The sequence below is a fragment of the Corapipo altera genome, unplaced genomic scaffold, assembly GCF_003945725.1.
Source record: "Corapipo altera isolate COAL_440 unplaced genomic scaffold, ASM394572v1 61281, whole genome shotgun sequence".
NCBI lineage: Eukaryota > Metazoa > Chordata > Aves > Passeriformes > Pipridae > Corapipo > Corapipo altera.
In genome coordinates this window covers 6,723,878-6,795,966 of record NW_020884921.1, presented here as the reverse complement: position 1 = coordinate 6,795,966, position 72,089 = coordinate 6,723,878, and the positions used below count along the sequence as shown (strand labels likewise).

The following is a 72,089-nucleotide window of genomic DNA, read 5'->3' as shown; positions in this document are numbered from 1 at the left end:
AGCTGTAATTAACTTGTTGAACTCAATTGCTACTAGGTATAACTTAGGCCAAGAAATTAGTAGGATCCAAAAAGGATTAGACATCTATATGCATAATGAAAATATTCATAAGCTACAATAGGTAGAATATTATCTCAAACCTTATTATAAAATAGCTTACCTCTTAATACCAAGTGAATCCTGCATACTTCTGTCTAGTCAAGGACCTTGTGAAGCACCTCTCTTTTTATTCATCTTCCTTACTGACCAAGAAAAAAAAGAAGAAGATAGCTAAAATATAATGCATACCTCTGCAATATTTCTGTTCCAGAAAGCAGCTGTTTTATTGCTGACATGGAGGAGTGATTTTACAAAGTTATATGACACTTGTTTATGTCTTAATTTAACATTTTTACACTGTAATTAAAATTCAGCCCTGGTAAAAAAAGAGAGGGAGAAGCATGATCTGACCACCCAGCTTGGAATGAAATGTTGGAGCCATTTCTGTAAGAGGCAATCCACAACAGTGAGGGTTTGATTTTCCACTATTAGTGTACTCTTACATGCAATGGGAGTGAGCTGCCAACAAAGGTCTTTGCAGAATAGCAGTATACCAATAATGCAGTGAGAGAAATGGACAGCTATCAAATTCTCCTTGTGTCATTTCATGAAGGCTGAGAATAAACCTTTCCCCTCCACTGTATTATTAGGTGCACAATGATGCTTGGAAAATCAGAGAGTACTTCAGGTCTGGGCTCTTCTTCCTCTCCCTGCACTCAGTTATTTAGAAATAAATAAGGACAGGCAGATCATAAAATGGCTGTCAAGGTTTTATAATTGGTTTTAGTGTCTGGGGGGCCAGACACTTTAAGGGAACACTAACTTACACATTAAATTAAGTCAATAGATATTTACTGTCTGTAGTAAATGTTGAATCAGAATTTAATTTTGATTTCTACAGTCTTTTCCTCTCTGATCTCTTTTTTCTGTTCTCTTGGGCCATCTATATCTTCCCATTCCTGAGGAAGATTGCCCTTCTTGCCCCCTAACGTGACCCTAGGAGTGAGAAGACCCACTGGCTTTCTGTTTGGTGCTGAATATATTGTTTTACTGTTATGAAAACATGGAAAGGTCTTGCTTTGCTACCAGACTCACTATCTCACATTGTCAAATTCAGAGAAACAATCTCACATCTCACCATCTTTATATCCACCACAAAGAATTGAGCATTGATTGGGCTCCTGAGTGTCCTTGTGCACTTAGGTATCATTAAAATTTTGCAGTCTAAAGGTATTCAGAGCCTTTAGTGATCAGGAATAAAGAAAGCATTTTGTGGTTAAGCTCTTTCTACAAACACAAAATTACCAGCTAAATTAATTTGTGAGTGATATTTAATAATTCCATAGTCCCTTTGCTCTTGGTTTACAATTTGTCACATTACTTTATAACTGTTTGCAAAAGCAACAAAAGGTATTGTAACAAGGATTCATTTGGGCAAATTAAACCTGCAGCGGGATTTCAAACGCAGGCATTTGTCCTCTGGGATTAGACATCAGCAGCTTGTGGAATTATTTCTGACGTTTCATCCATCATACACTCAGAATAACTAAACAAGTTGGTGCAGCGCTCTCCCTGCTCAAAGAACAACTTTCACAGAACCTTCCCAACCTATTAGTGTCAGGAAATTGTACTTGGAAAGTTCAGAGAAAAAAAAAAATCTTCCTCAAGTGAAAGGTAGAGATGTTATCGCACGTCAATAACGTGCATTGGGAGGTCCACTCGTAAACAGACCTTCAGCTGGTGTAAAGCGGAATGACATAACAGGTGTAGGTATATTGATTTTGTTCAGAATTTTCACCATAGGAATGACTAGATTTTTAACTGTGAGAATCCAGACTTGCTCTTCTGAAAATAACACAAAACTGGTATTAGGCACCATGTGAGGAGGACATCTTCTTTTCCTCTTCTTTGTTTGAAAAAGTGAATTTTAAAGCGTATAAAATTTTCAGCATAACCTCTCACAATCTGCATTTTTCAGCCTTCTCTTGAATCTCCTGGCTCATGCTTTGGTGTCCAAAATCTTAATTTCAACCATCTCATTCGAGGCCAAGCATAGTTAAACTAGATCAATTATATTATGTAAATACCACAGCATGAGTGAACAAAAACTGTGGGCTACCTTATTATTAAGGAATAATAGCCTTTTAATCTATATTAAAAAAAAAAGACAAAAAGAAAGACAAAAAGAAGTTTTCTAGTAGACCTTATATTTGCTTCCCATTCTTGAGAGACCTCCAAGATATTTTGCATTACAGGAGGTTTCTTGACGTAACACGGTCTCACACTGAATTCTACAATGAAACACCTAAATTAATAGAAAAGGTAAAACCATCAAAAGCAATCTTTTAGAAACATAAGTTTAGAAACGTAAGTGCATAATCAGATAAATGAAAAGAAAGTTTTGAAAAGGATTGCAGAGGAGTAACAGGAGATACTGCTGGCCTGCTTCTTACTTCATTGTTGTTTTCCTTCAGTAAAAGTTCTATCAGCTGGGGATAGTTACTCACTTTGAAGCTGGTCTAGTTTCTCTGAAATAATTTTCTTTATTCCCAGAACTCCACAATGCCAGCACAAACATACATCAGCTGCTGCACAGTACTTTAAAGAGTTACCAAGGACCCATCAAGCATTTTGGATCTCTGTCCATTATTTTCAAGAAGTAGATTTGAAGTTGGGGGAATAAAAATCAGAGAGAGCATATAACCATTTTGGAAGTCTGTGCATCTCACCTAAGGAATGAAACTCACCTACTGCAAACGAGAGATGAGACTGTAGGTAAGAAGTGCTAACAGGAAGAATGATCCCTTTCCCAAAAATAAAGCTTTAAAAAGTATTTGGATCTTCACACTGATAATACAGTGAGTGCTGTGCACTGAGCTGATATCAGCCTTACTTCTGTCAGGGGCAGGTGCAGTCCTAGCTGCTACTGCCCCTGGGCAGCACAGTGTGTGAGCTGGTTCCACCTATGGTAGAGTCCCCTTAGAGTTGGTAGGGCTGTGCTGTGGATGAGTTGAGTAGAAAGAAGTAAATGAAGAAACTAAGTTTGAAATTCTTGCATTAATTCCAAAATTAATTTTGTGGTTATTGTTCTTACTGACCCTAGATTTGTGCTGTTTTCTAGTGTGCATGTATGTATCTGTGCAAAATGCAAGCTATTGTAGACAGGCATCAACTTCTACAAACAAGTATACATGTTTCCTGTGGCCTGAAGTACTTGATGGATAAAACTGTTATTGAGCTTCGTATAAAATAAAAAATGGTGGAGCCATGAATCACCTTTGCTTCAAAGGTGTCTGTATGGCTAAGGTTTGTTAATAATGTTTGTGGTGTCCCTCACTTAACACCAGCAAAGTCAAAAGCCATCTCAAGAAAAAGACAACAAAGTCTCAAGCAGTCCCATGCAAATGTATGAGAAAAGATAGGCTTTCCTGTTTACCGACGAGTTGTCTTTTGGCTTGTACGGCATTAGTTAATGCCAATGGAAATGCTACACTGAATAATCTGAGGAAAAAAGGGAAAAAAGTACAGATACGATTTACCATGGTGAGGAAGTCAGAAAGTTTCAGGCCATAACTTCCTAATGCTTCACAGTTTTCTAAATTTTTAGCTACCTAAAACCCATTTCCTAGGTAAACATAAAAAAATTTGACCATCTCCCACAGCTGTCACCCAAAGCAAAACTGTGGGACTGCAGAGAAAGAACCTTTACTCTTTGCTTCCTTTCCTTCATCCCAAAGCAATGGGATTCTAGGTGAGAATGTTGTCTGAATCTCCGTACTTGTATCCCACTGGCAGAGATGGTCGGTGAAAGATCACTCAAACTCTGCCATTGATTTACAGCCTGGCTCTTTATCTGTCCTCCTTCATTAACCTATGTGTAAATGTATGCAACTGATTAGACGTCTCCAGTACTAGATTTTCAAAAAATTGTGCTGTAGTAGGAATGAATCCTTGTCCACCAGACCAATTTCTTAATTTAGCTGTGGGTGTAAGGAGTATGAGCAGGTCCATGAGCAGTCCTGGGAGCCAAGCTGACAATTAACTTTCTTTCTGTCTTTTCCATCTTGTCCTGGATCTGTTTAATTTCTCTGAGAGCATATTTTTTTTGAGCTGGGACAGAAAATAAGAGAAAAATGAGGCTGGGTGGGATGGCTTGGGAATCTAGGCTTTGCATAAAATGGTAGTTCAGATATTCACCCAAAACATCAGAGGATCAGTCCTAATTCATGAGTCAGTTTTAAAACAGCATCAATACAGGAGACAGCACTGAGCATTTTTGAAGACACAGGGTTGAATGTCAGCTTCAGAGAGACACGTACAGATCTGAGTTGCAGCAGAGCAGAGACAGGTATCAACTTAGGGCTAAGGATTTCCCAAGACACTTTAAAATTAGGTTACTTTATTTATTTTTTATCCCTCTAGACTTTTTTGAAAATCTAGTTCTGCTTGTAAAACATTCACAAACAAAGAATTGTGGAAGATATATGTAACTGAGTACTTTGTAGCAGACAGCTTTTTTAATGAATGATCTATTTTTAATTTTTTTCTGTCTAGAAAGAGTGAAATTATTTTTCAGCCTTGATATTGAGAGTGGAGTGTGTAATTTATGTGTGACCCCTGTGTGGGGGCAACAACTTTTTTGATTTGCACAAGCAGACACAAATTGTTTGGCATGAACAGTTTTTGAACAACTGACTAGATGAAACTTGGTCACTTTAATTTCCAAAGTTGTTCTGAAGATGCTGAGAGAATAAGGCAACAGAGTTTGTCGTTAGTAGCCCAGTCTCCTGTACTGATCACATAGCTAGGATGTCAGCTAGACTTAATATCCCTTTCTTGCACAAGGGTGGAAGCCCAAAGAGGATCTATGCTTCATGGTGACCCTTGTTCCCTCCATCTCCTACATAAAGCAAAATACAGCATTAAAGTTAGGCCATCCCTTGCCCTATATTCCTCAAACTGCGCTCTGTTCCTAAGCTGCCTACAACTGCAAACTTTGAAAAGAGTTAAAAACTCAAAATGATAAGTAGAGAAGGCAAGAAACCTGCAATACCTTGCAATAGTCCTGCCCACCACGAGAAATCTCTTTCAAATAAAGAGGAGTTGGTTGGGTACACAACCTGAAATGAAAACACTAACTCTTCTGTATCGTTCTTTGTTTCCTGACCTTTTATATCCATGGAGGGAAATAAATACTTCTAGATGAGAGGGACTAAATTTTATACAACTACAGTTGGGTGAGTTGAGTCCCACATATTTTTTATAGCTAGATATTTCAATGAGCGATATTAAACACAGTCCCTGTCAAATAAAGATTAATTTTATAATGTCTTACGGTAGTACCTACACATGTACTAAAAGACATTAAAAAGTTTCAAAAGGTTGTGGTATCACTTCATGTGTGACAGTAGATGAAGAGACAGAACAAGACCTAGGCTGCAGACAGCAGCTTTATCCTGTATTCCCAAATAGGCCTAAAAATCTTCTGCCAAACAACTGGACATATTAAGAATACTAATGAGAGATACTAGGCTGGGCTCAGTATACAAAGATTTGGCTCAGGAGAGATACTATACTCACTAGGATTCTTTATAGCTTCTTTTAGGTTTCTGGCTTGTGGTCAAAGGTTAATAAATATATACTCAGTTGTGTTTTGCCACATGCACGTGCATTATGGAGGGAAAATCTGATGTTAACTATTTCTACACATCAAGTTACACAACGGTAGAAGGGTCAATTATGGCAAAAACAGGCAAAATTTTGGCCCTGTTGATAAGTGCGAACTCGCTTTGATGCAAGTTGGGCGTGATTTCCAAGTAAAATTTGTAAATTTCTTCACTGGACACTATGTTCTTTGTCTTAAGCATCTCAAGTCATAAATGCCTCAAATCAATATGGCCCCAAAAGGCATATGAAAAGGTAAGTGTTCAACCATTGTTACTAAAACTATGGTTTTCTTACAAGGAAGGTTAGCCCTGACTACAAAGTCTATTGTGTGATGCAATCACAAAGACCAGTTGATCACTCCAACAGCCAGCACCATACAAGGAATTTAGAGTAAAATGCTCATCTCTAACCTGCACTGAGGTTCACCTCGTGGTTTGTAGTCACTATACGCATTTGTTGATATCAACAAGGCTGACAGAGAAGTATGTGTCAAGGTGACCTTAACTGCTGCTTTGATTAATTGACTTTGTAATGTGTCTCTTTGAAGGGGGGAAAAAAAAGGGAACATATCATTAACCTCTTTTGGAAGAACTGTACCTCAATTAAGTATAATTATTTTTCTAGATTAAACCATTACGACCTCCTCCTATGCTAACAAGTATTATCTTAGCTCAAATTTCATATCAGCAAAAAGATACCTAATGTATTTACCTAAAACAAGTTGTGCTAGGGCTTGTTTGTGCACTGCATTTGGGAAATGTGCCTTCTCCATTGGAATAATCTACAACAAAGGCCATACATTACAAAGTATTGAATTCCTGAGCACCCTGGCTTTGTAAGACAATAAATTACCACTAGCAAGTCACTGAACATTTACAAAGAGTTCTGAGCAATTCACAAATACTCAACTACTTTTTTCTAAATTTAGTTTTTAAAAAACTGAACAGACAAACAAAAAGACAACAACAAAATTTAAGATGATGTATAAACTTAAGCTATGTGAATTGTCCAACTATTTTTATATACATCCTAAGAACTGAGTGGTCTTGCTTTATTATTATCTGTGTATCATTTTCCCCAATCAGAACGTTAATGTTCCTTTCTTATTGCTATTCACACTGGTTTCCAAGTATGACAGATTCCAGCCCAATCTGATACTGCAGTGACTGTTCATTTCCCAATGGTGATCACTCCCTCATCTTATGGCTGCAAAGAGAAACACAGAGAGGGATCACAAGACTCTAATAATAATGTACGTTTTACATGTACCCATATTCTAGCACTGAAGGTAAAATATTGTGCTCTGCTTCCTTATTTTGTCGTTTTGTTGGCAAATTTTAAAAATTAATTTGTGACCAGTATAATTTTTTGGGCTTTTTTTTTCAATGTCTTGCAAAGATAATTCGTGCAGATCACCCCATGCCAAATAGCAGGTACATCAAATAAACAGTGATATTTGTAGACAACACGTTGGGAAAGGATTGAAAATGCTATTCTTCAAAAATCCTGAGTAACTTTCCTTATCACACACAATTTGGACTGTACTAATGCAATTGTTGATGCATGTGCTTTTTATATAGGCTCTTAGGAGATTTAAATTTACTAGAATATAGCTCTGCCAGGAGCATCTATCTGCTTTTCCACTACTCTTCAAAAGATTTTGGTGTTACCCCTGGATGCCAAGCATGAGTTTCATTAAAAATCTGCAGATGTTTTCCATAGGCTATATAGAATGGGATTTATGTTTTATAAATGAGTATACATTGGCTCCTACTTGAATATACACATGTACACTTCAAATGTATGTGAGCAATGACTAGATCCTTTCTCAAAAAACCAAAAAAGCAACATCCAAGCACATGCTTCCTATAACACTGAGAAATAAGACTTTGGTATTAGGGCTATCCCAGATCTGGCAGCTGTCATTTGAGCTGTAAACAAAGAGACAAGGGGGAATCTATAATATAAACATGGAGAAACCTCTCAGTTTTCATTTCAGTTTAATGATCCCACATGCTGAAAACAGGGATGCATCCTCTCTCAACCTGCAGACCAGGTAGCTAAAAAATTGGCAGCTGCCTGCAGAAAAGGCCCACCTTGCGCTTAGTCCCAGGTAGGCAATATTTTCATCACAGCCACGGTGATTAAAAGTCTGGGAAGGCTCACCTGTTTTGCATTGACCTAGACAAACACAACACAACACCTCTGCTGCAACTCAAGTCAGTTATTGCTTCAGCTTTCCCTACACACAGAATTGCAGAATTGGTCAGGTTGAAAGGGACCATAGTGGGTCATCTGGTCCAATATCCCTGTTCAAGCAGGGTCATCCTAGAGCACATGGCACAGGATTACATCCAGATGGTTCTTGAATATCTCCAGTGAGGGAAACTCCACAACCTCTTTGGGTATGGTTACTTGCCCATAAAAACTTATTCCTCATGTTTAGATGGAATTTCCTGTGCATCACTTGCAGATGTCTGTTGCCTCTTGTTCTATTGGTTGCCTTCAGTGAGAAGAGCCTACTCCATTCTCTTGGCACCCCCCCTTCTAGATGTTTATACCCATTAATGAACTCTCCTCTCAGTCACCTCTTCTCGAGGCTGAACAGACCCAGATCCCTCAGCTTTTTGTCATAAGAGAGATTCTCCAGACCCTTTGACCAACTTAACAGTTCTCTGCTGGACCTGCTCCAGGAGCTCCATGTCTCTCTTGTACTGTAGAGCCCAGAACTGCAAACAGGACTCCAAATGTGGCCTTGTAAGGGCTCAGTGAAGGGGCAGGATCTTCTCCTTTGACCTGATGACAATGTTCTTTCTAGTGCATCCCAGGATTCTGTTGGCCTTCTTGGTCACAAGTGCACACAGTTGGCTGATGGACAGCTTGTTGTCCACCAGACCCCCCAGGTCCTTCTCCTCAGTGCTGCTTTCCAGCGGGTCAGGTCCCAGCCTGTACTGGTGCATGAGGTTGAAGCTCCCCATGGGCAGGACCCTCCATTTACCCTTATTAAATTTCAGAAGGTTCTTCTCTGCCCATCATTCCAAGGTCCCTCTGAAAGGCCACAGAACACTCTGGGATACTGGCCACTCCTCCCAGCTTTGTGTCTTCAGCGAACTTGCTGAGGAGGCATCTGCCCCTTCATCCAAGTCACTAATGAACAAGTTAAGCAACACTGGGCCCAGTACAGAACGCCAGGGGACACCACTAGACTCTCCAACTAGACTCTGTATCTTTGATCACAACTCTCTGGAATCTGCCACTCAGCTAGTTTTCCAACCATCCCACTGTCCACTCATCCAACTCACACTTCTTGAGTGCCTATGAGGATTTCAGGAGGGACAGTGTCAAAAGCCTTGCTGAAGTCAAGGTAGACAATATCCACTGCTATCACTTCATCCATCCAGGTTGTTGTTTCATCGTAGAAGGGAATCAGGTTGGTCAAACATGATTTCCAATTAGTGAACCCATGCTGACTGATCCTGATCATCTTCTTGTCCTTCATGTGGGTAGAGATGGCCTCCAGAATAAGATGCTTCATCACCTTTCCAGGGATTGAGGTGAAGTTAACTGGTCTGTAGTTCTCTGGGTCCTCTTTCTTGCCCTTTCTGAAGACTGGAGTGACATTTTTTTTCTTCCAGTCCTCAGGCACCTCTCCTATCTCCATGACCTCTCAAAGGTGATCATGAGTAGCCTAGCTATAATGTCCACCAGCCCTCTCAGCACTCGTGGATGCATCTCATCAGGGTCCACGGACTTGCAGATGTCAAGTTTGTTTAGGTATTCTCTGACCCAATCCTCCTTCACGGAGGGAAAATCTTCCTTATGACATTCACATACTCTGGTCTCCTTGGTCAGAGATACCTGAGGGCTTGTCTTATTGGTGAAGACTGATGCAAAGAAGACATTCAATAACTACCTTCTCTGCATTCTTTATTACCAGGGTCCACCTTCCATTTATTAATAGGTCAACATTATTCTTTTTTTTCCTTTTGTCATTTATGTATTTGAAAAAAGCCTTTTCTGCTATTCTTGACATCGATGGCCAGATTTAAGTCTAGATGGGCCATATTTAATTCTAGCTCTCATTTCTGCTTATCCTGACTACCTCTCTATGTTCACTCTAAATGGCCTGACTTTGCTTTCATCTCCTGTGAACTTCTTGCTTATACTTGAGTAATGACAGGAGTTCTTTATCATCCACAGAAGATTCTTGTTCCCTTGGCCTGTCTTCTTTCTCAATGGGATACATTGTTCTTGAGCCTGAAGGAACTGAGCCTTGAGCATCCACCAACTCTCCTGGACCCCTCTTCCCCCCACAGGGAAGCAGAGGTCCCTGAACACATTATCTCACTGTACACTCACAAAAATAACTCCTCTACGTGTGGCTGTGTCATGGGATATGGCTGAGTTTTGCCTTTCAGAAACCTCAGGATAAGACTTCCCCATCACCCCAGCAAATTGTCATTTTGTGTTTACTGAAAAACAGGAAAAGGAACAAAATTAATTTCAAAACCCCTTTTGATACAAGAAGATAAAAAATTGTCTTTCTGTGTCCTGAAGACTAGTGTAAAATGTCACAGCTAGAGAGTTTCTTTCCAGTAAGTTATTTTCAGTAAATTTGGTCTATTAGTTGCACACGTACGTATATAGATATATTGGATCTGTCTTTATATATGCTTTCTTCTCCTGAAAAGCATTCTGACTACTTAACAGGCATGTGAGATTCTGTATAAATTAAGCTGATTCTATATGGTTCAAACTATAAAATATAAAATGACATCTCATTTTCAATAAATATATACAAAACCTATGTGGAACGTGAGAGATCAGACTGGAAATTCCTTGTTATCATTTGTGAATAATATATTTTTTCATTCCACAGTCCCATTTATTTCAACTGGACTGAGTAAGAGGTGTCACATACAACCATCATCTGGCCTTGTTTTAACATCGCTTCAAGTCTCCAGTCTTACAATCTGAACTGTTGTAGTGAGTTAACCCTGGCCGGATACCAGGTACCCACTAAAGCTGCTCTCTCACTCTCCCTCTGCAACTGGGCAGAGGAGAGAGAATTAAAAATAACAGCTAAAGATTCATGAGTTGAGATAACAGCTGGAAGAGGTCACTTACTGATTACCTTCATGGGCAAAACAGGCTCAAAGTGGGGATAGCACTTAAATTTATTACTAACAGGATAAGAGTCAAAGAGTGAGGAAAAAAACAATCTTAAAAACACTTTCCCCCACCCCTCCTTCCTTCCATGTTCTCCCTCCTCCCCCACGGCGGCGCAGGGGGACAGGGAATGGGGGTTATGGTTAGTTGTTGTTTCTGCTGCTGCTCAGGGAGAGGAGTCCTTCCCCTGCTCCTGTGGGGTCCCTCCCGTAGGACACAGTCCTTGATGGACCTCTCAAATGTGAGTCCATCCCTCGGGCAGCAGTTCTTCCCAAACTGCTGTCCTGTGGGTCACTCCTCCGTGGGGTGCAGTCCTTCACCAATGAGCTGTACCAATGTGGGTCCCCCACAGGGGTCACAAGGACTACTTGGGAAAAACCTGCTCCAGTGTGGGCTTCCCTCTCCACAGGCTGCAGGTTTCCAACAGGACTCTGCTCCCTCTTGGGCCTGCCACAGGGTCACAGCCTCCTTCATGCATCCACCTGCTCCAGCACGGGTTCCTCCATGGGCTGCAGGTGGGTCTCTGTACCCTGATGGTCCTCCATGGGCTGCAGGGGCACAGCTGCTCCACCATGCTCTGCACCACGGGCTGCAGGGGCCTCAGCTCTGGTGCCTGGAGCACCTCCTGTCCCTCCTTCTGCACTGACCTTGGTGTCTACTTTGTTTCAATGTTCTCACTCCACTCTTCCCTGGTTGGAATTCTTTCTGCGCAATACCTTCTGTTCATAAATATGTTACCACAGAGGTGTTACCATTACTCCTGGCTGGCTCAGCCTTGGCCAGGGGCAGGAAGCCCATCCTGGAGCCGGCTGACATTGGCTCCATGGGACAGGGGAAGCTTCTAGCAGCTTCTAAGAGAAGTCACCCCTGTAGCTAGCCCCCTCACTACAAAAACCCAGCCACAGAAACCCACTACAGCTGTGCAAAGACAGTCACATACTTAACACTGGGCTGCTTTTTTGGCTTGGGAAGACATTTCATGGATCAAAGACATGATAGTTAACTACCCAAACAAGAACACGACAAAGCTCCACTGCAACATTTAATCTGGTCTTTGAGGTTACATTTATTTTTACTTTGAAGATATGGGGTGTTTCTCCATTAAAAAAGTGTAGTATTCTTTAAGTATTATCACAGCTTTAAGAAGATAGACAGCCATTACACATATGTTAGAGAATGGCAGTATTCAGTATATCTGAAATGGACTACAGCAGTAAAATGGCAATACCTAGAAAAAAAAATGATCCTTTCAGGACACCCATGCTTGTTTTCCTTTGTCTTTGCTGTCTTACATTGGAGTTTCCAAATTTGCTTGTAAGTAACATGGCCATGAAAGCTTAATTAGCGACCCAAAATGTTTAACAGACCATTAGACAGGGTCACTATTTCTGTGATAGTAGAACAAAGATATTTACGTATTTTAGAGATCTTTACAGTGCCAGTCTGCTTTCACTGTTATCTATTTTAATATTACCTGTCAGAAATATGAGTACTCTCTACAGGGTACTTTTCATATACTTTTACTGGACTTTGCCTGGCACATTTACTGTCTCTGCAGCATTTCAGCATTTCAGGGAAAGATGGTGGAGGACCCAGAAAAAAAAACTTCTTTGGGGCTTTTGAGTATCTTAGCTCATAAATCAACACAGGAGTACTATGTGCCTACAGCTGGTTGTCTGGGTTAGAGCAGGACTGGAAGGTCTCAGAGTGAACCCATGCACAATTGAATTCTTTCTGCATCTCCTTGACTTATAAAAAGTCACATGGCTGGCCAAAAATGTGGTAAGGTTGAATAAATTTTCATGTCAGGTGGTATGAATTCAGTCCATTGCCAGATTTTGGATGATGATTTTGATAACTACCAGGAGTTGCAGAATGCTTCGAAGGGCATCCCAACAGGATTTCTCCTTCCTGGATACACAAGAAGCTGCAGAGACTAAATCACAACAGGTACAGCCTTCCTTGCCTGCTACCACTTCTGCTCACCTCCCACTCAGCAACAGTTTCATCCATGCATGTGTTCAGCACAGTCTTCCCTGGTTGTGGACTCAGAATGACTTGAGTACAGCTATCAAAATCTCAGTCAAGGCACGGTTCTAATTAGATTTCTCTGTCATAGTGGAAGGAAACATTCTTGGAAAGTTGCTCCATGCTGTGTTTTAACTACCAACAGCTAGTTGTTTTGGATGAAATTTCTCTTATAGTTAAAAAAAAATGTATATATTTCTAGTTAACTTCATGCTTTCACTTAAAAAAGATCTCTTGGAGCAAATGTGAAGACCACAAAGATTAGCCTGAAATGTAAAGGCATGAAAGTAAAGGTTAGAAAAGCTTGAATACTTAAAATATAGGAGATTAAGCTGGTACTCCTTCTTAGCCATGGTTATTTTCTGTACTGATCTATCTGTCTGAATGAAACAGAGGGATGCAGACACATTCTCAATCTTAAGTTGTTTTTGCAGTCAGTAAAGAGGATGACTTTAACAAAATAATTATTGGCATGATAATATTAATAGTGCCAGACAAATGGATGCTACCGAGTACAAAATACATGTGAAAAAAATAGGGGTCAGGATCGGGAACAGTGTAATGTGAATATTCAATTAACAGTAACAGAAAAGATGTGGGGCATGGTATATAAATGGAGGCTGCCTGGGGCCCAAAGTTCTCAATAGCAAACCCAACAAGATATTAAAAACACCTCACATGACTTTATTTTTCAGCTCATTAGAAAATCCATGTTGAAAATATATTTATCTGTTCTAAGAACAAAACCAAATGTATTCCATAATGCATGTATTAAGAGGATGTATACTTGTACAGCATTTACAGCTAGGAAAATGTGACTACATACAGTAAGTGCTGCAGAAAGGGAGGGAAGAAGGAAAAATGGTAAGAAGGAGAGATGTTTGAGACAAAAAACCTTGCTAACCAGAGGTTTTTACATGGACCACAGCACCTCATGTCCCACTTGCTGGTTTCCCAAGCAAACCTGTTGCCAAGACAATTTTTTTCTTGGACTGTAAAATTCGCAAGATGTGCTTGGCTTGCATCAAGAACATGGCAGTTCGTTCCCCACACAGACAGCTCTATCTAGCTACGATGGATATAAACAGAAAGACTGCTTCCCCAATTATTTATACAAAGGCAGAGATAGCTGCATTCTGGAAGGCTAGTAGGAACTGGATTTTCTTTTGGGTCTTACTGTGTTTTTGACTTTCAGAGCTGTCAGACTCCACTGGAAACCATCTAGACCTTCAGCCACAGGAAGGTAATTCACAAGATTACTACTCTGATTCACACAGTGGTTCCCCCCCCCCCCCCCCCGAGATTATTGCTAGTCTTTATTTAACGATAATGATTATAATAGTAATAATGATAATAATAATAACAACTATTATTATTGTAATAATAATAGTAACAACAACAACAACAACAACAATAAAGCATTTATAGAAAGCACAATCTTTACGTGGACAAAGAATTTCTCTTCCTTCCTGCCCCACTGGCTTCTGAGATTACTTGTATGAGCAAGCAGTACCCCACAGCTACCAGCACCAACCTCATCAAACACAAATGTTTGCACTGTGGGAAGAATATTCTTACATGTCCTGGAAATGCATTACACTTATGAGTTCCAGCAAACAGTAGCTTTTACAAATCCATGTGCCTATTTTTATGAGTCAAGGGGAACTTATTCATAACTGTTTTCAAATTCAAGTCAACTGGCTTTTACACTATGTGACTCCTTCTTTCCCCTTTTCTCCCCACTTTTAGACCAAGGAGTGGAAATACTGAAACAGGATTAGCAAGGGGAATAAGAGGAAAACAATTTTCCTGGTGCTTCACATGCCATAATCCTCATCCTCTCACTTGTTCATAAAATGCAGCCAAAATAGGAAATACATGAAATAAATTCCTAGCAGTTTACAGCAAAGCTACAGTGAAAGGAGAGAGAATAAAGCATAATGCAGCCAGTGGAAAAAGAAGCAGCATTTTGTACAGGGAGAATACTGAGGATCAGCGCTCACCCAGGACTGCGAACTGAACTTTGCAGGTAGTCTTACTCTATTTTAAAAACATTTTAGCTACCTGTGGGATTGGGTCTCAGTTTAGGCTCTGGGATTAGCATTTCTCTAGTGCCAAGTACCATGGAATTTTAACGAATACAAACAGTTAGCGTTTCTGCTGTCTACCAAATATCGGTTTATTTGTTGATTTAGAGACACATTTCATGTCTGAGTTCAGTGTTGCATCTGTACCAGCATCATACTGAGGTTATGGTTAACAAATCTGATGCTGAGAAAGGTGGTGTCTGTGAGTGATATACAGTCCTAGATACACACATAAATGAATGTATCACCAGTTTAGGTAATGAAATCATAAAATATTACAATGAACACAAAGATGTGGCATCAAAGAGTCCAGTCCACTTTGCTGTTGTGGGGGTCTTCTGCATTTAAAATAAAGGAAAAATTTAAGATATTATTTCAGTTTTTGTTGTAAAGGTATGAGTATTTTTCCTTAGGACATTGGGGTCTCTAGGACCTGATTATCTTAGCACCTGATTTTGTCAAATAGAATTATTATATTGAAATAAAACACCAGGACATTTATTTTGTGTCCTCAAGGGGAGTTGGGTATTTAACTCCTTTTGGGAAAACCAAACAGTCACTTTTTGAGATGACTACTTTAGCTACTCCTTTTCTTTATTGCAGGTTTTATGAAATATTTTTCCCTTCAAAATCTTCCTTTAGAGTTGCAGAGACCCACCAGCAGCACAAATGAGGGGAGCTGGGTAAGAAACTTCTTAGTCACATAATGACTATCTAAAAATCTTCATCTAGTCTAGGACTCAAGGGGCTTTACTCAAGTCTAAACCCTTGTGTAAGTGGTCTCTATGCTTTTAAGAAGGCTGATCAAGAAAGTTGTTCTTAGCCTTAAGATAAGGCACTGTGAGATGTATAGTAGATGCTTTGGGACAAAGTTTAAAGTCTTTCAGTGACATTTGCTTTTGCAAAAAATTAAGTAGCTGCCTATATAAAATCTGGTCACACAGTCCCGAAAGTTCGGCTTTATTTTTTTGTTAATCAAAACTAGACAATAATATGCATTGTGGTAATTTTTATTTCAACAGTATGAAATATTTTGGATATTAGCTGCTTCTTAAAATGCCTATAAATTTCAACAAATAGCAGGAAAGACAGCATCTTCAAACAAAAGTGAAAAATAACATTTCACCACAACACCCAAATTTTCCCAGAGCATTTTATACAGTTTCTGAATCTTAGTTGCACTCTTTAGTGCAGTTTCTGGAGCTACAAAAATCTACTCTCTGTCACTTAATTTTGTCTCATAATGTCAGAGGTTAAAGTAAATTTTTATTTGCTGAATTTTAATATTTGTGAAACAGATAAATATTTTTGTTATAATTTAAAAGAGTCACTTAAAAAAATGCTATAAGCTGCTGGAGCACAGTCATATTTTGGTAAAATCTGGCTAGATAATATATTCTCTTTGTGAAATATTCAGCAGAGTGAGTATTCATAGCTGAAGTTGTGTTCCATGAAATATAAAATTTATAATAGAAGTGAAATTGTGTCCTTAACAGCCTATATGATGCAATTTTTTTAAAAGCAGACATATAATTCCCTTTTAAGTTAATTACTCTGTCACCCCTGGTGACTCTACTCTCCCCAAAATGTATCAGATGAATTTTTCATTATTATTTCCCAAATAAGAAAATAAAAATTATGAAAAATCAAAAGTAAAGCTCAAATGAGAAGATGTCAATCTCCTGTATAGTTCACCATACATTCAGGACAGCGTTCTTATTGGCATAGGGCCTACTACTTTTAATGGTGCTTTTTTTAGTTAGTAAAGTCAGTAGCAGTAGAGCCTTGGAACTGGTAGCAAGAACACAACTGCACATTTGAATACTTAATTTTGTGGCTAAAAACAACTGCACCACATTTCCAGCAACAACAACTGGATTGTTTTCAGCACTGCTCTACCAAGGAGGCATGCTTTTTATTTTCTTCTTGTATACACAATTAAAACCATTCCCACCAGAGAACTCTGCCCTGCATTCACTTCTGAAAGAGCAGGAGAGATGTCACTCAAAAGTAAAATTCCTGCCTTTCCTTGGGCCAAATACTGAAAGAAAAGTCCAGCAGAAAACCATTGCTTATAAGACTTCTAGCAAAAATTTGAAGTAATTCACTAATTGCCAATACTTGCCCCAGCATGCAATTAATAAGGAAATCTCTGGTTGTGAGAAAGGTCTTTTTTCCTTCTTTGTGGAAAATATAGAAGTATTACCTTTGTTCTAGTTTTGGCCAGGAACTGAATGTTATTCTAAACCACCTCACATCGTTGCCAGGGGAAGGAACACTCTGGCTTTCGAGAAGAAGTGCGTGGCTTCCAGTCCAAAAAATGTGGTGGCATTGTTCGCCATTGTTCATTGCCTCAGGGTCCTTGGTGAGTATTTTTGTTTGTGAATCATCCTTTCTTTTGCACACTTCTGTTATTAATATTGTTGCTGTTACTGCTAGTTTCCTTATTTTATTACTGTTCTCAGTGAATTGTTCTTACGTCAACCTTTGATCTTTACCTGTTGTGCCTCCAACTCTCAACTCCATCTCGCTGGAGAGGGAAGGGGGATGGGAATAGGGGAGTGATTGAACAGCATGTGGTTTGGGAGAGTCTCAGTGGGGCACTGAATTGGGTAGTACCATTCCTAAACCCTGACAACCTTTTACTGGGCAAGTGATAAGGAATTGCATGCAGGGAGTAGAGGCAAGTTCTCTTCTTGCTCTAGAGGTTATCCACCAGTGCCTGTATTCTTGTTAAGTAATAATAAGATATCATAATGAAATAGTTGAAGATGTATGTCAGATGGTTCTCCAACAACATTAGAAAAAAAGCAGCTGATGCATGGGATATTGAAGGCAGATTAAGTTGTTAATGTATATTAGTATAGTCTTAATTTCCTTTTAATTGAAAAAGACATATTGACTTTAATTAGAACCATTTCACAGGAACTGTCAATTAGCACATGTCAAACTAGTTAATTCAGAACAGAATTCTTTTAATTAGGATCTGCTTTCCTTTAACTGTGGGGCCAATGAAATCAGCCTTTCCTTATCAAGACTTTAAATGTCTCTAAGAAATACAATACAAATCTCTAAAAACTTATCTATTATTAGAAGCCCATATGGATAACATTACAAAGACAGTGCTAGCATTGTTCACGCAGCACAAATCAGAGTTTCCTTTATGACTGTTTGAAAAAAAAAGAAGGAAAAGATGGCTTTGAAGAAAGACTATTTTAAATACACAGATTTGTCCTACGTTAAAAAGACTACAAAATTTGTGACATGGATGTTCACATTTAAACTATTCTTTAATGCTTCTGCTTACGTAAATGGGACTATTTGAATGTTTTGTGTGTTCTATCAGCCAAAGACACATAAAATATTTTCAAAGCATGCAGTATTATTCTTCCCTTATATAAACTGCAGTCAAAAGGAGAAAACACACTCAACTATTTTTTTGGACAATATAAACCCAGCATTGTTAACTTTCATTGCATGTGATTGCTAATCTAGTGGCTGCAAACACCAGTGAGCTAATGTAACCTCAGTTATCAAGCAGCATAGAGTCCCTGTTTTGACTTTCATATATATTTTCTGAATATATATTGAGTTTGCTGGTGGATCTCTGCTCTTCAGTGATGTACTGGTGTAAAGACTTTCTTCACGGTTTCTGGGCACTGTCATATGCAACGTCTGTAATGCTGGTCACATCCCTTCAGGAGTAAAAACAGCTGAGAAAAATACAGCAAAAAATATAAAATGAATGATTGCAAAATCTAGACTTAGTTTTATCGTACAGGCTTTAGCCACTGTTTTACTGACCTCTATCAACACAGGATTACAGAGATTAGTGAAAGGAATACTTAAAAACTGAAGTGTGGATTCCAGAGAGGATTATCTGGTAAGATATTTCGTGTATCCTGATGGTTTGTTGAATATATTAGGAACCTGATTATTGGCCTGACTAACTCAACAATAAAAGAGGAATCCCAAAATGAAGTACAACTGGGGTTCATTAAAATTTAATGTGTCCTAGAGGTACACTTTACCTAGGATCCCATCCACACATTTTTTTCCCCATGGAACCTCCGGTATGTGGTGGGTTGTAGAGCGCTAAGAATGCCATGTGTTAAAATCTATGTTAAAATTTTCCACAGACTTTGAAAAGTAGATGAACTTTACCTGGATGATCTGCAAAACTGAAATATTGTGTCCCAGGCAGCTCAAGCAAGAGGCTGTGCAGACACATCAGTTTACTGTCTAGTCTCCTGTGTGAAAGGTACCCCAAGTATAACTAACAGCTGTAGTTCTAGTTTTAAATGTGATTGTAAACAGGTAACATAAGACCCTGACATTTATTCATTAATCCCATTGTGACCCATATTAAATCTCTGCTCATTGGTTATATCTGCTTATCTGCCTACCATAACTTAGAACCCTTTCAGCAAATCTAAGTCACTTTGGTACTGAACTGCATAATTCAACTCTTATAACACAGCAGAAACAATATTTTGAATTTTGATCATATTGTTTGTTTCAAAATGGCAATTAACAACAACTCTTCTTTTAAAATCATATCTACAGTGGTTGTGTATATGAAGTATGGATATGTTTACTACAAGGGTTTCAAAGCCCTAAGTGACTGACTTTATGATCACATATTATCTGTTATACTGCACTTCAAATTGGAGAAATATTTGAATAATTTAAATTACATGAAAATTTAAGATTGTGGTTAAATTTTTAAACTTTACAGTATCCCAGCCAGGTGGGTGATTATTGATGTAGTCCATACATAACAGCAGGGAAAATGAAGAAACAGTTTTATGGAGGAAAAGTGACATACCCAACCCTTACACCAAGCCAGTTAAAAAGCTAATTAAAAGCAGAAGGTCTTGATCCCCTGAAGTTGCATGATCCTCCCTGCAAATACACCAGTACACCTCTCAGCATAGCCCACTATGTGCCCTGCTCTCAAAGCAGTGCAAAGTATTCTTTTTTTTTGTAGTTAATACTAAGGCAATTCATTGCTTAGCAGCAGCACTAATATTTACACACTTATGGATCTCATGATTTAGTAACAAGCTTTGACTTCAATTAAACCTGACAGTTTCTGATAGCAAGAAGTCGTTACAGAACTTCAAAAGCACTTGAACTGCAGCAAGATCTTTACAATTATCTATATAATATCTTTCAGCCTTTGTTGGCTCCTTGATCTTCTGTGGCAGCCTGAACTTCTCTGTCAACTTTGGTCTGTGAGAAGTTGAACCTTAAAGCATGCTATTAAAAAAGTATGAAAATGCTGCAGTATACAATAGATTTCACCCAGTCTGACATTCTTTTGAGGATAAGTGCTTAATAAAAATTGCCCATGTGAATCATGTACTGTTCATGTATTGTTCATGAATCAAACCAAGAGCCATTTAAAAACTACTAGCATTATGGAAACGTAATAGCTTTTTAAGAGATTATTTAAATGACTATAGCTCTGATTTCAAATCATTTTATCTAAACAGCTATGGCAGAACTATCCCTGAAAGGGAGAAACTTTCTGATTAAACTCTTTTGTTGTTGGATTTAAGAAATATTTTAGAAGAGAGAATTTCTCAATTATGTATTCATTTTTCAGAGCATGGGCATAGAAGGTGTAACAATACTATCAAATCCAGCTGAAAGCACTAAGGGTTTGGAGGATTCATTCTGTTCTTACAATCACAGTGAAGAAAGCCTTTAAATATATCCAGAGCAGAACAGACTGTTTGTTCAGACTGACCAGTGTGTAAATCATTTCGTCAGAAGCCCATGGTTTCCTTAGCTTGGCCTGCCTGGCTCTTCTGTAGCATGATGTGAAAGTGCTTGAGCAGTGCATCTGTGCAGTTTTGCAGCCAGATTATCAGCCTCTCCAATTCCTTGGTTTTTGCTTAGTTGGTCAAATGCATCCCAGCAAAACTGAAACTCACAGATACCCTAATCTGCTCATGTGTTAAAGGCTCTTTGGCCTGATGTTGCCAGTGGCTGAACTCTCTGTTCCTCCAGTTCCACAGAGGGCTTTTAGCTGTGATGGTTGTGCTCATATTAAACCATTACAGTAATTGGTTGGCAACACAAAGATGGAGCTCACTCCCATTAAACTTGGAGAGTTCCTTAGTCTAAGTCTTCTAGACTGATGCCTTTCATTTACTGCTGTTGTTTTGAATCACAGACCAGATTTTTTCAAAACTCACGGTCTTTGGAACAACTCTGTGTTCCACTGCTATTTTCAGCATAACCTATGCATCTTTGTGTTTATGTTGAAAACTACATAATGGAAAAATAGTGCTAAGTCACCTAATACATGCCTAAATATTTGCAATGTTGTTTAGTATCTCTAAACAAGGACAGTGAGCTGGCTGTCTCGTCATCTTGAAGAAGGGACCTGCGGACCATCAGCAGTTTACTGATCATAGATGAGGAGTTACTGCTTTTGCTCCTGCTGTGCCTGTGGACATATTCTTCCAGGTCACATCGCCTCACACTACAGTAGTGTTAACTGCTCCTTTATTAAACAATTCTCTGAGCATAACTAAAGCATTTGGGTTGTTAACATACATAATAAGCTATATTTAAGAATGTTTCAAATCAGCACATTGTACTCTGCAGTGAAGTCATAAAAATATGCTAACATGAACACATCTAATGAGGAAAATGTTGCATGCAGATGTCTGTTTGCCTATTATCCCATAAAATGACTGTGTATTTTTATTTATATAAGTAATGTTAGACACAAATATGTTACCAAAAAAAATTCATTTAGGAAATGTATAAACACAATGACTCTAATATAAGAAAATGTTTTAAAACATATTTTTAGTGTTTAAAAAAATGAAAAGAAGTTTGAAGAAATTGTTCCAAAGCACTTTTTTTTTCTACTTCATGATGAGAAAGAAATGTAGGTTCTCAGATGGCATATTATTTGTGATGTGGTAGTGAAGTAAATTTGTTCCTCACATCATCTATCCTTTACATGATGCAAAGGAGTATAATTTTTAATTTTTTTTTTTTGTTTGAAGGCTCTCAATGGGCACATTGTCCACCAATTTAATTTTGTTGCAGCGCATGGATAGCAAAGTCACATATCCTTATGTTAATGCAAAGGACATAGGAAAGGAAAATTTTTGTTGTTGCTGTTGTCATTTAAAATTTTCATAGTGTCTGTGCATATTGGGTACCGTTTAAGTTTTACTGCATTGCGCTGATAGCAATGTCACATATCATTAAATTAACAGTAAGCTAGGAAAAAAGGAAAAGCAGATTTTTCCCACCTCTGCTGTTACCACTGTTTCAAATTTTTTGTAGTGTGTGAATATAATTTCAGGACAGTGGTGTAAATATTGAAAAATCTTATCTCTAGTGTAAAAAGGGTATAACAGTATATGTGTTTGCATTGCTTCATGTGAGAGTGGATGGAAAATATAAAGGTTACTCACATTTCTTATCAGTGGGATAAAAGTTTGTTCAATATCTAGAAGTAGTTAATGCGGAAACAGTAATTTTCCAGAAAATCCGGAATAATACGAGAATATAATTTCCCTAAATCAGTATATATTATTACAATGCTTATCTTATGCATTCCAGAACAACTTCTGAGTAGAAAATATGACTCCCTCTTTGGGACACATAGGGTTAATCTGTAGTTGTGGTGGACTCACTCCTCATTGCTTACTTGTGTAAGTAACAGCCACCAGGACGTGAGGTTCATTAGGCAGCTGTGTGGCTGCTCACTTTTCCAGGTCAGCACAAACAGCAGACAGGAGTTACTTTCAGAAATTTGTGTGGTGAATCTATTGCAAACAATTGTCTCAGTTTTGGAGAGCAAAAGGGTCAGATTGTTTTATTTTATAATTTATTATTAATAATTTGCGTATTATGTCAACACTACTTCTTTGTCCTTGACCTTTGGAACAACTCTGTTGCGGTCCTGTAAATCAACTTCCATTTTTAAGGAGACACCCTTGGACAGACAGAAACAGGCCTACCAACATGAGATGACAAGCTCCACTGCGGTCCTTCTTGGCCTAAGCTTGGGTAGTTGAGGAGCAGCTGAGCACTCCAGGTTTGTTTAGTTTGGAGAAAAGGTGGTTGTGGGGTGAGCTCATTGCTGTCTACAGCTTCCTGAGGAGGAGAAGTGGAGAGGGAGATCCTGGGGTCCAACAACAGGACTTGTGGGAATGGTTTAAACCTGTGTCAGGGAAGGTTTAGGCTTGTCATTTCTTTATTGAAAGGTTGATTTCAAATACTGAAACACAAACCTGTCAACATTTAAGAGGCATTTAGACAAATGCCGGTTTTGGTCAGATGCAAAGTGGTGAGGCAGGTGGAATAGATAAGTATTGTAGGTCTCTTCCAACTGAAATTTCTATTCTATTCTATTCTGACATAGCTCATACTTGAATTAATGGCTCAAGGTAAGAAGGCTACGTCTAATGGACATTCCAAATGCTTTGTATTGCTCTTGTACTCCTGCAGTGTCCCACTGGATGCTCCTAGTGAAGACTGGGCCACTGAGGACAGTCTCAGACAACATATCCAGCAACTGTAATGTCCCTTTTTTTTGCTGCACAATATTTTGAATACGAAGCTTTTCAGAGCATGTGGCTTGGCCCCTGCAAGGACAGACACAAAGCTGTTCCAAGTTTGTCCATGGGCCTTTGGAGAGCCTGTTACTTGAAGGGGGATATAACATTTTCCAGGCTTTTCCACTCTTGATAAGGAGTAGGACAAGGAAGGAACTAGACTGAGCTTTGTGGTGTACATGGACCAACATGAATCTGGAAGGACAGGATAATCTTGGCCAACATGTGTTTGATGAAAGCTGTATGATATTAAACAATGACAGATATATGTAATAGATTTTGTGGTATTACAATAGGCTACATCTCAATAAGCCACCTGAACCCACACAGCTAGCATGGTTTTTAAACGCATTTTTAATACATTTCCTTGTGTGGGGCTTGGAAAAGTCTCTTCCTCACTTATTGCCACAGGCCACTCATGTGCAACAGTAGCAGTACTCCATCTTCAAAATATCACATACTACATAGAAAATCATAAAAGAAGGCTAGCCAGGGGAATACCATGAATCTTTTCATTCACACTGAATTTGAGGTATCAGCTCCTGTAGTGCTGCTGCTGTGCCTTGGATGATGTCTATGAAACAGACACCTTTACCCACGTAACACAAAGACAGTAGAGACGGGTTGCTTTGGAGGAGTCAGTTACAGTGTTGGGCACAACTTTTGGTGGTGCCAATGTCCTTTTCCTCCTGTACCTTGAGTGAGACAGAACAAGTATGAAATATTTTGTAGCAGGTGTTAGAGGAAGCAGGATAATGTGCATAATGGAAGAAGTGCTTGATGGGAATAGGCTGCTGTGTTCTTCATCTGGAGAGAAAACCCAGAACCACCCTTTCCTCATAAGATGCAGGAAGAACAGGGGAGTGTGTGTTTGGGGGTTTGTAGAAGACCAATTTTATTTTTTTTTCCAGGGGTCTACAGATGTTTTTATTTGTGTTTTTTTACTTTCCTCTTGGATGTACTGGACCTCTTTTTTTTTATATTGGCACCTATCAGAACATTTTTAAGTTATAAAAAAGATACTTATCTCAGGGATCCACAAATGAACTATGATTTTTTTCCCCCTTCATAGGTGTTTATTAAGCTCAATGGGACTAATTCCATATTTACTCTGCACCCTGTGTAGTCCTTTATACAGGTGCCAAATGGGTGTGAAATGCTGGCTAAAAACTACAGGCATATCTTTGACTGATTGAACTTGAGGTCTGGGATCACACATCAGAAATCTGAGCCCAAATCTTACATTCCAGTTTAGGCTGAGCCTCTCCAGATGGCAGTGATACTGCAAGTATTAATAAGCCACTTTTTCTCCCACTATTTTCTCTGTAACAAAATGCTGACAAGCATTTTGTGTAGCCCTTTAAATTAGGAGAGATCATATACTGATACATACATATATAGGTATATATGCAATTTCTCACTCTTTAAGTCTAGGAGACTGTATATGTTTATGGTTTCTTGTACATATATATATATATATATATATTTATGAAGCACTTTAAAATGATGGGCTTTTAGAAAAAAAAAATCAGTCTGGAGTACTGTTTTAGAACATGAACTTAATTTTTGTGGAAACTGCTATCTAAAAGCAGTTTGGTTTGCCGTGGAAGAAGAGGCAGGAGAAATGCTGTGTTGTAAGCAGTCTAAAGCTCCAGTGCTGAACCTTGAGAACCAGGTCAAGGTTGTTTGCAAACAGTTTAACTCTTTGTCCATGAGGAATGGCAATACACCCTCTTATATACCATTTTCCAGCAGTGACAGTTTACTTCTTGAAATGGACATGTGTCCTGGCAAATTTTGACAGACAAGAGATGTACAAGTACTTGGATCTTGAGGACTGGCTGATACGCCCAGAGGGCCACAGCTGAAACATAAGTTTCATATTTTTAAGGTCCAAGAGACTCCTGGGTGGGGCTGCAAGTTGTTTGGAGTTGGAATGTGGGGTGAGCTACCATGTCAACATAGCCATTGTTCATTATAAACCCGTTGACATAGAAATGACCAAAGTGAGCTTTGGTAATGTCCAACCCACACTGCAGCAACTGTGGAATGGGAGGAACAATGCTGAACTGGACTCAGTATAAAATGTATTCAAATAAAATTTTTCATATGATTTGATTTCTAAAGCACATTTCATCAGTCTATTTCCTGGTTTTTGGTTTTTCTTTGGTGACAGTCACCACAAACATTGGCATGAGACTAACTTAGAATGGCAAATAACAGCAGAAAAAAATGGGTTTTTCTCAATATGTTCAGTACACTACCAAAATCCCTTTGCAGTCCACCTGTCCCCCTGAGGACTTGCTTATTAGAGAAACTAAGGTTAAATAATCAACTGTGGACTTTATCTACTACTCATATACTAAAAAAACTCCCCCAAACACCCCTCAAGACAAGAAAACAATTTCAAAATTATAATCAAACTTATATTCATAACAAGTTATTGATTATTTTCTGTGATAAAATTCGTTCATGTAAATCTCTGGAATTACTGCAGTGGATGGTGATAGATACTGGTACTCAAATAAATTTAGGTTTTCTTTTAGAAACTTATCTTTTGGTCCTTCTGATTAGCAACTCTTTTGATGTGGTATTGACCCACATCTCTCTTGTCAGAGGCTCTTCAATTGAAGACCTCTCCTCTTGTGAACTTCTTAAATACTAATTTCTTGCACAATCCACAGAGTAAAAAAAATTCCTGCTTCTCCTAGTTTAATCATTTATGTGCCTAGTAGTTGAGACACAGAGAACCTGGTTTCATAACTTTTGGAAAGTAAAAATTTAAAAAAAACCCTAAGGAAACACTGAGTTATAGTAATGAAGAATTGGGTTTGCCCCTTTCTTTACAAACAGGAACAGTGGAGTACTGATAGTTTATAAACATTATCATGGTCAGGCAAAGCCAATTTAGTACAAAGTACAATGTTGAATGATAGCTGTCTTCTTAGTAACAGCTGGAATACACAAAATTTTCTGGATGCTATATTTACTGCAGTCTAACGCTTATCCATCCCTCACTCAGGCAACACTACATTGAAAGGAAATTTCTCTGAATTGAAGAAATAAGAATTTGACCACATTTAGAAAGTTAATTTTTGTACTTTATGAACTCATACAATGATTAAAAAAGAAGCAATTATAATTTTCCAGCAAATTAACTCTAAGTTTATTAAAACCATTCTTTCTGATAATCTATATTGTCAAGTTATGGTTAATACTTATTATGAGATTAAGCCACCAAAATATAACTACTCTAAGAAAATATCTTCAAACTTCAATCATAAAAGAACTGTATTAAAGCAAATATTCAGATTAATTGGTGATGGGATCATTTAATATCTAACAGCAAAGAAGAAACCTCAGACTAAATCTATCAGTTCTGGGAGAAATTTTGAGGTCATCGCCTACTCTTTGCAACCACTTCCCCAAGTGTTTATACATGTAAGTGCTGACTAAAAATGACTTACTAACTTCAAGACTTGATCTAATTAAATTTTTTGCTAATTGTTTGACCAGATTATGTAAATACTTTAAACTAATGTATCATCTGTAACTAGCTTGCGGGATGGGGTTATAGGCTAGTTAAAAGCCTATGTGTCTTGATTATAAAATGATCAGAATCATTCTAACTTATTTCAGCATTTCTGTAAAAATGAATGTATCAAAGTACATTAAAGCATCTCGATTTTTATACACAAATGTTAAAATCATAAATATATAATAATTAATCAGTAATTTTGAAATAGGTAGTTTTACTCTATCTTTTATTAGATTTAATCAGAAAAATATGAAGGAATAAATGAAGAGGATGCTAGCATGTCCTACAGAAGACATGTAAATGTTTTGTGAAAATACAGAGAAAGCAGGCTGGTGCTTGTTTGAGAGCAACTTTCAATGTGAAAACACTATTAACATGTTTGGTTTGTCACAAGGGGTAGCAGAATATGATTTGATGCAAAAAAAAAGAAAAAGTTATTGAAATGGGCCAGAAATTAAAAAAAAAGTCTTGGATAGGGGTTATCTTTCCAGACATCTAGTACAAAAAGTGCAAATATTGGTAACATTCATATTTCCTTTTGTTGATGAATATCAGAGTTATTAAAATGGTGGTTTACAGTCTGTTGAGGGTTTGTAATTTTCCTGGAATACCAAAGGAGTGGAAAGAAAATTATTTGGGAAGAAAATTATTGGTTTCTTGTCCTATGATGATTATATTCATAATAAGAACTGATGTCCTGTTGTGCCATCAAGTGACTTTGTGTGTTACTCTACAACCTTCTACCTGTCTCAAGAATGTGCTCCGGAGATTGGTCCAGCAGGAGAAAAGTGTTCACTGAACCAAATACTTATCTCATGTTCTCAAAACATGGACATCAGAGAGTTTATCAAAGGACACTGCATCCAGACATGGGGTACTCCTTGCAGCAGAACAACACAATAAAGAAATACCTGCAGATTTCCAGGGAGTTGTCTCCTGTTCACATATGGTGCTGCAACTTGTGATCTGCAGGTGGAAGTTACTTTGCACTAATAATTGATGCTGCAATATGTCCTACTGTGTTTTAGTGACACATACCATCACTTAAAGAACTGCTGGCAGCAGCTTAAGAGCCATTGGTTTTGGTTAGCAGCAAACAGGCTAAGATCTGTCTCTATATTTTTTTAGAAACACTTACTGTCATGATCACCATGGAATAGCAATTCCTTTCCATATATTCAATTTGTTTGTAACCTTTTGACATAGATCATAAATAACCTTCATATATTTCACACACATGGACACATGTAATAAATTACATGTACAATATATATAAATATTTACTTTACAAAAATACAAACTGAATGTTAAGTGCCATATGAACCACTCATCTATTAGCAAAGGCTTAATTTCCTTTTCCATTTGAAATCCAAATTGCATGCTTAGCTGCTCCATTTGCAATGCCACTGTAGTAGTTGCAGGTATAAAGTAGTAGCAAGGAAAATGTTAATCAGTTGGCAGTGGGGCTGTTTCTCCAAAAGTTACACAGGAGAAAAAAGAAAGGAGAGGCTGTGATTTGGCTCATGGAAAAATCTGTAAAATTTTCTGGAGGAGATTATGAGGTCTGTAAATGAAAACATATTAAAAAAGAAGCAATTTTATTTTTGAAAATTACTCTTGGTGAATTTTTTTAATATCTTTAATTTGCACACATGATTAGTATGATGATAATAGCAAAAATGTTGAAAATATGTTAGAATTCCAAAGTGCTAAATCAGGAAAATCAGAAAATACTTATTGGAGAAAATAATTTTTCCTTAGCTTTATACCTAAACCCCAGGTGTCCTACAGGAAATAAAAACAGAATAACAGTTTGACTACTAAGATTTTGGTTTTTTTTTTACAAATTCCTCTTTGTGCTTTGTGCTTTGAAAATTGAAAAAGATATCCTGTCTGGGTGCTTTATTTTTAAAGTAATATAATTAAAAATGTTGATGACATTTAGGATAGAAAAATAACTGAAAGTGGTATATGTAAGACATTTGTTACATGTTTCAATGTTATCACAACTTCTTGCCAAAGATTCAGGGAAAGAAAAAAGCAGATTGAATTTATAGAGTGTTTAATTTTTATTTTTGTTCCAATTAATAAAAAATATTTTTACCTGCCAAATGCAATTATGTTGATTTGCATTTTCAAAGAGAGAAAAAAAATTTGTTACAAAATAGGAATTAGACAACCATTTCCCTTGCTGGAAAAGACCATTTTACTTTTTTCATCGTTATTAAGCATGCAACTTCTTCTATGACAAACTGTCAATTTTTCCTATTGCCATGAAATAACACAGGACTAAACAATAGATAGATTGAACAGTCACACAAGAAAAAGATGAGTATATTCTTGTATATATTTAGGTGACCATGATCGTGACCTTAGAAAGAGCAAAATGGGCAGAAAACCTCCTCCTTCTCAGACATGAAGTAAGAAAACCTAATGGATAAAAGGACATTGCAAACTCAAACACATCCATCTGAAACAATGTCCAAACCCATTAATCTTTTTTCATTAAAGAGACCAAATTTCCAGTGACACACACAGCACCAGAGGAGACACTGCTGCAGTTTTGTTGGTACCTACCGTAAGCAAGTTGCCACCACTGAATATTGAAAGCCTGAGGAGGAATCTGATCTGCAAGTTACATTGTGAGTTGCTTGGACCGGCTGAAGTTGAGAAGGAAAACTCTTTAAAACTACTAATCAAAAGAGTGGCATTTTGCAAATGCCTGTTTAATTGAAAAGTATGCTTTTAGAGAGTGATGCACCCTTTTGCAGCATAAACTAATTATCACTAGGTCATGACAAGTAGAGGAAACAATATCAGCACAAGGTATTCCCTTAATTAAATAATAAAATATAGAATCATAGAATAGTTTGTGTAGGAAGGGACCTTTAAAATTCATCTAATCTGACCTCAATCCAATGAGCAGGGACATCCTCAACTACATCAGATTGCTCAGAGCCCAATTTAACTTGGTCTTGAATGTTTCCAGGGATGGGGTGGGCAACTATCACTTCTCTGGTCCAGTGTTCTCACTACTCTCGTCTTAAAACCTTTCTCCCTCATATCTAGTCTGAATCTACTCTCTTTCAGTTTAAAGTCACTACCCTTGTCCTATGATTCAAAAGTCCCTCATCAGCTCTCTTGTTGCCCCTTTAGGTGCCCTAAGGTCTCCCTGGAGCCCCCTCTTATCCAGGCTGAGCAAATCCCAACTCTTTCAACCTACCTTCATGGGTGTCCCAGAGCTGGATGCAGAACTCCAGGTGATCTTTTGCTAGAGCACAGTAGAGGGGCAGAATCCCCTCCCTTGGCCTGCTGGTCACAATGTTTTGGATACAGCCCACAACACAGTGGGCTTTCTGGGCTGTGAGTGCACATTGCTGGGTGATGTGCAATCTTTCATCCACCAGTATCCACAAGTCCTTCTACTAAGCCCACCTCTCAGTCCACTTATCCCCCAGTCTGTATTGATGCTGGGGGTTGCCCCAGCCCAGTTGCAGGACCTTGCACTTGCCCTTGTTAACCAGATGAAATTCCCATGGGCCCATTTCTTGGGCTTGTCCAGGTCTCTCTGGATGACATCCTGTCCTTCAGGCCGGTCAAGCACTCCACACAGATATATGCCATCAAAATATGAGTGCAAATAGTGAAATAGGAAATAAATACAAAGTCAATAGACTTGAAACTTTTATATGACTCTCCACAGATATAATTATGGTTACTTGGTCTCATTTGGTTCAACAGAACTTTGAGTTTATAGCCAAATGAAGGCCATTCATGTGGAGTAAGCCAGACATAACTCCTATGCCTACATGTTTCCCTTAAAACAGTTGGAAACAATTCTCCTTCAGCTCTATTTGTTTTCATAAGTGTTTAGAAAAGTATAAAATTAAGGCAGGGCCTCAAGAACTCGAAGCAATTTTGGAGTTGATACTCCATCAGGTAACGGAAATAGATGACACTGACAGGTCAGGAGCAGTTAAGAATGAAAGATCAAAGAATCTACAAGAACAGATACAATATTATTAAATTAATTACCAGTGCAAATGGTACATGTGTAGACAATATCATGTGCTAAAGAGAGGGGACAGATGGATTGAATGTCCGATTTCCCTGTTCTTTCATTTCTTCCTTTCTCCACTTCATTAATCCCCATGTCAAAGGAGTGCTATTTCTGTCCGTATATTTCACTGGACTTTTATCAAGCTAATGGGGATTCTGCAAATTAATCTGGGATGCTGCAGCATATGTTTTCAAATAAAATTTCCAGACATATCTCTCTATTTTCTTTTTCATATTTTCTGGTAATTGTGATTAAAGATTTAAAATCAAGACCAGTTTCCACACCACAGTGTCTGAAATACTGCTGTCATTTTCTACTATAAGGTAGATATATCAAGATAAATATTTCAATGACATAGCCAATAATTTTTTTCTCAACTATTACTATTAAAAGCCCTCAAATATTTATAGGTTTTTGTTACATCTCATTGTCAACACTTATCAGTATTCAGATTTTCCAGTAAATCAGCTCTCTCAGGCTTTTAATATATTTTTGTTTCTAAATTCTATTCCAGGTCATTTTTCACAGGAAATAAAAATATGTCCTTAACAGGCTTATGTGTGTCATGAAAACAGTGAAGCAATTTGAGAGATTCAGTAATAGCAAATTACCAGGACTGAATGATCTCCCTCCAAAATTCTGAAACTAGAAATATATTAAGTACAGTATGCATAGGTGGAAATATATTTTACCTCTTTAAGATAGTAATAATAACATACAACAACCTCCCCATCATAGATTGAAAGGCACTAGCACTATTAACTTCAGGGTTTTGAGTTCCTTTTAAAAAATGGTGGGAAAATCCAAACTCATGCTGGTGCTGGGAAAACTGTTGAGCTCTCCTAAATAAGACAACACTGCAGGACTTGGAGAAGAATAATCTGGAAGGACTAAAATAATACCTCTTCTAAAAAGAAACTGAATTAGGGTAAAGGAGGTAAAAGTGAGCAAGGAACAAAAAACCCTGGACTTTCCAGCATCTTATGGTAAGGATAATTTAAAGAAAGTGTTTAATGAAATAAATTGCTGTGTAAGAAGGAATGAACTCCTTACCTTGGACTAAACCAGGTACTATTTATTATTTTTAGTGCATCAATCCTCTCCACAGCACGAAGGTAAATTAAAATCATACTAGCACATAGTTAGGATAGATGATCACCTCTGCGGTATTTGTCTGGCCATGTCCATACATACTGACTTCAGATGGAAAAGGTAAGAACTAGCTATTGTCAATAAGTTGCTCTGAGGGTCTCTAAAACGGATATGGTCAGTGGGAGGCTGTTGGGTTAACTGAGATGCCTACTGAGTCTAACTGCCTCTGCCAGCTCCTTGCAGGGTCCCACACTACACAGCAACCTGTCTGTCTGTCCATGCCCAAGTTGTTGCTCTGTCTGCTCCTGAAATCAAGCTTGACTCTCCAGATTTGTCCTGTGGGAGAATGCTACAGAGCCTGCAAGGATCTTGTAGTGCCAGTGGAGACTCATGCAAGATCTGGTTGTAAGCTAGTTTATGTTCAGCCAATACCATATTTAAAAGAATAGCAATAACTCAATCAGAAATTAAGTAAGGATGTGGTTTTTTTGGTGCTCTAAACCTGTAAATAATATAGGAATCAATGTCACATTATCATACTAAACATAACTTGTTGGATGTAGGACCACATCCAGGTTTGTTCACCTCACTTTGAGAAGGACACACTTTGGACATAGGTTTATTTAGTGTGTCAGATTGCAAAACAAGCAGCTAGACCTCAGTCTAAGACTGACTTACCTTGGATTTAGCCAAAATCTGTAGAAGAGAAGATTAGCTGAGTGGAGATAGGCAAACAACAAAGAGCATCTCCTGCTCTACATAGACCCACAGACCAAAAGCAGAAGGGCATACTGATGGAAAAAATAAGATCAATTCCTTTATCTGGCTTGAAATCAAAATAGAATCCAGCACCATTTGGTCAAATATTTTGACTGAATTTTTAAACAAGTTTGGATTAGTTCATTGCTATTATTCACTGTAGCAAGTCATATAAACAGATAAACACATAACTCCTTAAGCTGAATGCTCTTTTCCAGCTTTGAAATTATATAACTGAGTGCAATGTTTGGCTATCTAAAAGTAATCAAAAGGAATGCTTCATTCTGTACAGTAACCTTTCTGCCTGAAGAGGTCAGGAAGGATATATTTTCCCATGGTAATGGATAACCACAGTTTTATTTTTTCAACATCTGACATGTTTTTGAGGTATTTGCTCATTAATGCTGAAGAAAGAACATACCACTGCCTAAATCTTTGTGACAGAGGTGCTAGTATTCCAGTTAGGAGAAAACATTTAACAGCCCAGAAAGATGGAATTGTTCCCCTTGCTTCTCATGGATTTGGCTAAATCATTCCTTTGTTGTTCTCCAAATTTTGGTCTACTTCCTTATTTTTTCAGTCAATTGAATGTAATTTTTTAACACATCTGGTAATCTTTATGCCCAGGCTTTTTTCCTGCACATAGGTAAAAAGGTTGTCAAGTACACCTCTGCCTAATGGGAAAGCACAGGCTTTCTGACAAGCAAGAACAACAAATTTTTTAAAAAGTCACTATCCTGTCAAATAATGCATACCAAGGATCTGGAATGCAAAGTAGACTTAACAGCATTCGCATTTTGAGCAGATTTTTCTTGAATGTAACACCTTCTCCCTCTAAAGTTTTGAGTGTGGTATCTTAAAGAAGATCGCACAAATTACTTATCCCAGGAACAAAGGTTCCTTTTTGAAAGCTGTCATCTTGCTGGCAGATATGATGAGCATTTACTTTAGGCTTGTAAAACATATTAATCAAACTCGTTCCTATAGCTTCAGTCCAAGAAGAGTTACTGTTTTTTAATGGAAATGTTTTACATAATTGAGGAGCTCTGAATATGTGTACACCTTGAATACAAACCATTGTCTAATGCCATTCATTGCTTTGTAATGAATAAATACTAATCTATACCAGGCTTAAGGGAGATTGAAGCAGTACACAGAAATCTGTTTATTACAAGACTATTTGCCCAAGACCTCTGAGCCACTTACTGGACCTTGAAAAACTTTTGAAAATATGGTTGCATTTACAAACTTCAAGTGTACGACATGGAGAGCTGGCAAGCTGCCTGGTTTCTACTTAAAGGATTGTCATTCTGGGAAAAATAAATTTCCCTAACTAGACAAAAGTAAATGTTTTTATGTTTTACTGCAATCAAACTGATATGGCTGACAATTTAATGTCTCAACACTTAAAATATCTGTGGATAATCAGTTACTTCAATCAATCAGAACTACAAGATTTCTCTGTTTTCAAAGACCGTATACATATGACTAAGATATTCAAGAGTTTAGAGCAACCTGCCCATCCTTAATCTTTGTGATTTCTCTTGAGCTGTGAATTCTTTTTTTTTTTCCCACATGTGCAGTTTTATAATTACTGAAAAAAATCCAGTCTTGCACTGTAGTCATGTTTTTAAACCTTTGTGTTACTGTCCTGTTCTATTTAATTTTTATTTAATTTTATGTATATTTCATAGCCTGTTTGCCTGTCAAATAGATGTCGAAATGTGTTGGCATTCCAGCTGAAGAGATCTTTATGAGTGAGAAAATGTTCAAGGCTTTTTCAAAGTGGGTGCTGAAACATACGTTTCTCTTTGACTTCAGGGAATGCTAACAGCTGTCCCAGTAGACAGGTTAAAGGCTAACAGAGCTGTGTACCTTCATGATTTGACTGCCACAAAGTAGATGGGTAGTTCCTCAAAATTATTAATAGAAATGGCAACAATGATGAGACGAAGAAGGAGCTGACAAAAAAAAAATAAAAGGAATCTGCAAGTTAATTCTGGGGAGCACAACATTTGGCAGAGCTGATTTTAATATCTGCCAGCTTGAGTTCACTATTCTTTACTATTCATATTGATGTGAAACTTCATAGAGTTTTAGAGATTTGTATCTATTAAGACATGCACCATTGTTCTTACAACATGGGAACAAGTTTACTAGCACCTGCTGTTCTCCTTTCTCCATGATAAAAATTGATATGAACAGTTTTAAATGCCTAACAAATAATTACCCTCAACTCTCAATAAGGAAAGCTACATTTTTAGAGCCACCTTTATCTTTAAAAAGTAATTTAAAAAAAAATTAGCCACAAACCCACCAGCAAGGCAAAACAATGTTCTTCCCCCCACTTTCCTCCTCTCTTTTTTTTCTTGATTACTTGGAGCCTTATAATCAAACTAAGCTTAGTTTAAGAACCCTTGGAGCAGTATCTCTTAGTTCCCTGTCAGGCTGCATTGGAAAACAATCAATCTTGCTCTTCCTCTGGCTTGGTGGAAGTGGCACGACATGAGGTGTGCAATGCTTTGCTCTTTCTGTGCAGCTTCGATGACAAAAGTTTTTATCAGAAGCTGACTGTACTTAGGATTATGAATATGCAATGACTCTCATTAGTATTGAAGCACAGGAACACGGTCTGACATCCCTCAACACTTTTAGCTGCTGCAGAATTGTCTAATGAATTGTCTTGCTCTTTCACTCTCACAGTCTTTGCTGTTATTGCTCCCTGTTCCAAGGGGAGTTGCCCAATTTGAGACTACTATTGATGGCAGAAATTAATTGCCAAAACTGCTCTTGATTTTGTTAAACAGTGTTGAGTCACTGTTTAAATTGTCAAAACAAAAAACCATTAGACTCTATAGGAGACAAAAACATCACAAGTGAGAGGATCTGCATGTCCATATGCACACCCATGCACAAGTACAGGTGTATGGCACGGGTATGCATATGGTCTTATAATCATACTTATACATACAAAAATATGTGTGTGTGTGTCAGTGATGGGATTCAGAAACCTGGTGTCCTGCAGATTTTTTTCTTTTATTATTTCTGTTAGAACAAATGGGGATAATGGAAAGTTTTCCAAATGAGCATTGCTACTTGATCAACCCTTTCATACTCTTTCTTTGCCTTTTGGGACCCTGCCAAACATTTTTTAGTTCACACATCTGCGATTTTTATGAATAAGTTACTGATAAGGATGGTTGCAACAAATGATTAAGATATCTGGCCCGATTTGTCATATTTGAGGAGATGTGTAGGCTTTTAGAAACAAGTGGATAAGACTCTTTTTTTCCCCCATTGGTTAAATTAAGTGTTTTTTTCCCTATTCATCTGAAATTTCTTCTGACATAAAAGAAGCTTTAGTGGCTCTCTGCAGATTGTGAAGCAGAAAGTGAACTGAAACAGATAATGTATTCCAAGAAGCTTAAGTAGCATTCTGAAAGGTGTGTGCCTATTGCCAATAATAAAGGATAGGATGTTCTTCCAAGATGTCAGTCCTGTGCATCTCTATATCCATTTAATCAGTAATGGAAATGGTTCCAGTGCAAGGAAGGAGGATCTGTTTAATTTTTAGTACAATTTTTGGCACCATTGCTTTAGCACAAGCTTGGCTTACCCCTTGATCCAACCCCAGGACTATCTGTTCTTATCAACTGGAGAAAAAAATAAAGAACATCTACATCTTGTGAGTATCAAATACAAGAGCAGTTTAAAATAAATGCAGTTCTGACAAAAGTGGCTCAAGTATTATACATCAAACACTTGTTACCTCTCTTTACCTTAGTGACTACCCATGACTAAGAAAGAGTGAGTGATAAAATCTGAAGAAAGATGAAACCAATCTAGGCCTTTTTAAAGACCATCAATCATTCTGCACAGGCATGATATTATTAGTTCCAGTAAGTCTTGTTCTCCCATTTTATGGACATCATAAGCCCCCACCCCAAGACCAATACTACCATGGGAAATCATTTTCATGGGCAGCATCTTAGTATGGGCCAATCAGACCTAATCACATAACAAGCTACTGAATTATTCAATGTTCTCCCTAATTTTGTATTCTTCCTGCACTTTGCTGTCACTACAGGGTTTTAAAAGTATATATTTTTACAATATTTATTAAGAAGATAACCATATGCAGATTTTTTTCTTTCTATGTGTCTTTCAATGATTGTCATTCCCCTAGACTGTTGCAACATATACTTTACTATATACAGAATATGTTTTCTAAAAGGAATAACAATCCACAATATGGCACTCAGCTTCAAACTCTCCCAGCTTTTAATATACCAAACGTAAGGAAAACAATAGTGAAACAATTGTGTTCAAACATAAAATATTCATATTTACTGAGGAAACTGTAACCAGCATGTCTCTTAGCTGTTGCTATGAATACAGGGCTCACATTGTATATGAAAATATTTCAGTTTTAATTGCAAATCTGTGCAGAGATGATTTGGGGTCTGTAATTAGCACATAAATTTCAGACTTTGCAACTGCTGTGAAAACACACATTATTTATGGAACTATTATCTAAATATAATTCAGTGTTTTTTGCTTTCAACAACTACTGTAAAAGTCTGATTTAATAAAATGTGAAAAATTTCCCATCTCTTGCACTTCTGTTTACCTTACGAAGCATTCATTCCTCTGCACTGCCATTTCCCGCTCGATCTGCAGTGGACACTTCTTTCAGTGGCTCCATTCTTCACCCATATATCAAAGAGGTTTCTTCAGAACCATAAAGTGCCAGGCATTTAATTTGTTTAAAATGAAAGCTTGGATGATTCAGATAGCTCTGAACTGTGTGAACAGAGTAGTTTAGGTGACCTCCATCCTCATGCTTTTCATCCAGGCTAGAAGTAGGAATAGACAGGAGCGTAGTCTCAGCTGGATTTAAGCTACTGTATGAAGATTTCCAGTCATCTAGACAGGGCCGCTGGAAGGACAAAGTGGTCTCCCACTCATTGTAAGCTGCAGGCTGAACGTCTTCTAGCTTCCATCAATGTAGGGTACAACCAGCACAAAATTTGCCTTTTTCCTTAGCAGCAATCTCATACATTTTCAAAGCTGGTTACTCGTAAAAACCTGTTTTACAGCAATCATTTTTGATACCTTCTTCCATTCCAGGGTTTAAAAGTGTATTTTCTGGTCACATGGAACTGAGCATTCTCCTTGCCAGCTTTGTGCTTGTCTCTAGGTCAAGCATAGTCCCTCAGGACTGGAGCTGCAGATGAAGGGACAGAGCACCAGGTATGCAAAAGTACCACAATGGCAGGTTAATGATAAAAACAGAGCTTTCAGTAACAATGACAAAATCCATAATATGGGCCTAATTTACATCAGAATGTGACACACCTGAAACTTTCTCCACTCTTAATTCCCCACATGCTTTAGGGTCACTCTATATAGTTTCGCTCTCTTTAAAGGAAAATACTTGCCCACTCTCTGTTTGCATCCCAACTGCAAGACACCTTGCCATCTCTAGTTGCTCCAGCATCTCCGTGCAATGGCAACCTCAACAGCTACTGCAATAATAATTGCAATAACAATCACTGTCAGGGTTGTCTTGCCTCTTTCGGGGATGCCTGTCCTTTCACCAAAGGCTGTACCTGCAGAAGCATCCTCCAGTCCATTCTCTGGGTGGGCTGGATCCTGTATCCGTGCCAGGAACGTACAATTTTTTTTATGAGGCTACCAGGATTGGCTCAGACCTTGGAGTGATACCTCCTCATACATCTGCCCACTTGCTGGCATTGGAGACAGGTAGGATCCCTGCATAGTGTACACAGATGTAATTTTTGATTTAAATGGCAATATCAATGTCACAGTGCACACACTCTGGGAAGGGAGTTACAAAGGGTAATTGAGAGATTCAGTATGAAGCCACTGAAAACTGTAATTTAAAGTTCCAGTACTATTACCATTAAAATTTAAAGTGACAGAGGCCCAATTATGAATGAATATTTTCTTAAATAAAATTACTTTTTTGGTGTCATCTGAGAAGTACCCATTTCTGCCTTGCTGTTACTGTTACAGGACCTATCTTTATGGCTTCTAGTGCCAGTGAGATCCTGAGCCTCCTTCCCCTGACCAGGAATGTATTAAGAGGGTAGAAATCCTGGAAGCCTTGTGGGAGACGGCAGAGCAAACTCTACCAAAGGGCCCAGCCTGCTCTGCTGGTAAAATTAGGGACAACTTCAGCATCTGAAGGAGACCCTAGACTTCCTTTTGTAAACTGAGAGAGACATTCAGGGACAAAGGAAACACTGAGCTCATTCTCAGGAAGTAAAAAAGGATGGCTGATACTGGAGACCTTTTCTGACATACAGGAGAGTTGTTAATTGTTATCATTGCTTCCTTCATAATTTTAACTAAAAAATTTGCTGGTTGTTTACTTGACAAACCTTATAATGAACTACACCTTGTCAAACTGTCTACTCAAACAATAAAAAAAATAATCTCCTGGATCTTTATTTTGCTGGTACTACACCTAGAATCTCTTCAGATCAATAGGTTATACCATCTTTAAAACCTCAGGACCCAAGTGGCTGGTGTGGTCTTACAATATTGGTATATTTTTCTTAATGCCTGGCATTATGAGATGCCTTGAGGACATGAACTTTCACAGGAGAAGGAAGGTACTGCTTTCTGGGAACACAGAAAGTTTTAATACAGAACTTCTCTCAAAAATGTCAGAGTTGTGAGCCTGTCAGACAAGGACATCTAAAAGCGAGAGTAGGATTTGGCTCACAGGTAGCAGAATTGTAGTCCAAAAATTTGGGAAAGTAGATCTGTCCTAAGAATCTCAGCCAGACCATTTAATGTACTTACATATACAATTCAGATCGGTTTGATTTTTTTCACTTTATTATCAATGTAATTCCAGATGCAGAACAGTGACTCTAGTGTTTTCAGATTACATTAGTTGCACAAGAACAATTTGGGAAAACCCTCATAAATACGCAGGTAGAAAGGAAAGCAGGGTGTGTTTTTCAAGCCAGATAGAATCAATTATTTCTCCTTACAAGTGATATCAGAATATTAGCTTATTTTTCTAGCCACCTGTCAAGCAGCTGCACACAAAGCTATGCCATACCATTATCACCTTCAGTGACATTGCTAAATAGAAGAATATGAGATTCTTTCCATACACCGATCCTCATCAGCCTGAACAGTTTTAAATTTTAGTCCCACATCTAACCAAAATAGGACTGATCAGAAGAAAACACCAGAGAAATTGCTCATACCACACTAGAGGGCATTCACCAGGAGGGATGTAAAGTAGACGCAAAAGGATACTCTCTTTGAAGGTACCTCTGGGCAGGGCATAAAATGATTGCAAGAGCAGAAGACAAAAATACACCCACCAGCTCACTTTTTTTCGATAAGTATCTGTGTCATAAGTATCTGTTACAAAACAAAACTGCAATACAGAGCAGGGAGACAAATTGCTGATGCAGTGGAGCTTTTCCCTGGCTACTCTCCAAAGCAGAAATTTAAGCTGTCAGTGGAATAGGTTTTTAATTATGGACTGTAGGCCATTGTTAGGGATAGTTTTCTGCAATACTGGCAAGTTCAGTATTGGGTGTTCATACATTACTTTAAATATTTCAAGTGGGACACCATGCCGCAGCCAGAGGACAGCATCCCTCTGTGCTCATCGTTGTACAAACGTAGGATCAAGATTTCTGTTCTCTGTTTCTAGGAGATTACAACACAGGGAACTGACTGGAGACACTTCACTGTCCTGTTAAGGCCAAGCTGGCAGTAAGGCTTAACCCTAGAGGAAGAATTCATCACTTATGTCACTCCAACTGGACCTGTGGCCTCATATCATCATGTATCCTGTTCTGAGCTTGACCTGGCCTGGGCTGGCCTTGCACTTGATGAAAGGCATCACCATACAGCATCACCAAAGCAGTTCCTCCCAGTACCATCCTTCCAGCTGGCTGGATACTGGGGCCAAGCAACCGCTGGGATTCAGCAAGGCTTTCCTGCAGAAACAGGTAAAGATCAGTCCCAAAGAAGGTTATTTAGTGTTGGCCTAGCAATGGTGGTGAAATCGTTCATGTATCAGAGGGATGTATGCTCTGTGCAGATGGACAAAGCTGTGATCTGCTGCCACATAAGAAACATAAATTTTATCTTATGCACTATAGACACTCTTCACCTGCTTTAATTTTTAATAGAAATGTTCCTTTTTAAGTACTAGGAGCAATACAAGTTTAATGTGACCTTAGAGGACCATGCAACATAAGCATAATTGACTCACTAACATCACTCCCTAGATATTTTTTCCCTTCTTTTTCCTAAGTCTTAATGTTTCATAAGTTCTTAATGGAACCAGAAAATGCTAGAGAGCCAGAATTTGACACAGAGCTTTCAGCCTGGCAGTCAATATTGAAATTGGATTTGAATTACCGTGTAACTAATTGCTGATAAGAAAACTGGAATAAAAAGGTCATGGGAAGACATAAACCACCTGCAACTTATAGACAAAGGAAATCAGAAATAATGTTTATAGTGGTCAAAAAGGTTTAAATTTTTAAGTATCAGTGCATGAGGGAACAGCGGCCATTTTTTATGTGTGGCTTTCCTCTGTAAAATTTGAGTTTGTCTTACATGGGATGTTTGATATCTTTTCACTGACCAGTGTTACGACTGAAAAACCAAACAGCCAAAGAGTATTTGCACTGAACCTTTGAACTGTTGGCTTGATACTATCACTCTTTTTCAGCACAAAATAGCTCAGCGTTTAACTAACCTCACTTTCATCTTCGCTCTCTCTGCTTGTGCTACTTTACCCCATCTGCAATAAACAATGAGGAAAGTTGTAACATCCTGACTAGTAACTATAACATGTCCTCCCCTCAATGCCAGGTTTATGCAGTTTGTCAAAGCCCACCATTGGATCAGATAAGATTGAATTCAGTGACTGCTGAATCGGACATACTCTGAGATGAAATAAAAGTAGCAAGGGGTCTGTGCTTATTAGGTGCTTCCTAAGAGGAGAAGTCCTGGTGTCTTACAGAAAGACAGTATTACTGTCATCAATGGTATTTTCTGGAAGATGAAACTATGAAAACAAGTGAGAAGCAGTATTTTCTCTATTTACCGGACAAAATGTTATAATACTAATGTAGCTGGGCAAAGAACAATACTACTTAAAAAAAATCTGGATCCACTCCCAGTTTTAGGGGACAGAGTAGGGGAGGTAAACAATCACATCTTCACAAAGGAAAATGAATAATATTGAATACAAAGCTCTCAAGCAGTTTTCTATTAAAAAGGTCTCAGAACCTGAACCTCTCAGATCCCTTAGAGCTTTTAGTTTCTCTTTCTGACCAAATTTCCTAGGAAAAAGCAATCCAGATAAAATAATCATGTATTTTACATCTTTTTGCGGAGAAGGATGGCTTCACAGCTGTATCTTGATCCTGCAAACAGGTATTTAATACATAGGAACAGTATAACTCAGTGACCTTTGGATATTACTCTCTACCCATAACAGTACAAAACAGAAAAGGAGGGGATCTGTTTATCTGTAGTCTAGATCTGTTATTCTATTTTCAGCTCTAGCATCAACGTTTTGTTATTCTTGATAATGACTTTTTTTTTTCTGCATTTCAGTGTATTAACCCTAAAACAAGTGTTTTAATATACTTTTATATATCAATATACTTTAATAATACTTTTCTATTCCAGAATAAGGCTAGGACTCCTGATTTATGCAAGCAGAGTGTTTTGAGATCCTCTTAGGAAAGAAAGTATAGAAAAGGAGAGCTGTAAATGAAGATAGATGCCGAGTAACACCAGCTTCTGGTACCACCACCTTAGGGTGTTATCATCCTCTCACAGTATACCCTATTTCTCCTTCCCATTAACAGACCTTAGATCAAGACTTATAAAGATATTGTTTGCACAGACGCAGAGGTGAACATGGCCCTCAGAACTGTCTTCAAGACAATGGCTTTTTGTAGAGAAAGTGCATTAACTGTTGAAGCAATGATGGAATCAGCGCTTGAGATAACTCCAAAACCACCTACTCAAACTGGCAAGGAAGAGAGTTAGAGAAAGATCCTGGTGTCAGGATTAATATGTCCCCAGTTTTGGCTCTTGCGATTTATGTTCATGTCTACTGAAAGCAAAAGAAAGAAAGGTTTCAAAGCTGTGTTTTTGTTCCCTAGCAGAGCTGTTTGTCATTTCCATTTTGTAGGAGATTTTCGTTTCTCTTTTATCCATTACCAGACAGACAAAACTGAATGACTTTTATTAATTCTTATTCCCTTCTGTTGACACCATCACTAGATATAAATTTGGGAAATCTACTCACAGCATTCGATTCAATCAATATGCTGATGCTGTCCCTGGGCTGGAGAATGCATGTATGCATTCATGTATGCATGAATGCTATGTACGTTTGCTACTTACTGTCCCTTCAACAAAGGAACTGGAGAGGACAAGGGAAAGAGAGGAAATTTTTAACTTGTTCATCTACTTCTTTCTTTCTGTGCAGTGTCTTTTCTGACAGATAAAGGGAAAATTGGGGTGTGTACCAGTTAATAAAAGGCCTGTATATATGCCATAAGGAAGCGGGCACTTAGGTTTTAAGTTTATGTTTTGTGTATGCTTCTTCTTGGTCCTATTTCTCCCTTTGTTCTTTAATTTTTATAAGCACACAACATACGAAAGGTGTTCATGCAGCTAGTCTCCCAGTGCATACAGTGTAGAAGAGAATGAAGCATTTGTCACTAAAACACCCTTTATTTGTGGTAGTCATTTAGGACTACCTTGTTAGGCACACTGATGACAACATTGTCAGGTGCAAAAGGAACTTGCACAAATCCACTTCAGTTTGGCCCTAATTCCTGAGAATTAAGTGTATACTAAAGACTCAGAAAAGTCCTTGCTTAAGCTTAATACAGGATTTCTCAGGATGGAAGACACCCTTTTAAATATGTTTAAATATCCATATGTTGTTGCTCATAAACAAATTTTGCATTTTGTAAATTCAATTTGCAACAATGAAGAAGAACCACATGCTGCCATGTGACTTTCATTGTGGCACCAGTACCATACCCTCCTCTTCTCCGGGTACAAAAGGTAGTTTAGGCTGTTTTTGTAAATGTATGGGTGAGTAGTATCTGCATAGATATTTTGCTTAATGATGAGGCTGCTCTAATGAGCCTGAATTACATCAAGTACAGTTCCTGGCTGCTGCTGGGGCTCTGTTGCCTATGCTGGATCTAGCCATTCATGGTTTTCACTGGAGGAAGCAAATAGCATCCCTGGGTATCTGAATGGAGGACCAGGAATGGGACCATCCTTGCTCAGTGTTAAGAGGTCTAGGGTAGTCTAGTCTGACCTGAATTCTAATCACAAACCTAGCCATGCTGCTTTGTAGGATCAGGCCCTTGATTTAAAGCAATAGTGGAAACCTTAAGGTAGGTTAAATTGTGAGATACAGTGACAAAATGACAGATCTCTCCACAGGCAGATCTGTCCAGATCTGTCCAGTTGAAGGTACGGATGTTCCTCAGTAGCACTGAGGACTGTAATCATACACAGCAAGATGGACCTAATGGGGGAAAGGAAAACAAACCTCTCCTTCATCCCTCACTCTTTCAGCCCACCACTTTAAATAACCTCCTGTAGCTTGAAGCAAGACAAGAAAGTCAGCGTTTCGCACCCTCCAACAGTTTTGACATGACAGGTATGGTATTTTCTTACCCACAGAATTGCCAAGGATATCCGCCCTAGCAAAAGTGCAAAAGTTTTCAGTATAAGGAGGTGGGGTGCCAAAACTGGCTTGTAGGCAAAGGTTGAAATGACTCAATCTGAAACAAAATGTAAAGCAATTACTGCTTGGAAAAAAAAAGATCATGCTGACATTTAGAGGCTGCAGTGATAGTATCTGTCCCTTACTAGGCTGACATAAGCAGCCTTGATTTCATCCCAAAATGATTTTTTTTTTGTTTGATATTTAGGATAGCCTTTATTTGGAGGTGGAGGACAGCAGGATCAATTGCCTTAACTTCAGTTGTTATGCAGAGAAATAATTGCCATCCCAGAAAGGTAATTACATATGCCATTGTTTATACACATAATAGGCCTGGAAAAGCATGTTCTGCAGATAGAAAAAAAAGAAAATCTTGCTTTCACATCAGGGTGGAACACTATGCAAAGTGACAGATTGCCACAAATAGCATTCAAACCCTTGCACAGTAGTGGTTGATTTTTCTTCTGGGGAAGAGGGGGAAGGGATGAAGGCTATGGAACAGGATGGAAAGAAAAAAAAAAAGACAATTTTATTCAACAGCCATAGTAACATACCCAGTGGTTTTTATTCTCCTGATTGCTGCTAAATGAACCTGATCTTTAAGCTGTTTTTAAAGTCACTGCCTCAAAGGGACATTTTCTGTTGTTGCCATCTTGTGCAAATACCACTTCTCCTAAAGTGGCCTTAATTTGAATTGCTTTGAAAGCAGACCAAATAATCTGCTAGAATATGGTGTGGCACGATGCATCTCTTCTTTGTGCCTTTAGTACAACGTAGAAAGTGAATTTAGCTCAGAAAAGGACAGCTAAAGTCTCTTTTCCCCTCTCCCTTTGCAATATGTCTAACAAAAAAGAATAAAACAGACAGTGTGCTGCAATGTCAAGCCCATTTCAGATTTTTTTACTGCAAAATATGCATTTCTTCAAAATATTGAAAGTATCAGGGTCGAACAAAGGAAAAAAATACATATGTATTTGGATATTGAACCAAGCATTGTTAGATGCAGAATAGCAGGGCTATTCTCTGCTGCAGTGTCCAACAAATTGCATGACCTGCTTGTTAGGCTTGACAACAGTATTTTACCTAACAAAGGCCTCAACAGCTCAGAGCAGCAGAGGAATGTCAAAATGAGCACATTTCACACACAGATGTGTGACCATTATAGTCTATAAGAAGATGCATGGGGTGGAGGGAAGGAGCGGGGTGCTGGGAAGGCTAACAGTTAGCAGTAAGGACATGGCCCTACTGGCCACATTTAATCAACCCTTCTGTAAACAATTCAACATTTTCACTGTTCTTTAAAAACTAATAAAGAGAAACAAGCACTTTTCATTCATCTTGAAGTAATTTTCTGTCAGGTTTGAGCCCCTTGTGACTTACAGCTCGTGCATTGCTAGCTGTGTGATACAACAACTATTTCAATTTATTTTACAAACTCTGGCCATTCACATGTCAGTTAGTGTTCACCAAGCCGGCATCTGAAATTGTGCAGTTAACGAGTTTTACAACATTTCTATCAAGAGAAACTGTTTAGCATAACTGACTCTTAAGGAGTTATTATACCTCTAAAAATCCATTTTAAGGGGCATTATTTAAATAAAATAGAAAAACGGTTCACTGCCTTTTAAAGGAGCTACAAAAAAGTCCATCAGATCCTGTGCAGTAATCCTCAGCTTAAAGCACTCTTGAGAGCACTTCTGGGAATTATCAGCATAATGAAATGTTTTGTGAAATGTCCAGATAGATTCCTCTACTCAACAATTTTACTGCACCATATTTATTTTCCTCCTAGTTTTTAAAGAATTGAATTAGTTTTTTGAGGTGATGACTCTACATTTTGTAGATTAACTGAACACTTTTTTGTCAAGGCTGTAGTATAAATGAGGGGTTTAGACTGTGTGCAGTCTATATACATTTGCACAGAAAAAAAAAAGTCAAGCCCTTTATGCTACTCTCAGTTCTAAAAGGGTTAAATCACAATGAGGCTTACGCAGATTTGCATTTCTCTTGTACCACATTTTTCCCATACTCTTAAACAACTTTCTTATAGAATGGTGTATATAAAATGTTCTATTGAAAACAATTCTTAAATTACTCATAAAAGCTTATAAAACTGAAATTTGTTTTGAAGTACTCTGAAAAGGAGAAATTTATGAGTGTTAACTTAAATAATAGATATCTATCTGTTAACTGTGGCAACTAATGATTCAAAACTGCTAATACCAGGAGTCTGTAATTGTAGTAAAAAAGCAGCATATACGTGAGTTAATCTCAGCATTTTAAACAACCTAGTGGGGTAAACCCCACATCTGCCATGTAACTTAACCAGTGTTTCTGCCTAAAATGAGCACTGGTAAGATAAAATTTATATTACAGTACAATTACAGATACAGTAGGTACAATATGTGGGTGTACCTACACAACACGCACACAGTGGCAACACCTATGCAATGACCCACCTGGTATAATTTGTTCAGTATTAGCTGTATCTAGTTCTGTTAAAAGCCTTAGTATTATATGTCAGGAAAAGAAATTGACACAAGTCTTTGGAGTTTTTAATACCCATTCTGAGACAGACAGCCCAATGCCATCAACCCTGGAGATTGTTGGCTAGATACTCAGTAACTTCCGTCCACAGGACACCTAGACAATAATTCGTGGTCTTAGCACCATCCCATTGGAAAAGTATAACCTTTCCTAAAGGTATAAGCTTTCCACAATCACCGCAGGCAATAGTGAATGCACAGCAGCATGCCAGATGAGCTGTCTCCTAGGATGTACCAAGAAATGCATGTAGGATGGCGTGCTGCCAGTGCGTGTAGGACTGGCAAATCTATGACTGATCAACTGTATTAAGACACCTCCCTAACAACTGAGCTACAGCTCCATTTTGCAAGATGTTAAGTGTTTTGGCACTGCCTATATATATTAAGTTTTAAGCAGACAGGCACTGGCAGACCTGGATACTCCATGGTTAAAGTAGTGGGCTTTTTTACAACTGAAAGCTTTACTGGAGTGGTGTCATGCTCCCTAGCACTCTGTTTAAAGCCTTGGCATGGCAAAGTACATAAAACTGGAGAAAAAGGAGAGGGTTTTAGAAATATATTGCTCAAATTTATGTTAGTATCACTGCAAAACTTAACTACACTTTAATAATCATAGAATCATAGAACATGCTGAGTTGGAAGGCACACATCAGGGCCATCGAGTCCAACTCCTGGCCCTGCACAAGATACCCCAAGATTCACACCATGTGCCTGAGGACGTTTTCAATCTAATCTATACTAAGGGTCATTGGGTGTAATTAAGTTTCGCTTCTTTCCCATTAATATGTATCTAACATATAAATTTCTTTCGATTGGGCTACTGAAAGGTAGAGTAGGATGAAGGCCATCAGATTTCTAGATACTAAATATTTTGGATGGTGAAGCTTGAAAACACCCACTGTACAAGGTAAAAGTGTATCTTGCTCCAGAAAGCAAAGCAGGGAGGGACAGACTAGAAGTGAATGCTCATTTTGTACAAGACTGATAACACAGGTAAAGCAATTAAAGGAAGAAAGGAGTGACCTGATCTTAATTCTAATGACACTTTTCAATCATATACATTCACTCTTCATTGTTTTTTGTTTTCTGCGTGGTCAACAAGTAGGTGCTGCAACAGGAGTAGGAAAGGTCTGCTGGAAGGAGGTGGAAATGTATCATTAGGATTGTCTACATTGCCCTCCCATATTTACAGAATAAGTCTTCTCCACTCTACAAATCCCAGTTCTTTCCTCTTCTTGGCCTGAAGAGGGGTTTGATAGGAAATTCAGAGCTGCATCTAAACTCAAGGGTAGCAGCAGGAGGTCTGAAATGAAAAAGAATGGATAAGACCTCTTCTGCTCTGCTCTGGGGAGATGCAAAAACACCTAAGTGGAAGGCCAGGACAGGAGGCTGTTTGACTGCAGTCATGTATTTCAGCACAGTTAATTACTGTCATATATTTGCCATGAGTGTAAGTATATGGGAACAGGATTTCTTTGTCCTCTGATTATTTATACATAATTTTGACCCAAATGGAAAGAAATATTTTCAAACATGTACAGAATTCTGGAGTGAAGGTCTTTCCTTGTTGGGGAAATACCTATGTAAAACAGAAAAAGATAAGAAGAGAGTGAGTTTTAGGTATGACAGGTTTATTTGTGACAAATGAAAACACAACAGCCAATTTTTTGTGACCAAAGACTTGATGCTTGTTCCACTGCTTTTTTGTTTGTTCACCAAGGTTCAACTTTTTGCCCAGGAGTTGTTTCATTTTTCTTGTTTTCTAAAATGACTGTTTTTTCTCTTGCAGGTAAATGCACACATAATTTACAGGAGACTGCAGTTTGTTCCAGAGGTACACAAGCTTGAAAGGGTCTAAGCTGAGGTGCAGACAAACTCTGAGTATTCCTTCCTGTGGTCCCATGTGGAGTAAAGACCCTACCAACAAGCTATGGGTGGGAAGCAGTTGGTTCATTCATTATTCTACTGAAAACTAGCTTGGCTATACTTCATCCCACACTGAAGTCTACAGTTTGGACATCTCAAAGCTCTAAAATACAAGAGAACATTATTATTTTAATCCTGTCTCATACGAGCAGCCAATCTTTCGGTTCTGCACTGTTGGGCTAGCTGTTTTCTATCCTTATTCCCAGAAAAACACTTCCGTTATAAGTCGTCAGGAACTATGGTCAATGGAAAGCTGCATTCAACCTTTTTTGGGGATTTGTTGTCGTTGTTAAACCTTTTCCCCTTTAGAGAAGGCTTGTGAATGTTTTGCAACACCATGACTGAACAAAAAGAAGAACGTTAATGGCAATTGACATTATTTAAGGCATCATAATCTAGATTTAGGTAGATGAGACTGTCTTGAAATTATAATTTAAAAATATTAAGTATCATAGAGAAATAAACCAAAACCTGAACAGCTGCAACATCAAAGCTGACACTGTGTAGTGAAAAAACCATTTCTATTCACAACCTCTGTCCCTGAGTTGGTAACAATCTAAACACCAAAGTTCCTCACATTCAGCAGAGCTATGTATCACGATAATGAGGCGCAAGTCTGCACCAGTATGGTTCTCCTAGAAATAATGTCAAAAAGCCTTGTTCTGAAATACTCGTGACCTTTGATAGGAAGAAGTAAAACATGAAGAAAAACTACAATAAAAAATTACAAACTTTTCTTTTAGCTAGTCTTTTGTATACTGTCAAGTGACTTAGGCTGGCTTTCCTTGCTTTTTAGGATGTGATAACACAGTTATTTGCCACAAGTTCAAAATTCAGTCACAGACTTTTAAACCAAGATCTTTTACCAGTGAATTTGAGTCTAGTTGATGTAATCACATTTTTAAGAGCTGGACATGCAGCCTGCCTCTATTACTGCCACAGCTCCATATAAAAATTAAGGCACTACATCAAGATTATTTTTTGTTGCTTTGTTCTACCCTTCCAAGAAAGAGAGTTTTTTTCATGACAGAAAGGCTGTGTACATGTCTGAGTAAGTTTTGAACTCATTAGCTAATTGCAGCTGAATTACTAAGGGAATGGAAAAGGTTGTAAACCTAGAAGCAGAGTAAGAAACTCTCTGCACTGTACCTCACAGTGGTCAGATATATTCAAATGATGGATGGGGCAGCTTCTTTCCCATCCTATTGATTTATTAATACCAATGTAACTTGCCACTTTCTGAGCCCTTTCTAATTACCAATAGTGTGAAACAAGGCTGCGTTCTTGCACCAACCCTATTCACAATCTTCTTCAGCATGATGCTCCAAAGGGCCATGGTAGACCTTGATGATGAAGATACCGTACTGATGAAAGCCTATTCAACCTAAGGCGACTGAAGGCCCAGACTAAGACCTTAAACCATCTTGTTCGGAAGCTGCTTTATGCTGACAACGATGCCCTTGTCGCCCACACAGAAGGAGCTCTGCAGCGTTTAACATCCTGCTTTAGAGAGGCTGCTGAGCTCTTTGGGCTGGAAGCCAGCTTAAAGAAGACAGAAGTTCTCTATCAACCTGCACCTCAGGAAGTCTTCCATCATCCCCATATCACCATTGGCCAATCAGAGCTCAAATCAGTCCAGCAGTTTAATTACCTGGGTAGCCTCCTCTCCTTGGACGGTAAGATTGATGGACAGATAGACAACAGGTTAGCAAAGGCATATAGAGCTTTTGGAAAACTCCATAAAAGAGTCTGGTGAAATAAACACCTGAAGAAAAGTACAAAGATCAGTGTTTACAGAGCCATAGTACTGTCTGCTCTTTTATAGGGATATGAATCATGGGTCATCTACTGCCACCACCTATGACTCTTAGAATGCTTCCATCAATGCTGTCTCCATATAATCCTAAACATCCACTGGTCAGATTTTGTGACTAATACCTCTGTTCTAGAACAGGCAGCAGTTAATGAGTATTGAGGCCATGTTGCTGAGAACACAGCTGTGCTGGGCAGGGCACGTCTCCAGGATGAAGGACTACCGCCGCTCTAAGATCTTGCTTTATGGTGAACTTGCCTCCGGCTGCTGCAAGAGAGGAGCCCCGAAGAGAAGATACAAGGACTCCCTGAAACAACATCTCATCCTTGGCCATACTGATCAACATAACTGGTCTACTCTGGCCTCAAATCGGGAGGTCTGGAGACACACCATCTATAATGCTGTTAATGCTTTTGAGAATAAACACAGGATCACTCTTGAGGAGAAAAGACAATGCAGAAAGAATCGTGTCTTGCTGATACCACCTAAGGAGTCTTTCTGCTGTGCCTTTTGCAACCGGACGTGCCTGTCTCGTATTGGCCTCTTTAGCCACCAGTGCACTTGTAGCAAATGTGGGTAGAGCCCTTCCCAAATCTTCATTTGCGAAGCCTAGCCACGAAAAGTTGCCAATGTGTTTTTCTGTTTGTTTCTGGATCATTTCTGAATCACTGGTTTTGCCCATGGTCCCTTCACCTCCTCTTCCTCTTTCAGCCAAGTCAAGTTCCACTCTCAGCAAAAAGACTGGTTTCAGCCTTACGCTATTAGCTGCTGTAAAGTGCAAGATCAAGTTTGAATTCACTCAAGAACTTGCTACGTCATAAGCATGGAGATCTGTTTATTTTTAAAGGGTGGTAAAAAAGAATAAGCAGCCCCCCCATATTTCTGTAACCAATTGCACCAACTATAGAAAAAAAAAAGTGTGATTGCTGCTAAATAAAAAAAATCCATGAACACAACCTACCACAATAGGCTGTCAAAACCACTCTATAAAACTGGCAATAAAAAGGCACAGTACATTCTATGTTACAAAAGGAAGAGGTGAATGAGTAAAAGAAAGAAGAAACATCAGAACCTACCTCTTGAAACTTGAAGTTGGCTGGGTATACTGGAATCTGGGAAAGACCAACACCTTAGTTCACACAAGATGTGCGGACACATCCATTGCAAGAAATGTTAGGGCAGTTTCTCTGAGACTCAATCACAGGATCACAGAATATGCTGAGTTGAAAGAAACCCACAAGGATCATCAAGTCCAACCCTTAGCCCTGCACACGACCATCCCCAACAGTCACACCATGTGCCTGAGAGTATCATCCAAATGCTTCTTGAACTCTGTCAGGCTTGGTGCTGGGACTGCTTACCTGGGGAGCCTGTTCCAGCACCCAACCACACTCTGGGGGAAGAACCTTCTTATAAGATCCAGCCTAAGCCTCCCCTGACACAAGTTCAGGCCTTTCCTCAAGTCCTGTCACTGGTCACCACAGAGAAGAGATCAGTGTGTGCCCCTTCTCTTCCCCTCACAAGGAAGCTGTGGACTGCAATGAGGCCTCTCCTGAGTTTCCCCTTCTCCAGACTGAACACACAAAGTGATCTCAGCCGCTCTTCATAAGGCTTCCCCTCAAGGCCCTTCACCATCTTTGTTACCCTCCTTTGGACACTCTCTAACAGCTTAATAACTTTCCTATATTGTGGTGCCCCAAACTGCCACAATATTCAAGGTGAGGTCACCCCAGTGCAGAGCAGAGCGGAACAACCCCCTCCCTCGACCAGCTGCTGATGCTTTGCCTGATGCCCCCAGGACATGGTTGGCTCTCCTAGCTGCCAGGGCACTGCTGACTCATATTCAACCGGCCATTGACCAGGACTCCCAGGTCCTGCCATGGTCCATGGGGGGAGGGGTGTAGGGTGGCAACACCGCACAAAAGGGTCTGAGCGAGGTTTGAGGTGCAACAGCTGTTTAATGAGGGTGTGCGGGGGTTTATAAAAGCTCTGGTGTGGAATGCACCAGAAAATGGGGTGGAGCATGAGACAGACAGCCAGGGAAATGAACAGGAGTAGGGACTCAGGGGAAGAGGGAGGAACTGGGGAGGAACTGGGGGAGGAAAGGACAAATGGTAGCTCTCTCCTCTCTGCAGCTTTTTCAGCCAATCAGAGGGAGGAGCAGGGAAGCAGGGAACAGGCACCTCGAGACATGCTGGGACATGCCCGGGAATTACAACTGTAGGGGTATCATACAATGTACATATTTAAACCCACATAATAACTGTGAAGTTTTATTATAATAAAGTCCTTTCAATTGCTGTATATCTTTTTCCACACCTGGAACCATTCCCATTCTGATTCCTGGTCCTCCACAGGTCCCTTTCCACAGACCTGTTTTCCAGCATCTCGTTCCCCAACCTGTTCACACATCCAGGGTTGCCCCATTCCAGGTGCAGAATCTGGCACTTTCCCTTGTTGAACTTCATATAGCTGGTGATTGTCCAGTCCTTTAATTTGTCAAGGTCTCTCTGCAGGGCCTCCCTGAGCTCCTCTCAGTTTTGTGTCATCTGCAGTCTTGCTTAGTATCTCTTCCAGTCCTCCATTCAAGTCATTAATGAAGATGTTGAAGAGCACAGAGCCCAAGATGGAGCCCTGTGGAATCAGGGTAGGTGACTCACTAGTGACAGGTGACCAGTGTGATGTCACCCCATTCACTATTACTCTTGGTGCTCAACCTGGGAGCCAATTGCTCACCCATCACTTTATGTGTTTATCCAACTGTGTACTGGACAGTTTGTCCATAGAATAATTCCCCAAATAATCTTCTCCATAACTTTACTAGACACTGAAGTGAGACTAATAGGCCTGTAGCTTCTGGAGTCCTCCTTGATCCTCCTGAAAACTGGGACAATGTTTGCCAGCTTCCATTCAACTGGGACCTCTTTGGATGCCCAAGACTGCTCAAAAATCACTGAGAGAGGTTTTGCTATTCACATCAGCCAGCTTTTTGAGGATTCTTAGATCAATCCCATCAGGCCCCATAGATTTTTAGGGATCCAGCTAGATCAGCAGATCCCACATATTTTCAGGGTCCACTGGGACTAGGTCTTTCTTGCAGTCATGGTCCTCCAGCTCAGGGCACTGAGACCCCCTTCATCCACCATCAGTTGAAGAGGGAGGCAAAGAAAGTGTTAAACACCTCTACCTTGTCTCTGTCCCTGTTGGTGAGATGACCGCTGCCTATTGCCATTAATATATTTGAAAAAACTCCTTTTATTGTCCCCAACATTTCTGGCCAGCTGCAACTCCAGTTGAGCTTTGACTACAGGAATTTTCTCCCTGCAGTGGTGAGCAGCACCTCTGAAGTCTTCTCATGTCACCTAACCTTGATTCTACTGGGCATACTCCTTTTTTTGACACCTGGGACAAACACTCCTCTGCCATTGACTGTTTGGGAGTCATTTGACAGTGGGTTGGATATCATTGTGGCAGCTCTGGAGTGTAACCAGCCCCACAAGAGCTGTCAGAAACTGAGTTGGGTAGAGGAGGAAAACAGATGTTTACAATCCATGTGATTTAGTAGATTCCTATCATTAAAGTTGTTTGTGACCTGTTCTGGTGCATGAGAAACTTTTGACAGCAAACTGACAAGAAGACTGAGCTACACATCCCTAGGGTAGACCAAACCTTTATCATCTTGGCTGGCATCAGGACTGCTGAGATACATTTCCACAGGGAGAAGAACACCCTGTTTGTTTGAACACAGCCATTTTCTTCTGCTTTCACAGAGGGTAGGATTCACATGCTTTCATCTCTCTGTGGGGAATTTTCTTCATATGAATTACAATGGTGTCATTGATACGGTGATTTTCTTGGGAAGGTCTTGCAGTAGGTTTACAAGTCAGACAGAAGCTCTAGCTAACAATTACTTGAGCAACAAATAATATCTTTAATGTCCTGGAATGCCAGTGCTTGATATTTCAGGAGTAGCTTTTATTTATCATTCTGTATGCCATCTACCTGCCTCAGATGATAGTATTATCTGTTCTTTACAGATGAAAGGCAAAAATAAAAGTCTTACTGTATTTTAGAGGCACTTCAAACAGATATTTTTGCATTGTGAATTCCACACCACCTTTAAAGAGAAGAGAGAGTGGACCCTTGCTAACATCTGGTCACATCTCATAGTCAGTCAAAGCTTATAATCACAGTCACATTGCACCATGCTCATGTGAAAAGCTCTGTTCTATGTGACCTAACCTAAAGCTGGGAAGGCGTCTGTTCCTCTGCTCCTGAAGACAGCATGATGTGAGCAGCGTCAAAGAGAAGTGCAAGGGGATTTACCACTCACTGCCTGTTCTCAGTTACCAAAGTCCACACTAAATAATCAGATGAACTGAGTCAGATGTCTCAAGTGCTCTGATTACACCAAGGCCAGCACATGTTGGACCTAATTCCTTCTCTGTCAGTGGAAATGTGAAACTGGATAATTTAGTAGCTTCCTAATGATCTATGATCTTTAGCACTCCAAGAAAAGGGAAAGAAAGGGAGTGTGGAAAGATTTTCTCTTAATCGCTTCTAAGAGTGTTCCCTTCACTTTAACAAGACCTTGCAGTACTTTATGTGTTTTGGCACCAGTTTGGCTGAGGGTGAAACACATACTTGTAAGATTCATCTGTGGCCTACTAACATGGGAATTGAGTCTATGTGTTAGACCTTGAGCAACAGGTCAAATTTAGATTTCAAAATTTCATAGATGTGAGATAGCCACAACATAAAAAGGAAAATTGCAGGAACCAGAAGAAATCAAACAGTGATTTGTTCTGTCAAAACAACTGTAAGTAGGAAAAGTGCAACTTGTAGGTTGTTTTTGTTGTGTAACTCCATTTGAAAGGCTAGAGGGAAAAAATTGCCCCTTCAAATATAAGGACATAGATCTGTGACACAGGGCTCTCTAAATTCCCTTAGGTGTATTTGGCAACTGTACATCAAACTACTCACAGTTGCAAGCTACGCTACAAATTTATCACATCATTTTTTTCTGTGATGCAGTAAGTACCTACTAATGTAAGTTGTTCTAAATGAGCTATCGAAGAAAGAGGAGTAACTTTCTAAAACATCCTGGTGTATTTCTCCAATATTGTAGTGCTGACAATGTCTAATATGTGTATCCATTAACCTAACTTATTTTATATTTATTTCATTAAAATGAAGCAAAAACTTCACATGGACTTTTAAATAAATTAATTCTGGTTTTATACTAATTTATGAACTTGGTTAGTTATTAAGTTTTGCTAGATCTTAGAAGAAGTTTTGCACACTTATAAAGGTGTGGTCTTATCAAGCTAATTAAATTATTAAATAATTTTAAAATTAAAAAAATTTAATAGGTGCAACTGCAGCAGTGCACCTATTATTCAACTTAAGAGAGGGTCTAAGTTAGGATGCAATTAGAGAGTCAAGTGGTAGCAATGAAAAGCATATCCATAACCAAAGTATGCCTTTTTTTATCACAACTGTGTTTCAAACTGTTTCTGTGTTAGATGCTAAATATTGTTAGGTATGATATTATATTGTTAGGTGATATTGTTTACTACAGAATAGGTTCATTCAGGATGTCAAAGGTGGAGGTTTGGCTTTCTCAAATTCCTGTGCAATAATTCATATACAAACTCTGAAAATGGAACTGATAAAACATCAATGATTACTATTTAATGAAGTTAAATATTACAGCTATTTTTCTCACTGAAATCTAATCCAGGGATCACCAACAATGGGGAATCTGTTTTATCTGCATTTAATTTGTACCTTCACACTATTATCTTCCATGTTTTAGTTTCAGGAAATGTGGTTCAGGCTATTATAACCACATTTCATGCTGCAGTTGCACTGTTATTTGAGCTCTATGCTTGGAAATGACTTACTGAAAAAATGAAGCCAGCATACCTTATTTTAATTATACTAGAGCTGTGTCTAAGTACAGAGAAATAGTACGACATATATTTAATATGGAGCACAGATTAACAGTTTTATGAGGCATAAAATCTATCTATATCATTTTCTATTTACAAATCAGTTATACATCTTTCAACAAAACAAATGCTATAGTGTAAAAATGAATAAAGAGAGCATCAAACTAGCAATCATATACGCAGTAAATAACATCTTAATTGGTCTAGAATTCTGGAGCTTGATTTTTTTGGAACTAGGTTTTATTTATTGATCTATATGGCATATTATTTTTCCAGTGATTTGTACAAGTCTATTTCCTTTCTTCAATATCAGATCCATGTATGGCTTTATACTGCAAATCCCATCTGGGGAAATAGCCAAGTAAGAGAAGAACAGTTGCTTCTGGAAAAGTCATCCATTTAAAAGCTTTCACTGAGGCAAGGATAACTTCATAGTTTTTACATTTTGTCTTCTGATAAAAAAGAAGGAGACAGAGGGTGAGGGAAGAAATGCTGCTATTATGCAGTTGCCACATGATGTGCACTTCAACAGACCTTTACTCCTCACTGGTTTGGCGGCAGCAAGAAAACAAGGAAGGATCCCACGTACACTGGGAAATGTCTATGCTCCTATATTCCCTTTACCAGCAAGACTAGCAGATAGAAGTGGGTATGGTGGGTTTTATATATGGTCCACAAGCTCTGGATTTAGTTCTTCTCAGGAGCATTTGTGCTTAATACCCCCACCGTATTTCAAGTCAAATGGCACTTCACCTCATGCTTTGCACACTGCCATACAACTGAGAACTGACGAATTCAATCTTCCTCTGCCAAGGCATCTGGTGAGGAATTCTTCTCTTTGCTGAAACACAGGTGTCAACTGCTTAAGTCAGTACTAGAGGAAGAAGGAAATCTCTCAGTGACTCTCTTGTTCCCTATAAAAAGCTATAGAAACCCTGAAAATTGGTTTCTTTCGTTAGGATGGTGAAAGACTGGCCCTTAAAAGTGCTTCTGCTGTTGATGATGGAGAAAAAAGTTTACAAACAGTAGTGTTGCATCTACTTGGCTTCTGCTTTTGCGAAAGTGATGTTCTAAACATGGAAAAGATGGTGTTCTGATAGCTGTCATCGCTCTGATATAACCTTAGCTGTCTGGAAATGAGCTAATTAAATTTTTTGGTGTGTCTTTTAGAGAATACATTTGCATTTGACATAATTAGTGGTACGCAGACCCAGCTATATCCAGGGGGAATCTCAAGACAACTGCTTTGCTGACTATTAGTGCCTAATTTCTGAATGTCAAACCCTGCACATCTTAATTTCTAGAGAATAAGCGCAATTGAACTTTCTTCCAGTTATGTAAAAACTGCTCAGATAAAACCAAGTGGACACCAATGTAATGAATGTGGTTATTAAATTGTTTCAATTGAAAGAACCCTATTCTTACACCATCATAATGGGAACAATTTATCCCCACTGATCAGCCTGTCTCTTTTTTCTGAGCTCTCTTTGATCTTGAAGCATATTGCAGTGGTGTGTCCTATTGAAAAGCAAAACTGGGGCAATTTTAATGCTTTTGTACCTTACCAGTGCTCTAGTTTTTCGTTGTTTAAAAATAGCTGTTAATTATAAGTGCAGTTTAAATGTCTCAAGTGACCCAGAAATGCAGGTTGGAATGAGACAGATTGTGTGTCTCATATAAAACAGATGTACTTTCACAGAGCAGTCTGAATTCAGCCCTCAATATGTATCCTTCTCTAAGGTTATTTCAGTCACATATTGAGTTTGTCTAGCATTAAGCTATAAAATCCCACACATTTTGAACAATGAAGACAAAACTTCAGCTATATTTACCTCAAGAATAAAAAACCTCTTTTTCTGTGTGCATGTATTTTGCTGGTAGTGCTTGATGGGATGAGGGCATTTCCTTTTGACTCCAGAGACTCAGGAGATCAGATATCTCATTTAATCTCCACCTCTTCTGTCTCTTGATGTAATAAACCCATGCTTTTAAAGAACATTTAGTGGTAATAAACTTTCAGGACCTCCTCTTATTTTGACTGGATTAAGCACTCTATGAGAACGAGCCATATCTTGCAGATATAAAATTTCAAGCTTTTTCCCTTTTTTTTTTTTTTTTTGAGTGGCTCAAAAAAAAAGTGGCTCTTTTGAGTGGCTCTATTTTTTCCTCTTCTGCCAACAATACATTTTAATTCCTGTCTGTGATGAAGTTCATCAAGACAAGTCTGAAAAATAGCATGCAAATTAAATTAAGGCAAGTTAATGATTTAACTGGAGGACCTGAACAAATCAGTTATTTATATATCTATTTATTTGTATATTGTTAGACAGCAATTTACAGCAAAAAGACTTGGTTTCAACTTTCCAATGAGAATAGGTTATGAGAAGTGCAATGAGTTTGATTAGCTCCCCTGGCCCTGAAGATCAATGGTACAAATTTAAAAGCCATCACCTCTTCTTGAAACTGAAGGGGTTAATAGTGAAGGAAACCAAGGATCAACTGAGCTTGGATTATACATTCAGATCTCAGTCATTAAGAGAGACTGACACCCAGTTAAGGGCTGGATGTTGCGGAAAGGATTGGTCTGTGAGTGTGGAAGAACCTACCTGCTCTGCAGCTGAGCAGCAAACCTTATCTAAAAGAACATTTTAAACTTATTAGAAGTTATTATTAAAAGTTATAATTAAACAACACCTACATTTTGCTTCTTCATGTCATCTAAGAATAAGGCAAAAAAAAAAAAAAGAAGAAAAGAAGATAAAGATTCCTCTGCATATCTGATTCCTTGGCTCACAAAAACTTTTTCTTAAAAAACCAGAATTTTATAGTTTATATTCAGACACATCCTCACATAGTCAGATATACACATGATGAAGAGAGAAATATGTTCATTTGGTAGTGGGAGTATGCTATTTTGTTTTCCACTGTCCTGGAAATAATCTTCAATTCATTCATTACTTAGAAAACTTCTCATGAATCTCAGAGGATGTTAAAAGAATAAATTGACTATGATATACTGCTATTCTGTGAGTCCAACTTCAAGAGATGACACAGATCTCACTAGTTTGTAACATCAGTCCCTAACAGACCTCACTGATAATATCTGCCTCTGGGAACTTTCACTTTTATGGAAACTGAAGTGCTTCCTTTAACTACTCCCACTTTAGCACTTAACACGGGCACAATGGAAAACAATGGATTTGATAGTAGCTGAAACAGTAGCACATCTACACTGGAAACAAGAAAAATAAAATTTGGAAAAAAGGGTTTGTCAGCTATCATTCTCTTTCCACCTTTTTAGGACTAAGGTGGAAAACAAGACAGAGGTTTCTTGTTTTCTACTAAAACTCTGTGGGCTTTGTTTGAGCCTGTAAATTTTCACATTTTTATTCTGTGAAGGACCAGGACTGAGCCTCAGTTTAAACATGTGCATGAGTTAATCGCTTCTTTGACGAAGAAGTGCAAACTCAAACTCAAACACATATTTAGAATTGAGTGCTGTGCTGATGTGGGATGGACACACACTTAGAAGTTCTCCAGCAGTGAGAACTTTAATTTAAATTTAGGTGAAAATACTTTAACTGCACTTAGTACCGCCTAAAATGTATTGGTAGGGGAATTGTACTCAGTACAAGAAAGCTTTATTTCAAGGATGGTTTGGGTTAACACTGTTTTTTGTGTTTTAATTTTAAATTTCCCTTCTCTAATAAGTGACAGTGATGATGTTACCATGCTAAAATCAAAACCATTTGATATATGATGCAATGACTGTTCTGTGGTGGCTTTTCGTTGGTTGTTTCCCCTCCCCCCCAAAGAATGGGCAGTTAGCTTAGAAAAGGTTTTCATGTTTCACTCTTCATAAAAATTGGCAAACCAGAAAATTTGTGTCTCTGAAATGAACAAATATGAGAATAGAGCAAGTCACAACGTGTGAGGAGAAAACACTGGGAAACAACTCTCTAAGGAGGTAGAAGTCACAAAGACTTTTCTGAAATCCACAGGGAAGACTGCACAGATCATCTAAATAATAAATAGGTAGCAGAGAAAAGTAGACTGCAAGGTTAACAGGCAGCAGTGATAGCGGACTCTGTTGCTTTACATCTACATGCATGGCAACACTTCTCTGTGTATAGTCCTAAACTGGCCTCCATTGAATGGCTGAACTCGTTTTATGGACTAGTAGTTCTATTCAGGCTTGGCAAAGTTCATGCAAACATGCTGAGTTTTTGTGTGGTAACATCAATTAGACTTTTTTAAAAGTCTGTTAAACAATCTTTTAGTAAATTCCTACATGACAGGGAAAAAATCCCACTCTATTAGGGAATTCATTGTGATTGCTGGGACTCATTCTGTTATGATTTCTTTGCTTGATTCAGACATAAAACAGAACAGTTGTATCTTGTGTATCAGAGACAACATATATATGCATATAAATGCTTTCTATATTCATCCTTTGAATTTGCTGTCATAAATTGTAATGAGTGAACTTCAAATATTTGGAGACTTTTTGAGAGAGGGACCCAATGATTTAAATATCCATGATCCCTCATCTTTCCACTCAGCATCAAAAAAACTTTTGCTCTCATCCTTTGTCTCATTTCAGACACTACGCCATCTGAGGACCTTTGGAGAAGGTCCAGAGGAGTGGAGCAAGAACAAGGTCAGGGAAATATGATTCATGAAGAAACCCCGAAGTGAGACTGTTCAGCTCCTAGAAATGAAGACTGCCAACAGACATGATCACAGTGTTCCCCTGCTGAAAATCCTGGTACAAAAGAGCAAAGAGATTCGTCCTCTGTAAACACAGAGAGTAGAAAAAATTAATTGTAGACTTTAACTGCAGAAAGGTGGAATTAGGCTGGATGTAGAAGCTTTTTTTTCAGAGGTGGTTGTGGGAAGATACTACAACTATGACAGAGTGAGATGTAAAGGGAGATTAGACAGAAACAGTTTTTCTACTTTGGGGATGCATTTGAAGTGTTTACACACCCTTTGACTCTATTGTCTCCTAAGAACTCTTTCCATTTCCCTTACCAGTAACTCATTGCATTTCTTCTCATTCTAACACTTCCAAATAAAGGTTTATTGCCTTCCATAAAAATGCATTTATCAGTGTGCTGCTCCTTTCCTATACTTCCACTTCCCTTTTGCAGTTTTAATCTCTCAATTGGAGCTGTCCATGAAGATGTAATCAATAAATGAAAATAAATTGAAAAAATACAATGTGAAGAGGTGAATGGGATTTTTGGTGGCCTGCCAGCTGGTCTTTGTATTTCTATTTACAAGTGTCTCATAATCAGCAATTTCCTGATTTATCTTGTACTTAAACCCAAACTGATGGTCCTGAACTTGCTGTCAATGTTTTAGCAGAGTGCATCTGAGTTTTGTAGTTGTCACTGCTTTATTTTATATTTTCCTAATAAGAATAACATTTTGCTTTCATTTTTGCCCACAAGTTCCTTGGCTTTTACAGTGATGAGGAGCTTGGAGACAATTTTATGCTTACATTATGGTAATTCCAAACCTGTTTCATGTAAACTAAATAAACTCTCCTTACAGGAGGTACAGAATAGGCATCCTTCCTGAGAGTGTCCTAGTGGGTCAGCTTCTTTTGGTTCTCTCTAATTCCTCTCCTTTACTTTTTTTCATCATACTTTGCCTCTTACTCTCTAGTTTGATGAATTTTATTCTTGGTGATAAACCTGCTTCAAACAAAAGATAAGAAAATATTCTGAATAAGGGTTTGCATGGTAGATAAGGTATTTTTTTTTTGAGGAGGGCTTTCAATAGAAGAGGGAGAAGATAGGTTTCAGATGCAGTGGGCTTCCCATCACCAAGCTATTGTAGAAATGAGAAGGAAAACCAGCTCTCCTTTCCCCTGGAAGGAATGAACTCATATTATGCTTTTGTTGGTGGTTTGTTTATTTTTTGATCCAAAACTTGTGATAATAAATCACAGCCATAGAACTTTTAAGAACTATAGCTGGAACAAATACCTGTTAGGAGAAATCAAGTCAATGATTAGCTGTAACAGCACTCAGACATTGCTGTCTCAGGCTCTGGGTGGAGGCCAAGTCAATGAGTCTGTAACATGCTGTAATCTTGGAACACACCGAACAACATCTGGGGTTTGAATAAAAATATATTTAGTTACATGCATACTTTCAAATTCTTCTCTGTAGTGGATTTATCATTACAGTTTTGTCCCATTTCCCAGGGCTCATGCTTCATGCTCCCACTCGTTTCATCCCATGGCTGCAACCAGCACTAGTACACAACCACAGTACCATCATTCACAGGTTTGTCAGATGTTGTTTGTCACCACGAAGAGAGCTGTGGGCAGAACTGCCAAACAGATGCTGCTTATTACCTCTTTTACTGTATTTGCTCTCTTTGAGAGCAAAACTAGAGAAAAAAACTTCAGTAAGTTGCATAATGTTTCTGTAAATTACATCCTATTCAAAATGGCCAGGAAATTTTTACTGCCCATATTTTGTGCCATGCTACCCTTTGAGACAAACTGATGTAAAGCTCAGAATGTTTTCCTAGGTGTTAAATCCACACTAATCATTGAGGGGGTAGAAAAGAAGAAATCTGAATTTCTGTGAACTACAGATCCATTAATACACAGGGATTTAACATGATTGGACCTGCTGGTAACCAACAAATGGACTAACTCTGTAGCTAGTGATAAGGAAAATGATTCTACTATAATTCAAGCACTTCATTACATCCTGCTGCAAGTCAGCATTATACATATTTTCTAAATTTTGAAATGGAAAACATTTGTGCAGTCTAAAGACAAAAGCTTTATGCACATCTTTGTGCACAGGAGATTGTAATGCACTCCTTGATATTTCCCTGTACACTGAAATTAGAGGACAGTTTTGTTCTGTCACAATTTCTTGTTGCCACTGTATATTTGGTGGCAGGAGTCCATTCTCCAAGGTTAGTTTAGTTAATACATAATTGTAAATTAACTTAGTTGATTTAGTTATTTGTGTTACTTGTGACTTTTAGCCATCAAATGTGTGTGTGTAAATATTCAAGAAACAGTCCTGTTTCTAAAACAGTAGAGAAGATGTAAGCCTGATACAGTGGATTTGTTTCAGTTTGATTTGCTAACTTGAGAAACTTGGGAAAACTTTGGATCAACAATATGACCTTCTTTTCTTTAAAATTATGATAATGGAAGAACAGAATATCTTGTAAAGGGGTTCAGACAGAGATAGAAAACAAAAGCAAAGTGACAATACTTCCATAAAAGCAGTTGGAGTTGGATTACTGAGATCCCACAAGATATAAATTAAGATTTTTTTACTTCTAATCACAGCAGTAGCTAATTGCAACAGGGCTACGATGAAAGTAATAGGAAGGCTGGGAAGATTTGATGTGACAGTGTGAGGGGAAACTGAAAAGATCAAATAGATTAGAAGGAAAATGGAATTAAAATTTGACTTTGTTCTCCCTGTAGTCAATGGCAAAGCTCTCATTGACTTTATGAAGCATAAAAATCTAGATTCAGAGGATGACCAGAAAATATGAACACATATACATGAATAAATGGTGTAAAGACAGTCAATATGCTAAGGTAAAGGAGTGTCCTGTCAGCAAAAATGCAGTGCAGGCTACTTACAGCAAACAGAGAAATTCCTGTCCTTATCTAAAACCTCTTACATTTCAGCATTGCACAAAGACCAAGAAATCAAAAAAGGAAGGAAAGTTCTAAAGGTCAGAATACACACAACACATAAAAAAATCCTAAAAGCTGAGAAAATTAGGGTGGTTTTAAACCTAGAATTGTGCAGAAATTAAGCCTAGAATTTTGTATAAATTGTTCCCAAGGTAAATTTTCTATTTTGAGACTTAATGCAACTTTGACTAATTTGCCACTATCAAGTTCTGAGAACATAATTTCACCTACCTTCTTTTCTCATGCAATCTTAAAGTCAGCAGGCAGTGTTCTTCTTTTTGTAATAGATTTATTCCAATAATGAAGAACAGAAGGTATGGCAGATATCAGAGTTAGAAATGCAATAAAAGGAGTTATTTACTATTTCATTGTTTCCTATGCATCACTGTTTGGCTCTTACATAAACCTTTCATTTTTAGACTAACTCTTGAAAGCTGTTGGTTTGTGTTGATGTCATGTGAACTTGGATCTTACATGTATAACTGCTTGAAGTGTGTGGGACCGCCACACAGTCAGGTATTTCCATACAACCATTGTTGCAGCTTCTCTCTGCCAAGGGGATAACAGGATCTGAATCAGACACTTGGATTAGAGTCCAGGGAAACAGATGTGTCCTCCAATACATTGCATTATTGTCTTTGGATTTTTCCCATTTTAAGTTGCTTAAAAAAGTTTTAAAATATTTTTTTCCTACAGCATTTAACACAAAGAAATTCTTTTTAATTTGTACATTGAAGGGGATCAAAAAAAGACTTGTTTCAATGACACATAAATAGGTGAAGATAATGCTTTGGAATTATATTTGTAAAAACCTTACAGTGAAAGTTTTCAAATTGTTTGTGTGGGAGAAGAAAGGAAGAATAGTTAAACTAACAGTTAAACTACCCAAGAGTCTGAATATTACAATATTTATCTTTACTACAAAACTGTGGAACACATTGCCACAGAGTGTTAAGTCCAAAGGTATAATGGAAAACAGATAGGAATTTGATAAAATTGCTGGGAATTGACTTGATAATTGAAGGTTGAAATATGCAGGTCTCAGAGTCACCTAGGTGATTCTGGAGTTTGGATCCCGTGTGCATGTGGTGAAGGATGTCCCTCCTTGTTCTGCTAGACTCTTTCTGTAGCAGTCTGGCTGCAGACTACTCCTTGGAAAAGGAACTGCACAGTGTTTCAGTCAGTAAGGTCCTTCCAAACCTCTTACACTGTGCTGTCTCTAAGCCCATTGAAACCTGGATCCACACAGGGAGATAGGTGCAAGGACATCCTAGGGACAGAGCGAGTAGTGGAAAGTAATATATGGTGTGTAATTTGGAGAAGGCAGAAATCAATATTCACTTCAAGAGTGTGTGGTACCTCAGGTGAAGGAATAGGCTTGAAATGATAGAAGGGGCTTTAAATTACTTGCTCACTGGTTTTGACCAAGGTGTCTCCTTCCTTCTTTCCTCTCCTCTCCATCAACTTATGGAACTTGACAAACTTTAAAAAATGGGATCAAGTGCACAAGGGAAAGAGGGTGAAGTCTCACTAAGTAAAGGATGGTAGGCAGAATTTTACAGATGAAACAGAGTTGATGAGACACAAACATATTTCAGCTGGAAATAATGACTACCATACTTTGAGTTCATCCAGTCCTAGAAAGTCTAAGACAAAAGCAAGGGCAACATTTTTCAGAGAGCTGGGTACAGCTGCCAGAACACTAGACCTCTGTACAATCAGAAAGTAGAGGTGGAAAATAACTTCCCAGAATTTGTCTCATTTTAAGTAGCCATATATAAAATAATGCTGATGGTCAGGAGGTTTTGATGAGTATAAGCAAATCACTGCCTTTCAATTCGTAGTTTTGGTAGAATGTTATCTTAAATCCTCCTAAATATGCTGAGGTAACCAACTGAGCATCCAAGAAAACACGTCTGAAGGCAAGATACTGCTTAAAAGTCACTCTAGTATTTGGAATGCTAAATAATTTGTTTTACAGAACTCTGCTTATGAACAAAAAGAAAAGAGTGCAAAACCTATCTAGAAATAATAGGACATAGTAGGCTCTTAGAGACTGATTTTACAGTCTTTGTGAAACCCAGTTTCACTGAAGCCGTGTGAATATGCCAAAGATTGTGAGTCTGGGTCTGTAGGAAGAACATGAAAATTAATGGGAGATCCAGATATAAAGGGTCCTCAGTGCAAATCTCAGGCCAGAAAAAAGCTGGAAAAAAATAGTAATATTTTACAAATCATACCATACCCATATAGGTTTTAATATTTAAGCCCATAGCCAGCATGAATATATCAGCTGGCCCATATAAACTTGGTGAAGTTCTGCCTAGTCCAGTTACTAGCCATTATACCTGGCAAAGTCTCAGGAAAATGTGTGGGCCCAAATCTGACCCACCTAAAGGGTAAGTTTCAGTGCTCTCAGGCTACTTCTGAGGTTTATACATGGGAAGGATCTCTCCAAAACTGAAGGGAGAAAATAGGACTTATACAAGGCTATTCATGCCGTTTGTGAGAGAAGAGGCAGTAAAGCAAGAACGCATCTCTCATCAAAACTCATGTAATTCCTATGTGTAATTTTTCTTCTTTCAAAAAAAAAAAAAAGTTTGATTGAAGTACAGGCTCTGACTCTCATGTACCCTGCTGTTGCACTGGTTTTACAAAGGCGCAAGTCACCAGAGTTAGCCTGGGATCAAAGCTGGCTCCCTGATAGATCTTTGCTTCTACTCTGTCTATGAAAATGAGTTGTTTGCAGCTTAGACTTAAATATTTTAAGATTTTATAAATGAGCTTTAATCTCAGCTCTCTTGTTAATTGGGATATCTGAAACTCATTGTTTCAGTTAAAACAGCCATCTTCTGAAGCATTCGGGGACCAAGTCTTGTTCCAGGAAATATTAATTCATTCAGTGCCTACCTACTTAGAGGGTAGAGCCCACTGGCCATATGATGGAAGTACTACAACTCTTCTTATAAAACCTTCAGTCCCTTAGCATAATAAAACTGTCTCAAACTCCTAAAGAACATTTTTTTTTTAATTTCTGCATTTCAAACTGCATTATTACTCAAAAACACTTCATTTGGGGGCATTGTATTCCACAAAGGTTGCTGGGTGCTAGCTGGATCCATGGTGGTATCCTACTGGATCACCATCTTTACCCAGCAGTAAATAGGTGACTGAAGAGTTCCTTTTCTTTGCTGGGAACGGAATAACTCAAATCACCCTATATATCACACATAGCTGTGATGTAGTCATTGCTGCATTGGAAGTTCATAGGAAAGTCTACTTGATGACAATTGATTCATACACTCAGGTTTTCAGCTGTTGGCATCCTGAAGGTGAAGATCAAAACAGCTTAATGCTGTAACATTTCAGTCAAGGTAAAGATGCATTTTGGGCTGTGTAAAGTCTTTGCTATATTTATTTGTTTAATTGCCTAGTCACTGTCACTAAGTATTATTAAGTAAATTAACAGATATAAATCAATAGAGAAGAAATTAAATCCTTCCGGTGAGGTAGTAATTTAAACAGAAATGACAACTAGAAATCAGACAAAGAGTTCATTCTTTTATTCCTTTCTAGGAAATTATAATTTTTTTTTCACTGTTCAAATTGAAGCCAAAATAGAACTGCCTAAACCAATACAAAGCAGAGTAAACACAATTTCTTTCAAAGCTATACACTTTCAAAGACAGTATCCATTAGCTCTATGAGGAATCCTCCACTTCAGAGATCTTTCTTGATTTTGTCCAGAATTGTTGAACTTATTTCCAAGTGACCTGTAACTTTGTTAAGTATATGAAGGTAATTGGATAATACATTTACCACTCCATAAATTGAGAAATATATTTTAGCAGTGTAAGTATAGCTTACTCAGCACTTTCCTTCCCAGTTTAGTATCCTTTTCATTTTCAATAAAAAACATGAAGCCCTTGTTTCATACAAGAGACTTCTTGCAATTGATTTAAAGACATGAGCAGGAGAGCCTGTTGCCAGAGGGGACCAGCCCTAGTCCCTCTGCCCTTGGAAGGCAGGAATGCCAACTGAGCAATGAACATGATTTACTGAGCCAGACCTACCCCCAAATTGCTGGCCACATGAAACACATCTGGAAACCCACTCACTGGAAAGACAGGAATGGGCATTATTTAATGCCAGAGATTTTTTGGGATTGGGCCCAAATACATCTTCTGTGGGATGAAATGAGAGAGGAAATGGCTTGTTATCCAGAAAAAGTGAGAAAGAGAGAGAAGTGAACTGTGAAGGTGAGGATATGGCTGGTGATGAGAAGAAGGTCTGTATACAGTACATGAGAGGAAAAGAGTTACTGGAGTAGGATGTATCAGTGAGCCAGCACAGATAAGGAGGAAGTAAAGCCTGTGTGGAAGGTAAACAGTTCACAATTGAAAAGAGAGGCCTTGCCAAGAATAATAATTTACAGATAATTAGGGAAAAAGGTTAGCATAAATATGGGAAAAGCTACAAAAGGCTCAAAACAGACCTAAAAAACCCCATTAACCTTACAGTTCAACATATTATAGTTAACAGTGAACAGGAAGAGGAAAGATGGATGTTATATAATTAAGTCCCAGACAGTCTACTTTTTAATAAGTGTTATCAGTCAAAATTTTATGTTAACTTGGGCAGTAGAGGTTGCTTTCATCCCAGAATTATATCACAAATTGTACAGTGTAGGAAATTACCACTTATCAAGAAAAGCTGCTGAATACTACTGGTTCCAGGGACCTGTACTCAATGAATCAGTAAAGGACTTTAAACCCCTCACATTTGACATAAAGATTCAAAAACACAGAAATTCATTTAAGTATTAAAGGAAGACAAATCTTGCACAAAAATACACATTCCAGGTCAATATTAAAATATTGGGAGAAGAATTATAATATTGTACCTGATCTGTAGATGAAACTGGTAGGATTTCATTTTCTAGTGTGTTGTCTCAAGTACTGAAAATTGCAAAAATTGCAAGCAGGCAAAAATAGGGCTTTATCAAAACAATTTCAAAACAGGCTGGAATGGAAGAGAGGAGTGTCAGGAAGTAAGCTAGAGAGCTTTGTACGTATCTGTACACTTTATACTGTGTAATAGCTGCTCTATAGGGAAAAAAATGTAGGAAGTGGCATAAAACACTGTGCTTGGACTCTGCTCTGCCCCTCTATCAATGTCCAGTGGAACCCCCACCCTTTTGCATGTAGAAAGTCTCCCAGAAGAAACAAATGTTATTATGCATGATTCCCTTAGGATGATAACAGAACTAAACAAAATTGTTTTCCTTTCTAGGAGAAGACTCTTCTGTTTTTCACTGAAATACCAGGAGATGAGCATCCTTACAGCATTTTAACAAGAAATAATGACAGAGGCAATTTCTGTTAATATTTCAATATACTGCAAAGTAACAAAAATCTGCAAAAGTTTGTGTTGCTGAATATATACATACATATGTTCTTTTTTTTTTAACGCAACTTTTGACATGGAAAATATACTATCAACAAATGGATCCTTCTTCCTACACTTTCAGATTTCATTGGTGCTTAAAGGAAGATGTAATTTTTTTATCTCTGGGGGGTGAGGATAAAACCATTTTCTGACACACACATCATTGTTTTTGGTGACATCTTAAAAAATGTATGGAAAAAAAATGAGAGTGTGGGCATGTCATTGTCTTACTGAACATGCCCAAAACCAAATACAATGGATAATTTTCTATTAAAATCATATGATAAAACTGCTTATTTTTTGTGTTGCAGAGGGAAGGTTTGGTTTCATTAACACTTATGGTGTATACATGCTTGAGTTGCTTCACAGCCCTCTTGCCTGTTTACTATGATAATAGCTAGAGGCAATCAAACGATGGACAGTTGTACAATGCTCCTTTGAATAATGTTTTACAGAAAAGACATCTGTTGTGCATACAACCCATCTTTCAAGGACTAAAAGAGGTGTTACCAACATTTCGCTTCCTCGTGAAAATCTCTAGGTTCCTTAAAGTCCGTATGTATTCCACCACAAATAGTATAGTTTTCTTTGTGAAGACATCCAGCTTGGATATTAAAGATATATTGAAATTCATACATCTGGACTAAGATATTTCTTCATCTGTAGGGCCTATATAAATATTGTTGTAGAGGAGATGCAGGTGAACCAGCAATTGGGAAAACTGAGTCTGTTGAAGGCAAATGTATTTCTTATTTTTTGGCTACAGTATTTGTAAGTGAGGTGTGAAATTCCCCTTTAACGGCATGTTATTTGCAAATAACTCACAGCAAAATATTTGTCCTACATTCTGTTCACCTTACTCACTCCATTACTCTTACCACCTTCAAGGAGACTAATGTTGTGCACACAGCAAGTGAGATCTTTATTCTGCTTCAGTCCACTGCCATTTGGTTTCGCACAGTGACAGACCAGGGACTTACTGCATGCAATCAGTTTAAACGACATTGACTTTCCCTGGTTCTAACTGCTGTTATTATTCACGTTGGTACTGCGGTCTTGTACGACAATTTTGGCTCTGTAGCTGACCAGCTTTGGGTTTACACTGTTACGTACCTGAAGACAAAACCGCTGCCTCATTTTCTGTAGGGTCAGTGGTAAGATGATATGGCAATACTGAGGGGTTTGCAAACTGAACTAGACAGCAGTGCAGCAAGAGATGTCAGATAAGCACCTACATTTAAATGAGCAGGAGGGAAAATGTCAACCCCATACCCAGTCTGGTACTGACAAAGAAATGTGCATTTATAAATGTAATGGAGACCAGTGGCTCCTACTGCTAAAAAGCACCCGATACCAGCCATTACCAACCCTTTGTGGGGAAAGGCCAGTGTTATTGTGGAGACTGAGTGCACTTGTGAGGAGAGAGTACTTTCCTCAGAAAGGCTACAGCCTTCTTATTAAATAATAATTTACAAAAGTTTTTAACCCCTGTTGGTTTCTATAGCATCTTGACATAAGTTACTGAAGATTTCTTTTATAAGGCGCTTTCCAATATTAATCTACTTAGTCAATATCTTACAGTTCTGCATATGTATGTGAAGGTTTGTAATTTCAGCTTTAAATATGTATAAAATTTATTCTGACTTTCCTATCACAGTGCTTCTCCCTTCAATTTTCAGTGGAGTGACTGTGGTGGTTGACTGCTGGTAGCTCACACTGAGATAAGAGCAACTGCTGCTGTCTTTCAGTAGTAAGTGCTCTAAGCCAGAGCTGCACTGAGCAGCAGCTCAGATGGGCCAAGGCAGCTGACTCAGGCAACAAAACTTGAAACATCATTATAATAATGAATTCAGACCTTGAGTGGGCTGACAGTGCTGGATTTACAAATCCCTTC

The 72,089-nt window shown here is 38.3% G+C and overlaps 1 long non-coding RNA gene across 4 annotated transcripts; it reads left to right on the top strand.

Moving 5' to 3' along the window:
• The first annotated feature begins 14,095 nt into the window (after nt 1-14,095).
• LOC113953580 lies at nt 14,096-63,413 on the top strand. 4 transcript variants are annotated; one of them, XR_003529926.1, is made up of 8 exons: nt 14,096-14,146; nt 15,594-15,673; nt 17,208-17,355; nt 18,772-18,873; nt 40,742-41,042; nt 45,024-45,111; nt 49,151-49,305; nt 61,658-63,413. It is a non-coding gene; the product is annotated as an uncharacterized LOC113953580 (long non-coding RNA). The 4 variants fall into 4 exon arrangements; XR_003529925.1 differs by lacking the exon at nt 61,658-63,413 and having other exon boundaries at nt 49,151-50,525; XR_003529928.1 differs by lacking the exons at nt 15,594-15,673; nt 61,658-63,413 and having other exon boundaries at nt 49,151-50,525.
• The last annotated feature ends 8,676 nt before the right edge of the window (nt 63,414-72,089 follow it).